Consider the following 72,089-nt stretch of genomic DNA (forward strand, 5'->3'; position numbering starts at 1 on the left):
TGTTAGATTAACAAATGTCATAAAGAACATAAGAGTATGTGATCAACATGACCTTTCTCTAAGACAAATTATTTTTCTGTGCCAGTGATTGGCAAGCACATTACAGCAACAAGGTGAACTAGGGAGCAGACATAAAACAAACTGGCTGATCCTACACTGGTGGGTCCACACCTCAGCTTTAGAAAACCCAGTTCTCTGTCACTGACTAGTGCTTTCCTAACATTCCTATGAACCCCATTTGTAAGCCTAGGAATAGGAAAGTGGAAACAGGATTATCTGAGGTGAATGTTTACCTGGACAGCCAGGTAGAAGACAACATGGAATATTTGAGACCCTTTTTCAGAAAACAACACTGAAACTCACCCTACATCCAAGGCCTTACCTACCAATTTTTGTCTATTATAAAGAACTTACCAGTCTCTCTCTACAAGTATTTCTTGCTGAGAAGACAGAGAAGTGCAAATGATCTTTCTGTTCTACAGACCTTGTTCTCTCTTTACCTGGGTTCATATTAAGAACAAATGAGGATGGGTATTGCCTTCTGAATAACTGAGTAATACCCTCTGCTGCTAGCATGATACTGTGCCAATGACAATCTCTAGTTTCACTGAGTGCTGTTGTCCCATCATGAAGTATCAAGTGCTGAGGCTACAGCCTAGTTAACCTTTCAAGGGTGTAGACAGAAGCCATCAGAGATACTACACTTCCTTGTCCCAAGATTAAATCCTCTGGAGAAGTACCCCTTTTCCCCAATACAACAATAACAACAACAACAACAACACACACACACATACACACACACACAAGTTGTTAGGTACTTTGAGATAGAGAGGGCAATGGTTTTCCGATCACTTTGGGAGGAACCCAGGACCCGGGTTAATTTGTCTCCTGACTGCAGACCCCTGTGTGATTCTGTTATCTCCAGAGTCTGTTCAGCCTTTGCAATCAGTCTCATGATATTCTAACCAATTTTAATGATCTAAATCTTGTAAAAGTTGATTTAAAACTTCATAGCAAAGAACAACTTTGCAGACGGTTAGGCTCTGCAACCAAACAGCCATTGATTCTTAGGGATATGTTCATGCCCACAAGCTGATAACAGTTATTCCTTACATTTGTTGATTTGAATATACACGGCTTAAATACCACCACATACATCTTGGAATTGGACATAAGACATGACACCCCTGACCACTAAATCCCTTGAATGAGTGCATTTTCTCCTCTGTGAGTGTCTCCATCTTAGCCATTGTCTGTCTTCTTGTCATGCCTGTCAGGCGGTGGCCCTGACTGTGCACTTAGAAAGGTCAGTGGCCCAGCAGAGAGGTCAGGCCCTGCAGTAGGCATGCTGATGAAGCACCACAATGCACACTGAATATGGTAACTCTCTACCTCACTCCCAGGGCAGGCTACAATTTTTTCCTGGCATGGCATTCCCCCAGATCTCTAAGGTATGGACCATTCCATCCAGGATTCTCCAGCCTACAGAATAAACACCTCCAACTCCCCATGCCATTGAAAATTTTCATTTAGCATTCCTTCCCTTGATGAGTTCAGTGCTCATCAAAATGAAAGCAATCCTGTTTGATCTCATTTCCATAAATGATATGGGAGGTTCTTAGGGATTATTTACCATGTAGATGGTTAACCACACCATCCTGACTTATTTAGTTGGTAAAGTGTTTGCTGGGCCAGCGTGAGAACTTGAGTTTGATTCCCAGAACCCATATAAAGAAGTGAGAGATGGTACCATGAGCCTGTAATCCCAGTGTTGGGAGGCAGAGTCAGGCACATCCCTGTGGTTTACCTGCCAGGCAGCCTAGCCCAATCAGCTAGCAAAGCACAGGAAAAGATGCCCTCTGAAGTCACAAAACAAACAAAGAAGCAAACAAAGAAACAAACAAAGAAACAAACAAACAATGTGTCTGGAACCCCAGGAACAACACTCGAGGCAGATCTCTAATTTTGATATACCCATGTACACATAGGCAAGTGCTTCTGAAAAACAAGTAAAATGTGTATGAGCCTTGGTTCCTACCTCCTGTGATATCAGCATACAAAGTCTAATTCTACAATCAGATGATTGTAGAATTCACTGTAGATTGTCCTTGAGACTCAGGACAGTCTGGTATGGAATCCACTTAGCAGAAGACACGTGCCATGTGAGATGTGGGCAGGCAAAGACCTCACTGTAGTGTGGGGAGTGACATCCTGCAGAAGGTGTGCTGAGAAAGCTTTCCAGTGCTCACTGAATCTGTCAGTGCCCAGGGAAGGCTACACTTGTTTCCTGTGTCACATGGAGGCCACCCAGAACTCTAAGTATGGACCATTCCAACCAGAAATCCCCAAGCTGCAGTCCACAGAGAAACACCTTGAACTTCCCAAGTCACTTAATTATTTTACCTGACATTTCTTCCTAGATTAGTGTAGTCATCAAAGTGGGATCGTGACTGTGTAGGCCTTGCCTGCTGGCCATGTGTCATGTGGCTTTCTGTTAACTGGATTCCATGCAAGGTGGTCCTGAGTTTCCAGTGGGACAGTTTAAATGGCTATCAGGGGAAAATGTTCAACCAATCGTATAGACCCTCCCCAAATATCTCTCGGGAATGTTTGCTTGCTTTTTACTTTTTGAGGCAGGATCTCTCTGTGTAGTCAAGGTTAGCCCCAAACTCTTGGCAATCCTGTTCCTAGGATTACAGACATGGGGGCATGTCTGTGTTCATGAAGTACAAAGAGCAGCTAGGTGAAAACACATTCAGTCCCTGGGATGCTGGTCTCACAGAGTGCAAAAGTTAAAACATTGCACTCCTTGCTTTAGTGTGAGAGACAGACTGCAGCGCAGAGCATGCAGAACTGCCCCAGGCATGTGCACACTACTCTCTTCTCTTTCCTTCTCTGCTCCTGTTCTTCCATTATCTCTGAGGATGCATGGGAATGCCCCAAGAGAGACACAGGAAACAACCATTTTGGTGCCCATGGTCACTGCCTAGCCAGAGGCAGCAGCAAGGTTTTAACTTTTTCATTTTGTTAGACCAGTATTGCTTGATTTTTTTTTCTCGAGGATGGAGTGGTTGTGATGTTTAAAAAAAAGATGGAAGGAAGCAGGAAAAAGGAAGGCGGGAAGGTCTCAGAATGTTGCTTAGGGATAGGGAGGAAGAGGAGATGGGGTGGGAGAAGAGAGAGAGGAGGGATGGGACAGCAGGAAAGGCCTGCACAATCACAGTCCTAATCTTGAAAGTGCACCATAGGCCTGGGTACAAGGAAGTGTCTGGTCCAGGCCTTGATTTCTGCATCCTGCCTCCCTTAATGTTTTTAGTATTTATTTAGAAAGACAGAGTAGTAGATTCCAGAACATCCGCTGTTAGCTCTTTTCAGTACCTTTATCTCTTTACCTTAAGGTTCTATCTTTGAACGTCAAGGTTTGATCTCTTTGTATGTATGTATGTTTGTATGTATGTATGTATGTATGTATGTTTGTATGTATGTATGTATGTATGTATGTATGTATGTATGTATGTATGTATGTAATATGGTTATGCACTCACACGAATGTGCACATGCTCACACCTCTGTGAATCAGGCTTTTATTTTAGAGCTTCTTTCTCTGACAGCACTGGAACTATTCTATTGGTTTACCTGAGAGGGCTTGCACCTCTCTGACTGGGAGCCTCAGATCCACAACCCAGGATGCCAGGGTGTTACAGTCCACATCTGCAGATTGCCTTAATCCTCCCTGGAAGCCTGTCCTAAAGGAGTGGGATTACACTTCACCAGGGGGATTTGGAACAGGAGCAACTTCCTGACTGATGGTTTCCTCCAACAGAATCTTTAAAAATAGAGTTGCTTCCTATTTGTCAGTTTTTGTGTCTGTTTTTTTTTTAATTGAATGAAAATACACAGGATAGATTTTTTCAAGACTCTTTTCATGAATTTATATGCTTGTGTTGTTAAACAGAGACAGTTTATTGCATATTTAGAGACAACTTAAAGTGCTTCAATTTTTTCCCTAACAATTTAGCATACAGCAAAGGTCTTGCTCTTATCTCTTAAACGATCTCAAAAGTACTTTAGAAAAATAATAAGCAGGAAATATTATGCTTATGGGACAATAAATGATTGAACATAAATAATATTACTTTCTCATTATTAGCTATTTGAGACAAACCCTGAAAAACCCAGAATTGAATTTCAAAAGCAAGCCTTTATTTTGCTTATGGATTGATGGATGCTCTAGGAAGCTGGCAAATGAAGATAAATATGAAGTGTCATTTCCATCTAGTGGCCACTTTGTGTCACTGCCACCATTTGAGTCAGAGCTGAACCTCAGCTCTGATCCCAGGCTCTGTAAACAGTTAAGCAGCCCTGGAAGGGGGAGAGTCCATTCTTCCTGCTTTAGGAGCCAATCAGATGTTACCAACGAGAGCCAATGAGAGACTCTCAGACAGATGCTAGTGCTTAGACAGTATCCTTTCACTTTTTGTTTACTAATTGAATTTCATCTTGGTGACAGAATGTGATCCCACTGATAAACCGCTTTGGAATTTATTAAAACTTCTTTTTGAAGTGAGTTTTTGTGACATTCTGTGGGCACTTGATGAACTTACTATTTTTCTTTTTATATTTGTGTGAGCGTGCAAATTTCCAGCTAACACAGCAAGTTTAAATATTGGGTTTCTCCACCTTCTCATAAGCTTCCTTTATTCCTGACATCATTTTGCTGACACAGGCAACAGAGACAGACTTGGCCTCTCTAACTTTGATTCATTGCTTCTTTGTGTGCTGACATTTTTGCCCCTGTATTTACAGTGACTCCCACTGCCCTCAAGTCTCATTTATCTACTACCAATTCCCTTTTATTGTTTCAGGAAAGAATTTGTTTGGTCTCTGTCTGTATCTGTCTCATATGCATGTGTGCACACACAGGTGAATGTAGAGTCCATGTTGGGTTCCCTCTATTACCCACACTTTCCCTTTTGATACAGGGTCTCCCTTTGGAGCTATAGCCTGCCGATTTGGCTATACTGTCTAGCCAGTGAGCGGTTGGTATCCACAGTGTCTATTCTTTGGAGATGTCATCATCATGGGTGCCATGTTAAATCCATGCCTGTTTTAAAAATTATTCTGCCTTCTCTTGTCAGAAACTACATCTCAATAGTTTTGCTGCTTCCTATTTGTTCTTTAGCAAACAGGATACTTAGTGTTGTTACTGTTGGGTTTGATAATCATGTTGCTTCATGCATCTCTGGTGGATCACTTTAGCTCGTGTGTGTGTGTGTGTGTGTGTGTGTGTGTGTGTGTTTGTGTTTCCCTATGTGCACTTGCCACACGTGTGCAGTTGTACATGGAGGAGGGTGTCAGACTCCTCAGAGCTGGATATCATTGTGAGCCAGCCATGTGAGTGCTGGGAACTGAACTCAGGTACTCTGGAAGAACAGCAAACATTCTCAACTGCTAAGCCATTACTTCAGACAGGCAAAAGCTTTATGATTTTTGAGTATGTGAACTCCACATAATCTCCTGTCAATAGATACTTAGTTCTTATTTCAAGTGAGGCTAGACTCCACTCTTTTACTTGTTTATTTACACACTGTCAGCTTGGATTGCACAGGTTTTTGAGCTATTCTGATTTACATTCCAGGCCTATGTCCCTTGTTACTTGATGTTTCTTCTGGCCAAGTGCTCATGGTGGCTCCCTCCTCCTTTGGTCTCTCCTCTCTTCTCTCTCTCCTGTTTACACTTGTAGCCCCAAGTCAGATAACTAAAAACACACCTACCTCTATCTATTGCCCAATGCCAGGCTTAGCCTTTTATTTGCCAATTAACTTGTGGAGCAAGGTAACACAGCATCCCTTGGTGTAAATGAGAATCTCCTCATGGGGCAACCAGATCTTGAGGTATAAACATTATCATTTGATAACAAGCAGCACCAGACCAACCTCCTACTGCTATGAAATTGATCAAAGCCATGTGATTATTTTCATGAACACTTCTTAGATATTAAAATTTTGGAAACACATCAGGATGAAGTATCTCTGAAGTGACATTTGGACATCCATGTGGTTAGTGCTACGAAGAAGGGAGCATAGACCCATTCCACTCCTGCTGCTGAATGCAGCTGAAGCTCCTAAGAACTCCTGTTGGCATGAGTGGGCATGGAATGCATATGTCTGCTATGTTTTGTCAGTGGTTTGAGCTCATGATAAATAATATTGTTAAGATGTAATGTGTCATGTGATTTGAAGTGCTGTGAAGAAAGCACCCATTGTCTCTGGGACCAATCATCGTGTGGTCGCTGCGGCTTGTGCTAGAAATTGGCCAAGGAAAATAGTTAGGCAAATTTTATGTTGTATATCTTCCATCATCAATTAATATAATTATGATTACTTTCTGTTTGCAAAATCTCTTCCTCATATGGACAGCACATTGATTTTCTGTCTTGGTTTCCAGGAATACCCAAGACACAATTCACATATCAAATGATACTCAAGAAGGAAGAACAAAGTATAAATACTCTAGTTCTTCTTAGAAGGGGGAACAAAATTCCCACTAAGTGTGGAGCAGAGACTGAAAGACCATCCAGAGACTACCCCACCTAGTGATCCATCCCATATACATTTACAAAACCCAGACACTATTATCGATGCCCACAAGTACTTGCTGCCTGGAGCCGGATATAGGATATAGATGTCACGTGGGAGGCTCTGCTAGTACATGCCAAATACAAAGGGGGACAGTTTCAGCAAGCCACTAAAGTGGATCACCAATAGCGGAGGAAGAGAAAGGATCCAAGTATCTGAAAGGGTTTGCAGCACCATAGGAGGAACAACAATATGAGCCACCCAGTACTCCCAGAGCTCACAGGGACAAACCCATCAACCAGAGAGTGCACTCACAAAAAAGGACCTAGCCTGGCAGGACTCTGAAAGACCCAACAAACATCTGAAACAGTGGATGCAGATATGTGCACCCAATCAATGACAGAAGCACCTGATCCCTGTTAATGAGCTAGGGAAGGCTGAAAGAAGCTGAGGGCAATCCAGGAGGAGGACCAGCAGTCTCAATTACTCTGGACCTCCAGAATCTCTCAAACACTGGCCCACCAAACAGGCAGCATACACCAGCTGATATGAGGCCCCCAGCACACATACACTAGAGATCTGCCAGGCCTGTGTTCATTTAGAGATGGTTTACCTAACCCTCAAGCGATAAGAGGTTCCAGGGAATTTAGAGGTCAGGTGGGGGTGGGGTGGGGACATCCACGTGGAGATGGGGGAGAGGAGGAGGTATGGGATATGGATCAGTTGGAGGGTGTACAGGAGGTGGTGGGGTGGGGTATAAAATATGGAGTGTATGAAAATAACTCATTAATTAACTAATGCACAAAGTGGCTTCGAAGAAAGGAGTCAAGATTTACAAATCAAATTTTCATTCATAAATAAATAAAAAAACAGGCTTTAAAATGACAGTTAATAAAAACAGTAAAAAGCATGAGCAAAAATGAAAAGTAATAATAAGAACATATAACATCCCAATAACATAACAAATAGCAAAACAATAAAAAACAGAACTTCAACCAAAAGTCTAACAGTAAATTATATGAAGCACAGTTCTCTCACTGCACTCTTAGGAACACAGATGTACAGCCTGTTTCTCCTCTTGGACACTTGGTGGCAGGGCAGTCCTCAGTTCTCTCTCAAGGGCTGTTGTCAGAGCAGGAAAGGGAATGACATCCTGAATCAGCTGGCTCATTGGCTGGGTAGTTAGGGCCTATTCGCCCTGAGGAATTGAATTATGTAGAGGAAGATTCATCCAGGAAATTATGTGGTTGTTGAGGATGGTGCTCTGCAGGGGGCTCCTGAGGGGGGAAATCATTCTGCATGAGGCCCTCATCCTGGTCTGTGGAAATTTCAGCTCTTGCTACAGTTTCTGGGACCTGGAAGAGGAAGGCAGATATTAAGATAGAGGCTTGGTGGGGACATAAATGTCAGCTGTCAGGCTGCTGACTCCCACTACCTCAGCAGGAAAGTTATCACTGATCTTTGAACTGACACCATTGCTGTTATAACTGCAGGCAGGGCAAAATATTCAGCAACACTCACAAATACATAGCCTGAAAAATGTCACTCAGACTTCTATCAGAGCAAACCAATAAATGGGCAATGGGAAGAGACTTCATTGGGTTCCCCCCAAAAAGCAGAAGGTCACATGCCACCTGATCAATTAAAATGAGAAGCACTCAATGATGTTTCCATTTGGTTGTTATTCCTGCAAGTTGTTTCCCACCTGGGAAGTCATCCATCCCTTGCATGACCTCTGTCACAGGACCTATATTTTTTTCCTTTTTTAAAATTATATATTTTTATTTTCTATATTCTTTGTTTACATTCCAAATGATTTCCCCTTCCCCCCTCCCCATATGTCCCATAAACCTTCTCTCCACTCATTCTCCAATCACCACTCTCCTTTTTCTCTGTCCTGATACTCCCCTCCAATGCTAGATCAAGCCTTTCCAGGATCAGGACCCTCTCCTTACTTCTTCATGGGAGTCATTTGTTATGCTAATTGTGCCTTGGGTATTCAGAGCTTCTGGGCTAATTAATATCCACTTATCAGAGATTGTATTCTATATGTATTCTTTTGTGGTTGGGTTTCCTCACTTAGGATGATATTTTCCAGATGCAACCATTTACCTAAAAATTTCATGAATTCATTGTTTTTAATTGCTGAGTAGTATTCCATGGTGTACATATACCACATTTTCTGTATCCATTCCTCCACTGAGGGACATCTGTGTTCTTTCCAGCTTCTGTCTATTATAAATAAGGCTGCTATGAACATAATGGAGCATTACACGACCTATAATTTGCTCAAAGCTCTGCATGGCATCTCACCTATAATGAGCACATGCAGGAATGTGACAGGTTATTCATCTGTCACCCTTATTGTACTGTAGTTTCAAGCAGAGCAGTAAAATACCCTTGACAATAATTCAGTATCTCACAAGAGCCTAATATCCCAGAATACTTGCACATAGACAGAGCAATGAACAACTACATTCCAGGAGGTCAGTGACTGCTTGAGCATGTGGATTAGAAAGGTGCTAGGTGAAAGCAAAGATGGATCCAATGGAAAAATGGTATAAAACAGTATCAGCCTGATGGAACTGGTTGTCCCTACCTGATGTTGGGTTTGGAGGTTGCTGGTCTTCTCCTGTTCGTCTTTACCATTCATGTTCAAGCCAACCAAGTATTTCTCTATGAGAGACCAGTCAAGAAGTACTTCCTTGCTCTCCTGCATCAGCATGAACCTTCTTTTCTTCACAAGCATGGTCTCCATGAGGAGCCGGCTATGCAGGTTGCTGGAAGCACACTCTGTATAGTAAGATCCTCCTCCATTCATACTTAGAGGTCCCATTAAGCCCACCAGGACCCAGGTTTCCCTGAAGACCTAATACAATACATCTTAATACATCCATCACAGCTGCACAAATAGCAAACAGCAACTTGAGGTAGTAAGGATTGCTGCAGCCCAAATACCAGTAAGTGTCCACGTCTCTCCAAAAGAAAGGGGGATCTCCAACTATCCATGACAGCCCAAAGCAACAGGGCAACATCTATTAGTAGGGAGCAAATCCCATCAAAGAAGGTCAGTAGAACCAAGAGGAAGGCATTCTATCCTTGTATTATATCACAGTCAGGTCTATAAACCCTGCCTGAGTACCAGAGACCTAGTACTGCATAATAACCCTCTCATGAACTAAATCACTTTTCTATCTAGAGACTTCTGAGTCAGCCTTCATAATACTGGGAGGGGTAACAGTCTCTTACAGACTTATAAAAGGTGAGTCCAAAATCCCAAGGCACACTGTCGGCTAAACATCAGAAGGGACAGAACCAGACCTGCAGACTCTCCAGTCCAGAAAGAAAGGAAGGCAGAAATGGCCTTTCTACAGCTGGTGGCCTCCCTCACTGGTACTTACCTATAGAAGTTAATCTCCTTCTTGAGCTCCTGGGTGTTCTCTCGGGCCTCAATCTTCTCCATCTCTAAGTTGTGAAGAAATGACTTGATCTCCTTCTCCTTTAACTTCATTTGTTCATACATTGGATTCAGCCTCTGGAAGGTCCTGTTCCCAGGAGCACAGAACTCCATGAATGTGGATGGTTAAGAATACATCATCTCAGGCTGGGTCCTGTCCTACCCCAGGCCCAGAAAACCACATTCTAGATTCTATATACTGGGATATTCTTCCGCTTTGGAAACTTGTTTTCCTGTCTCCGGGGTAGCAGAAGCTAGGCATCCAGGTGGAGGGTGCCAGGTCTCCCTGTGTTCGCTCAGTAGGGCTGGAGATGCAGTCTAAGCAGCTATAATCTCATGAGTCTAGGCCACAGATCTTTGCCCATCAGAAACCTGGGATATATTTCCTGTTTTCACAACAGGGATTCTAAATCCTGAGTAACTTATACCTTAGAGACAGACATTACACATAATTGTGGAGATGAGACTAGACATCATCACATCTTTATAATCTGCCCAGGAGATACAAATGTAAGAACAATTGTGACCCCAGAGCCAAAGAACAGTGTTGACGGGGGCTCCCAGAGTTCAGCACTAACATATACTTGAAACTGTCTTATAGGTAAATCATCAAGACAAAACACAGACCCCTAGTTTCCAAAGTGTGAAGGGAAATATAAACATACAAAGTGCATGCACAGGTAGGTGCATGAGCACACACACAGACACACAGAATTGGACACACATACAAGGAGAAATGGAAACAGAGTCAGAGAATGAGAGAGACAGAGATAGAAACGGAAAGAGCACAATGAGATGCAGAAGAAATGCATGCAACATTACTGTCTCAGAGTATAAGGTCCACAAAGAGGAACAGGCAGAGTATCAGGCATCTAGTCAAGCACTGAGATGAACAATATAGACCAGGCCTCTCCAGCTGCTTCCAGGAGCTTCCAGCACTCAGTCGTCTGCCAGGCAATTACAAACACTCAGCACAAACTCACAGCTCCTACAAACTCACAAATCCACCTCATACCAAGGGCTTTCCAAATGTACTCTGGGACTCATTTTCCACTATTTCTATCCCTGAATTCCTCATTCCCACAACAAGTCCCTCTTTTCCACTGGAGGGATCAGAAGAGGCCATTTACCACATTGCTCCTGAGCAAGCTTCAGGTTCTGCCTTTCCTCTAAGAAGTATTTTGGGACATGAGGTTGGGCACAGGGACATTCTGGTGGTACAGTTTCCTAGAAAACCCCTCCTTAAAAGGGTAAGATGAGGGTGACATTGCTGACCCCAGAATGACACCACTGTGTTTGGAGCAATGCATACCTCTTGTTCATGGCTCCCTCTGTGATGGAGATCAGGCGATCATTCACCTCGTTTCTCTCCTGGGTAATGAGCTGCAGCTCTGTGGTCAGCTTCTCCTCTTCCTTCTTGGCCTGCTTCTTGCTTAGGACAGTTTCAGGGGATGATGTCTGCCTGCCAGCCCCTGTAGGTAGAATAACACTGGTGAACTTTCATGGTGGGGACACAGAGTATAGACAGACGACCCTGAGACCCGTACAGAAGGACAACAGGCCTAGAACCCAGTGACACCACACAGGGTTTGGTTCAGGCTTGAGATGCCTCCTCAGTGCATCTCAGATCTCCCATCGCTGTATAGAGACCTGGAGATGGAAGCAGACAGGTGTGTCCTCTGTCTCCCTACACATGCTTAAGATGACCACAGAGATGGCTTTCATGGCTTATTAACATCTGCACAGGGTGCATCTTGGCTTCAGAGTCCTCAGTCCTGTGGTTATACAAGTCAGATGATAAATTCATGGTCCACAAGTATATGAGTACTTGGAGATGTTCACATCTCCTACCCTGTTACTTGATGCCCAGGACCTGGGATTATAACATAATGCAGAATGAGAACATGCTCAACACACTGATCAGATCCCCCTACTGAAACACCAAACACCCCAGAAGTATCAATTGAATCACATCTCTGTCTGGGTGTATCCCCTGTTACAGGTTTTTGTTTGTAGTACAGAAATGCTTCCTACCCACAGCTGGTCATATAGAAAGGTAGGGTGGGAACTGTCAGGGTGAGGAGAACATAAGGTCATGGCCTGGAGCACAATTCTCTCCCTGCTACTACTGTCAGATAGCCACTGAAGCTAAATGAAGCCATGAGAGTGAAGGGCAGTGATGCCCTGCCCTAAATTTGCATAGGTTAGACCCTCTGTGACTCCTGATGCTCTCATTCTGTCCCCTGTAACACCCACTATACCCATTGAAAGTAAAGACTTGGAGTTCACAGAATAACAGCTTTGACCTTGCCATCTCCTGCCTTAAGGACTAGAGAAAATAATGTTCTGAAATTCTTGATTTTCAAGAATAGTGATAATCATAAAAGTTCTTTTCCTACCCAGACGCTGCAGTTCCTGTGCCCCATTGTTAGAAAGGCCAGCTCAGGACACCCCTGCACATCCACTTCCCCGAACTTACTCCGCATTCCCCAAGACCAGCTCCTTCGTCCTTCATTACTCTCAGAAGAAAGGGCAGTTTCCTTCCTCCTCTCTCTAGTCTCTCTCCCATCTACCCTTGCTCTCCCAAAAAGTTTTCTCAGTCGGGCAAACATGTCTATAGAAGTATCCTCTATACACTGACTGAGAAACCTCAGTGTACGTGTTGTTGCTACAACACTGGTTACATCATAGAGGATGCCAAGAACTCTCTAGGAAACAATAGAATGTCTAAGAAGGGACTGCTGATGTCATGGGGTACAGCCATTGGCTCCCTGCTAATGTTCTCCCTATACTGATAGAAAGCTGAGCTGCCCTTTCCTGGAGTCTCCCCTGGGGCTTTGCCATCGAGCCCATCCTCCTTCCAAAGCCAGGGTTTGCTCTAGGCTTGATTGGCAACACCCAAGTCCTCCCTATGTATCTTTCTGAGTGTTTACTTTTCAAAACCTTCTCAGAAATGTCTCATCCTACCTCAGAATTTTTGCAATCAGCTATATGAACTATTAAAATCTGCTGAGAACTCACTCCAGTTTTAATATGCAGTCAAAAGTTCTTCTTTCTCATCATGTACAGGTTCATGAAATCACATCCAGGCAGTTCCTGCAGGGCAGGTTGCAATGTCGGTGTGTGTTAGGGGGGGACAGTCATGAAGCCCTGTGTTTAGCATTTCAAAATTGCCCCAAGATGTCTTAGGAGAGAGAGAGAGAGAGAGAGTAACAGTATCTTTGTGTTGGCAATAATTTGAGATCTGTTGTTAGGGGAAACTGGAATATTGGAGCCACCAATGGAAAGGCTCTCAGGCTGAGTTGAGGCTCTCATCTCTGCACCAGAGTCACCAAAAGAGGATTGCTTACAGCCCTCTGTAAGCTACAAAATGAGATTCTGTCAGAACAAAATAAAATAGTCAACAGCAATAAAGTGTGTAGGATAAAATAATAGATATAGGTTAGTGCACAGAGTATCCCTGTTTGGGTTCATGATTGACCCCATAAACCACACAAATACTTATCTAAGGAAGATAGGGCAGTTTTATTGAATTCAGACCTTAATACTGTTTGATCAGAATGATAGCTAATGTTTTGGTTGTTAAGCAATGACCCCAAACATTTGTCTTTGTCAACTTATAAATTCAAAACAAGACAAAAGAAAATTAAACAAAACAACCACAAGTAGCTCATATGAAGTGGTCAGTTCTGATCAGGCCATTTCAGATATAAGAGTGCATAGTGGATCTTAATTTGATGGGTCTCATGTAAATGTTTTAGAACCTTGTAAGTTTAACAAACATCATACTAAACACAACAGGATTTGATCACCATGACCTTGCTCTGAGACATGTTTGTTTTTCTGTGTCAATGATTGGCAGGCATATTACAACAACAATCTGAAATTGTTGGGGCAGACATAAAAAAATGGCTGTAGTTATGCGGGTGTGTACATGCCTCAGCATTAGAAATCCCAGTTCTCTTCTAGTGACTAGTACTGACCTAAGAGTCCTAGGAGCCCCAGTTGTAAGCCTAGCTACTAGAAAGTGGAAGCAGGAATGTTTGAGCTGAAGGTTAACCTGGAAAGCCAGGTAGAGAACAACATAGAATATTTGAGACACTGTTTCAGGAAACAACACTGAAAAATACTATACACCCACGGCCTCAGCTACAAATTCTTGTTTATTATAAAGAACTTACCATTCTCTCCTTACCAGTCTTTCATTCTGGGAAGATAGAGAAGTAGAGATGATTTTTCTTTTCTAAAGATTTTGTTCTATTGTTCCCTGGGTCCAGATTAATAACAAATGAAAGTGGTTATGACTTTTTGAACTACTGAGTATTATCCACTGCTGTTGGCATGATATTGTGCCAATGACAATCTCTAGCTTCCCTGAGTGCTGCTGCCCCATTATGAAATATCAAGTGCTGAGGCTAAAGCCCAGTGAACCTTTCAAGGGGATAGACAGAAGTCATCAGAGATACTCCACTTCCATGTCCTGAGATTAAATCAAGCACACACAATGGGGACCTAGTAGTCTAATTAGCCATACATCCTTCTCCCACGCCCATGTTTCTTAGTTCAGTACAGGACAGAGTTCATGCACTTTTATCTTGATTTATCTTGATTTATTTCCCTAGAGCCCAGACCTTTTAGAAAATTGGGTGTAGTCAAGCAATATCTGCCCTCAATAAGATTTGAAGATCATTGCCCTGCGGTCTGAGGTCACCACCATCTTGGCTCCTGTGACCAAGCAGCCAGCTCAGCCAGAAATGCAGGGAAGACGAAACTGAAAGATTGTTTGGGACACAGCCCTCCTGGGTTCCTTCTGCACGTAGGAACTGGGCAGCTCTACAGGTGTCTGGCCACGTATCCTGCAAGGGAGCATCTGACTTGCATGGAGTCCTGCACTTAGAGGGAGAGATCCCTGCTTTCAGAGACCTGTGCCACATCTCACAAGGGCAAGATCTCATGTCCTGACACTCTCTAGAGAACTGGCAGGAGCAGGTTAATCGCCACTGACCCGTTCCATTAGATGTGGTAGACGTGTTCCACATCTGACAAGGAGAAGATCTTACCTCCTGATACTCTCTCGAGAACTGGCAGGAGCAGGTCATTTGGTAAGAATCATCCAGCACCCATAGAGGCCCAGAGCCGCTCCCTCACTACCTGGGCACTGAGAAGGCTGAGCAGCACTGCTGAGGCCCCTCCTTTCAGGTAAAAAACACAGTCTCTGTTCTCCTTCTTAGGAGCTCCTGTTGAGGCCTCGAACTTGTCTAAACATGGTAAGGTCATGCTGTTATTTTCCCTAATGATACAATTCTTCTTGATAAGGCTTGCCCCCTTCCATATCTGTAGCAAACTTGTCATATCACAGCCATCTATATCATGTAATATGCCTCTCAGTCATGGATATAAAACAAAAGAAAAATCTTGATTCAGAGCAGAGTCATGCTGACCATGTACCATGGAATGTTCTGTACGTTGTGAGGTTTGTTAATCTTATTAATTTCTACATCTATTTACTTCCCATAGCCCCATGAAATTCAAGGTCGGTATTACTATTATGTCTAAAATAGCTTGAGTCAGGGTCCATATAGGGCAGCATTTCCAGCCCTTGTGCATGAGCTCTTGTGGTTTTTACACGGAGCTGGCCCTCAGAAATAGGTAGTGCATATTATTGATCTGTTGCCCTGATTGGTCAGTCTTGAGGTATGCATTCAATAAACCATCCCTGTTTAGCTGGATTCAGGGTTTTTTTATTTTTAGTTATTGGTTTTTTGAGTGAACCCTGGACAAGAACCCTTCCATTTCGCAGCACTTAGGAGTGTGAGCCAAGGTCAGGAATGGTGATATCTTGCAATACATTATGTGACAGTAGGATGGGTGATTTATCCCTTGTGATAAGGATCAGGGGTGTCCTTGGTGCTTTTTAGGTCCTTATCGGCCTTGTGCAACACCTTCAAGAGCCCGGTTCTGATTTTCCTTGGGACCATTTTGTTCCCATGATGATGCACTCAGACATGCCTGGGAACAACCAGAACAATTGACAGAAAGCTGGATTTCTATAATGAAGGTAACATTGCCAACGTATGTTGCAGGATATTTGTTGATTGCAAACTATAAGATTGTGTTATTTACTGAAAACAAACAAACAAAACATTTTAAAGTTTAGCCCAGCCCTAGCACAGACCTTTAACCCAAGAGCTTTCGGTTCATTTTACTTTCTTGTCCTGTGGCTCAACACTAGCACACACCTGTATTGTAAAGCAAAAGAAAGTCAACTCCAGGTCAAGAGGCAGAGCAAGTAACCCTTGAAAGGGAATGAATATAAGTAAACCAGAGGAAGGTCTTTAAGTTGAAAGATATTGAGGACAGAGTGGAGTAGGAGGGTCGGGTGAGGGCTTGACCTCTCTGACCTGGCAGGTTTTCACCCTAGCATCTGGCTCCTGAGTCTTCATTGTTAAAATTAAATGACTGGCATATGTGTATTTTTTAAATGTATTTATTAATTATTCCATTTGATTACATCTTAAATAATATACCACTTCCTGCTTACCCCTTCAACAACCCCTCAAACAACATCTGCCCTTTCCCACTGCCCTGTGCCTGTATGAGGGCGCTCCCCCACTCACCCACCCTCTCCTGACCTACTGCTTCCGCATCATACCCTAGGGCATCAAACTTCCACAGTACTAAGTGCCTCTCCTCCATTGCTGTCAGGCAAGGCCATCCTCTGCTACAATGTATCTAGAGGTAAAGATCCCTCCCTGAACACTTCTCAGTTTGTAGTCTAGTCATTGGGATCACGAGGTGGTCCTGGCTTCAGATGTTGTTCTTCCAACAGTGTTTCCATTCCCCTCTGCTGCTCCAGCTTTTCTCTCAGCTCCCCACCATATTCCCTGAGCTCAGTCTAATGGGTGGCTCCAGTGGTCAGCTGCTAGCCAACCTTCTGTAAGAACCTTCACAAGAGGATCCTGTCAGCAAGCACCTCTTTACCACAGCAACAGTGTCTGGTTTGGTGTCTGCAGACATGATGTATCCCCAGGTAGGGCAGTCCCTGGATGGCCCTTCCTTCTGTCTCTGGACTATTTAGCAGTCCCTGCTCTTTTGCTCAGGAACATTTCTGGGTTACAAATTTTGAAATGAGTTGGTGGGACCATCCCTTGAAGGAGGGTGGTCCCTGGGGATCGTGGGAGTGTGGGGAGGTGTTCCTATCCACTGTAGGTGGTCTCTACAGGTTCTATCTCTCCTTTCTCTGTGCATTTCAGCTAAAGCCATCCCCTTTGGGTCCTGGGAGCCTCGTGTTTACCTGTTGTCTGTGTCCCTCAGGTGGCTATCCCCAGTTCCTCACCCTCCCTGCTATATATTTTTGTTCTATTTCCAGACCCTCTGTACCTACCTCCTATCCTCACCAGTACCTGACACTGCCCCCTTATATCCTCCCCCTCCTCTCTCCCTCCCTCCCAGGTCTCCTCATCCTCCTCCTCCCACCATCATCCTGTTATGTCCACAATGCAGGACTGAAGCAGCCATGCCCTGGTCTCCCTTCCTTCTAAGCTCCATAGTGTCTGTGGGTTGTATCATGGGCATTGTGAAGCTTAGAGCAAATATCCACTTATCAGTAAACACATAACATGTGTGTTACTTTGTGTCTGGGATCCCTCACTCAGGATGATATTTTCTAGTTCTATTCATTTGCCTGTGTATTGTATAAAGGCATTGTTTTTTTTTTTTTATTGCTTAGTAGTACTCTATTCTGTAACCATATTTTCTGTATCCACTCTTCTGTAGAGGGACATCTGAGTTCTTTTTAGCTTCTGGCTATTATAAATAAGTCTGCCATGAACATAGTAGAAAATGTGTCCTTGTTATGTGTTGGAATATTTTTTGGGTATATGCCCAGTATTGGTATAGCTAGGTCTTCAGGTAAAACTATTTCAAATATTGTTAGGCACTGCCAGATTGATTTCTAAGTGAGGTAACCCAGACTCAAAAGGTGACTCATGGTATGCACTCACTAATAAGTGGATATTAACCTAGAAAACTGGAATACCCCAAACATAATCCATACATCAAATGAGGTACAAAAAGAAAGGAGGAGTGGCCCCTTGTTCTAGAAAGACTCAGTGAAGAAGTATAGGGCAAAACCAGAACGGGGAAGTGGGAAGGGGTGGGTGGGAGGACAGGGGGAGAGAAGGGGGCTTATGGGACTTTCGGGAGTGGGGGACTAGAAAAGGGGAAATCATTTGAAATGTAAATAAAAAATATATCGAATAAAAAAAAAGACAAAAAAATTACTCAATCTGTAGGTTGCTGTTTTGTCTTATTGACAGTGTCCTTTGCCTTACAGAAGTTTTGCAATTTTGAGAGGTGCCATTTGTCTGTATTTGATCTTAAAGCATAAGGCATTGTTTTTCTGTCCAGGATTGTTTTCCTTTTGCCTTTGTGTTCAAGGCTCTTCCCCACTTTCTCTTCTATTTGATTAGATTTGGAAAGGATCTTCACCTACCCTACATCTGACAGATGGTAGAATCTTGAATGCAACAGCATTCCAAATAGGCTAGAAGAAATTCAAAAGTGGGTGTGGTCAACCCCCAAAATGTCTGCCTGTGAACAGCTGTGGACTGGACGACCCTCTAAATATTAGTAGCTCCCAAGCTTCCAGATATACATACCTGTTTAATGCTTTGAAATACACATTAAACAAATATTATCAGGTTAGAACTAGTAAAGGGGTCTGTCTGTCCTGATTTCTCATGTTGGTAATTTTCTTCAAATCTGTGCCCCATGTCTTCCTCCTGTCTTCTCCCTCTGTGCATTGGCCTGAAAGATTTTACTAGCTCCCATAGCTTCAATCACCTAAACAGGCCAGGTTTTTCTCCTATGTTTGAGACATGGTATTGTCTATTAGATGAAGAATTACCTCAGACATCTCAGGTCCAGCACTTCACTCTATCATTATTCTTAGTTCCTGTTCAGGTGTTGATCATTTGCAGATTAAATTCAGATACACACAGAAATGAGAGGCCATTACAGGAAAGTCATCTTTGTTTAAGTAACACCTAAAGCATACTTGAAGGAAATGTGTAGACTTGCAGAAAGGCCTCAATGGGTTGAGTCCAAACAGCAGGACTTGGTGCAAATTCTTAAAGATGTGTGGGAAGAAGGAGAACTGCATACAAGCATGATGACTTGAACCTCAGATCCCAGAATCTACAAAGGCTTGAGTGTGCTTGTGGGTATCTGCAGCCCCAGCACTCCTAAAGAAAGGAAGCTGGAAGAGACAGGAGAGTCCCTGAAAACTTATGGATCAGCCAGCCTGGCACACAGAGCAGCAGGTGACAAGAGAGCCTGTCTCAAAGAAGGTAGAAGATGAGACAGAGGTTGTGTCCCATTGCTGAGTCTTCTTTCTACCACATATGTGTAATGGCACATGTGTGCCTACACTCACATTCACATATAAACAATAAAACAAGAAAACAAAAAACTAAGCTATAAGGAGATAATACCAGCTGGGGCCATATGACCATTTACAGAAATGAGGAGTATAAATGTCATGAGTGATTTTGTCCCATTTTGTTAAGGATACATTTGTACATGTATACATAGGATAGATGTCTATGTGTGCTTATGTGTGTCTTCTTGTATATAACATCCATGTTTTCCTTCCTTTCTTTTATCATATAACATAGCATTGAGTTGATATGAGTACTTAAGTTTTTAATCTATATTAGCATATTTAAACTGTAAACATTCCAAAAGGGACTTCACTATTTTTTCTTGGAGAATAATTAATGTGTTTAGGTTGTATGGGGATAGTTATATCATGTTAGGAAAAATTACAATACCATTGTCTTTTTGTTTGTTTTAGGACAGGTTCTCATAGATACCCAGTTTGTTTTATATAAGAAAGGATCAGTATCTATGTAGCTCAGGATAGCTTTGAACTTCTGAACTGCTTAGTGAACATCCCAACTTTAAGCACTACATCTGTATACCATCATGTCCAACTTATGTGGGGCTGGGACTCAAACCAGGGCTTTATACCTGCCAGGCAAGCACCTCCCAGTTATGCTACATTCCAAGCACTTTTATTGTTTTTATTTGGAAATTAAGTGTAACATAGGAAGTGGTTGGGTGTCAAAGGGGAAAGCATGTGATGGGTGGTCTCCATTACCCACTTAATGGGATCTAGAATGACCTGAAAAATATATTTCTGATTGTGTTTGTGAGAATGTTTCCAGAGATTAGCTGAACGCCCATCCTCAGATTGGGTGGCCTCATCTAATAGGCAGCCCATATGTAGAGAGGGTCAAGGAAAGCCCAATGTGTGCCTGCCAACCTTCAGTTCTTCCTGAGTGCATCTATCATTACTTTTGCCATGCTCCCCCAATATTATACTCAAGGCTCTTCAGCCTTCCAACATGATCTCAATATAAAGGATCAGAGACTCTTGTGGGGAGTGGGGTGAGAGAGGGAGGAGAGCCTTGTGTCCTGGTTCTTCAGTGCTGAGACATCTAACTCTGTGGACTGAGTAGCCACTGAGTTCTTGTCTCTAAAGTAGTGGTTCTCACAGGGTCCCCAATGGAAAGGACCCAAGGAGCTTAAGGGGTTTGCGGCTCCATAGGAGGAACATCAGTATGAATCAACCAGTGCCCCCAGAGTTCTCAGGGACTAAACCAACAACCCAAGAGTACACATGGCTCCAGCAGCATATGTAGCAGAGGATGGCCTTGTTGGACAGCAGTAGGAGAGAATCTCGGATTCCAATGAGTAAAGGTGCTACTCATTGGAATAGTAGTATTTCCATTTTTACTCATGGAAACCTATTTAAGGAAAGCCAGCTATGCTCCCATGCTAAGTAGCATGAATTCAACCAGGAAAAGTGGCAAGCAAACAGCCATCCAGGACATTCTGTGTGCAGAAGTGATTGGTTGGTTCCTGAGCTGTGGGTGGGTCCTGGAGCTCTATGGAAGCTGCCTGGGCATGACTTATGCCCAGCCTCCTGTGTCCCTGCCAAGATCACAGCTTCTGACAGGTATCCCGGGACTCCATAGCGTGGTAATCTCCATGGAGAAGGAGGCAGCAGCAGGACTCTTTGGAGGAAGACACAGGTCTGGTCCTCTTTACCCTCCCCTGTCCCCAGTCCCACTGCCCTAGGGACCTGCCTAGTGCCAGAAGGTCAGGAAGGCACCATCAGTCACTGCTCCCAAACCCTAGTGTAGCTCCCTGCTGCTTCCAGGCTCCTCTCTGTCCCTTTAAGGCTCTAGGCATAGAGGAGGCAGAGGATTCTTGGCGCAACCTTTTGATGTTGGTGACTGCTAATGTCACCCTGGAGAACAAAATCACATAAAGAAAGTTAAGATTTTACAGTTTTGTGTTTGCCCTGTATTCACTGCTGCTCTCAGCAGCAGGTTGGACTAGTCTGAACAGTTAATGATTCAAACTCTTGACCAAGTAATTTATGTCTAATAAAATATCTCCATGAGGGGGGTAGGACTCAGGGGAGGGGGTGAGGGGAAAAATGGAGGACTTGGCATTCTACTATATTCTTAACTCCACTTGAACCAGCACTATTTCATGGAAATGCTGTCTTTATTCCACTGGATGGTTTTAGCTTCTTTGTCAAAGATCAAGTGACCATCGGTGTGTGGGTTCAATTCTGGATCATCAATTCTATTCCATTGAACTACTTGCCTGTGCTTGTTCCAATGCCCTGCAGTTTTTGTCAATATTGCTCTATAGCCTAGTTTGAGGTCAGGGATAGTGATTCCACCAGAAGTTCTTTTATTGTTGAGAACAGTTTTCATTATCTTTTGTGTGTGTGTGTGTGTGTGTGTGTGTGTGTCTGTGTTTGTTATTCCAAACGAATCTGAGAAATTCTCTAACTCTGAAGAATTGACTTGGAATTTTGATGGGGCTTGCATTAAAGCTGTAGATTGCAAGATTGTGAGATGTCATTTTACTCTGTCAATCATGCTGATCTTCGGGCTTGGGACATTTTTCCATCTTTTAGTTCTTTGATTTCTTTCTTCAGGGATTTGATGTTCTTGCCAAACAGATTTTTTACTTGCTTCATTAGAGGTTTACAGTCATAACAAGATATTTTATATTATTTGTGACTATTGTGAAAGGTACAATTTCCCTAATATCTTACTCAGCCAATTTATACTTTGAGTAGAGGAATGGCTGATGATTTGGTAGAATTAATTTTACATCCAGCCACTTTGCTGAAGTTGCAGGATCTCTCTGGTAGAAATTTTGGGGTCCCTTTAGTATACTATCATATCAACTGCAAAGAGTGATATTTTGACTTCTTCCTTTCCAATTTGTATCCTTTTGTCCTCCTTCTGTTGTCTTATTGCTCTAGCTAGAACTTCAAGTACTATTTTGAATAGGTAGGGCCTTGCCTTGTCCCTGATTTTAATGGGATTGCTTTGAACTTTTCCCCATTTAGTTTGATGTTGGCTATTGGTTTGCTTTATATTGCTTTTCTTATATTTAGGTATGAAGCGTGAATTCCTGATCTCTCCAATACTTGTAACATGAATGGGTGTTGTCTTTTGTCCAGTGCTTTTTCAGTATTTAATGAGATAATCATGTGGTTATTATCTTTGAGTTTGTTTATAGAGTGGATTATATTGATGGATTCCCATACATTGAACCATCCCTGCATTCCTGGATGAAGCCTACTTAATCAAGGTGAGTGATTGTTTTGATGTGGTCCTGGATTCAGTTTGTGAGAATTCTATTGAGTATTTTTGCATTGATATTCATAACTGAAATTGGTCTGAAGTTTTCTTTCTTTTTTGGCTCTGTTTATGGTTTTGGAATCAGTATAAATGTGTCTTCATAGACTGAATTCGGTGATGTTCTTTTGTTTCCTTTTGTTTCTGTTTTTTGAAAGCATTTGATAAGTATTGGTAGTAGATCTTCTTTGAAGTTCTGATAGAATTCTGCACTAAAATCATCTGTCCCTGGCTATTTTTGCTTGCAGGACTTCTAATGACTGCTTCTATATCTTTGGTGGGGGGTATGATGCTATATAGATGGTTTATCCTGATTTAATTTTAGTAAGTGGTATCTGTCAAGACAAATTTTCTGTTTCATCCAGATTTTCCACTTTTGTTGAATGTATTCCTTTTTTAGTAGAATCTGAATCTGAGTAGAATTTTTTTATATTTCCTCAGTTTCTGTTGTTATTTCTTCCATTTCATTTCTTATTTTGTTAATTTGGATAGTGTTTCTATGCCCTCTAGTTAGTCTGGCTAAGGATTTATCTATCTTGTTGATTTTCTCAAAGAACCAGCTCCTGGTTTTGTTGATTCTTGGTATAATTCTGTTTCTTTCTTCTTGGTTGATTTACATCCTGAATTTCGTTATTTCCTGCCATCTACTCCTCTTGAGTGTGTTTGCTTCTTTTTGTTCTAGAGCTTTCAGATGATCAGTTTAGCTGCTAGAGTAAGATCTCTCCAATTTCTTTATGGAGGAACTCAGGGCTGTGAATTTTCCTCTTTGTATTTCTTAAAGTCCTTAAAGTTCGTATTCATCCTACTACTAAGTTATAAAAAATCATGTTGGAGTGAGCTTCAGGAACAGCTTAGCTGCTAAGACCACAGGTTGGTCTAGTAGAGGACATGAGTTTAGTTCCCAGAACCAGTTTCAGGGAATCTGGTGCCTCTTCTGCTCTTTGTGTGCACTAGGCCCCATATGCAGTGTACATACATATATATATACATGCATACATACATACAGGTAAACACTCATACACATAAAAAGTAAACATAGAAATACAAGTTGGTGCTGGCCATGGTGGCACATGCCTATGATTTCAGCATTTGTGAGGCAGAGGCAATGGATCTCGGTGTTTCAGGCCATCCAGGGCTACAGTGTATTGAGACCCTGCCTCCAAAACTAAACAAGTTGGGGATAAAAGGCAATGGGGTGGGGGACAAAAGATGTTCACTGATAATGAGTCTTTTGCTAATTCAAGTGTGATTTTGCCATTTACTCCTCTTGGATGTATTTGCTTCTTTTTGTTCTAGAGCTTTCAGGTGTACTGTCAAGCTTCTAGTGAATGCTCTCTTCAGTTTCTTTATGGATGCACTCAGAGCTTTGAGTGTTCATCTTAGCACTGCATTCACTGTGTCCCATAAGTCTGGGGATGTTGTGTCTTCATCTTCATTAAATTCTAAAATGTTTTCTTATTTCTTCCTTGACCAAGTTATCATTGAGTAGGGTATAGTTCAGCTTACACGTGTATGTGGGATTTCTGTTGTTTTTGTTGCCATTGAAGACCAGCCTTAGACTGTGGTGTTCCTATAGGATACATGGAATTATTTCAATTTTCTTGTATCGGGTGTAGCTTGTTTTGTGATGGAGAGGATGGTCAACTTTGGAGCAGGTACCATGAGGTGCTGAGAAGATATATTCTTCTGGTTTATGATAAAATATTCTTTTGGTATCTGTTATAACATGGTCAATAACTGCTGTTAGTTTCATTCTGTATCTGTTTAGTTTGGGTTTCCATGATCTGTCCAATGATGAGGATGTGGTGTTGAAGTCTCCCACTATTATTGTGTGAGATGCAATGCATGATTTGAGCTTTAGTAAAGTTTATTTTATGAATGTGGGTGCCTATTCATTTGTAACATATATGTTCACACAGGGAAACTTTGAGTTGCAGTTTGAGAAGCTTTGTTTTTGTCTTGCTTTAATCTGGTACTTTCTCAGTATGACATTTTTAAATGGTGGTATATATCTTGTGATATTAGATGCCTGTGATTTACATATTTTGATTTTATAGGGGATTACACTTTAGAAATGCAAATCAAAACAACTCTAAGATTTCACCTTACACCAGTCAGAATGGCTAAGATTAAAAATTCAGGAGACAGCAGGTCTTGGCGAGGATGTGGAGAAAGAGGAACACTCCTCCACTGCTGGTGGGGTTGCAAATTGGTACAACCACTCTGGAAATCAGTCTGGCGGTTCCTCCGAAAACTGGGCACTTCACTTCCAGAAGATCCTGCTATACCACTCCTGGGCATATACCCAGAGGATTCCCCACCATGTAATAAGGATACATGCTCTACTATGTTCATAGCAGCCCTATTTATAATTGCCAGGTGTTGGAAAGAACAAATAATTTTTTATTCATCAGAAATACATTTCAAAAACAGGCTTTTAAAGATAATTACTATAAACAGTGAAAAGCATAAGGAAAAAAGCAATAACAATAATATATAATATCCAATAACATAACAAGTAACAAAACAGGAAAAAAACAAACAAACAAACAAAAAAAACAAACAGCAATCAAAACTCTAACAGTAAATTATATGAACCAGAGTTCTCTCACTACACTTTCAGCAACAGGGACATACAGTCTGTTTCTTCTCTTGGACATGTGGTGGCAGGGCAGTCACCTCAGTTCTCCCCGAAGGGGTATTGTTTGTACAGGAAAGGGAATAAATTCCTGAATTGATTGGCTCACTGGCTAGGTAGTTAGTGCCTATTCAACCTGAGGAGTTCAATTATGTGGTAGAAGACTCATCCAAGGAATTTTGTGGCTGTTGAGGATGGAGATTAGCAGTGTCTTCCTGAAGTGGCAACTCATTCTGCAGGAGGCCCTCTTCCTGGGCTGTGGAAATTTCAGCTCTTGCTACACTCTCTGCATCCTAGAAGAGGAAGGCAGTTATTAAGACAGAGGCTTGTTGTGAACCTAAATGTCAGCTGTCAGGCTGCTGCCTCTCAACATCTCAACAGGAATGTTATCATTGATCTTTTAACTGACACCATTGCTGTTATAACTGCAGGCACAGCAAAATATCCAGCAACATTAACCTATTACATGGGCTGACAAGCTGCTACTCATTTTTATCAGAGCACACCAAGAAATGGGCAATTGGAAGAGACCTCACTGGGTTACAGGAGGAAAGGAAAATGCCACATGCCACACAGATCAAAGTCAAGGAGAATAACATATTTCTTATTAGTGTTTGAATTTTACCTCTGCAAGTTGCTTCCCACTTGGGAAGTCAAATGACCCTTGCATGACCTCTGTCACAGGACCCAGAACTTACCCAAAGGTCTGCAAAGCAACCCACGTATCATGAGCAGGTGTAGGAATGCTGCATGATATTGATCTATCACCCTTACTGGTCTTCAGAATAAAGAGGAGTAGAAAGGTATACTTGCCATATTTCAGCTTATCTCAAGATGTTCACAACCGAGAATGTGCATAGCCCTAGCAATGACCAACTACATTCCATGAGGTGGGTGGCTGCTTGGGACTGTGCATTAGAATGGTGCTGTGTGAAAGCAAAGATGGATGCAGTGGGAAAATGTTATCAGTCAGTATAAGCCAGGCTGAGCTGCTTGTACCTACCTGATGTTGTTGGCCCTGGAGGATGCTGGTCTTGTCCTGTTCATCTTTAACATTCAGGTTCAAGTCAATCAGGTATTGCTGAATGATGGTCCAATCAGCATGTACTTCCTTGTTCTCCTGCTTCAGTGTAACCAATCTCTTATTCATAATGTTCTTCTGCATCAGGAGCCGGCTGTGCAGGTTGCTAGAGACACAATCTTCATGGTAAGATCCTGCAGGCTCCTCCTCCCATTCCTACATCAAGGTCCCATTAACCCCTTCAGGACCTAGGTTCCCATGAATACCTAATGCAATACTTCTTAATACATTCTTGAGAGGTACACAAACAGCAAATAGCAACTTGAGGGAAATAAAAGTGATTGCTGCCGTCCAAACACCAATATGGTTGCATGTCTCTCCAAAGAACATGGTATCTGAAACTATCCATAACAGCCCAATGCATTTCAGCAACATCAAATAGTAGGTTGCAGATACCCTCAATGCAGTCAGTAGAATCAAGAGGAGGGCATTGTATCCTTTTGTTAGATCACATTTAGCTCTGTAAAACTATGCCTGAGTTCCACAGACCTAGTACTGTACCATAACCCTCTCATGATCTGAATCACTCTTCTAATGAGAGGCTGCTGCTGATGCCTGGACAATGTTAGGATGAGTAACAGTCTCACAGACTTTGAAACTGACACCAGAAGTCCCAAGGCACAGTGATGGCTAAAAGGCAGAAGGGATAGAATCAGACCTGCAGACTCTCCAGTCCAGGAACAAAGGAAGTCAGAAATGGCCATTGCACACCTGGTGACCTCCATGAATAGTACTTACCGATAGAAGTTAATCTCCTTCTTGAGATCCTGGAAGGTCTGTTTGGCCTCAATGTTCTCCTTCTCTAAGGTGTGTAGAAATGTCATAATCTCCTTCTCCTTTAACTTTAATTTTTCATATAATGGATTTGGTGTGTAGTACGGCCTGTCCCCAGGAAGATAGAACTCCATGAACATGTGCTTTTTTAAAAACACCTTTTCAGAAACCAAGACACATACACATCTAAGTATTTTATTATATTTATTTATTTATTTGTTTATTTATTTATATTTATATATTTTTTTGTATTTTTGAGACAAGGTTTCTCTGTGTAGCCCTGGCTGTCCTGCAACTCACTGTGTAGAGAAGGCTGGCCTCAAACTCAGAAATCCATCTGCCACTGCTTTCCAAATGCTGGAAATACAGGTGTGTGCTATCATGGCCTGGCTGAAAATGTGTTTCTTTTTTTTTATTCGATATATTTTTTTATTTACATTTCAAATGATTTCCCCTTTTCTGGCTTACCACTCCTCAAAACTCCCACAAGCCCTCTTCCCTCCCCCTACCCCCTCATCCACCCCTTCCCACTTCCCTGTTCTGGTATTGCCCCATACTGCTACTGTTTCCATAACCAGGGACCACCCCTCTGTTCTAAGAACACATGAACACAGACTGGGTCTTGTACTCCCAGCACAGGAAGGTCAATTCCTGGATTCTACATGCTGGGATCTTTTTCATCTTTGGAAACTTTTTATCCTTTCCCAAGGACAGCATAAGCTATGTATCCAGATGGAGGGTGCCCTGGCTCCCTGTGTTTACTCATTAGCTCTGGAGGGGCAGTCTAGCCCCTTGTTCCCTCAATAGCCTAGGGCACAGGTCGTTGCCAACTAGACACCTGTGATTATATTTTCCCTGTTTTGACAACAGGGACTATAATTCCACGATAACTAACACTTTAGAGGCAGACATTACACATAATTCTTGAGATGAGACCAGACATAACCAATGCTTTATAATCTGCCCAAGAGGTGCAACTGTTACATAAATGTCCTCATAAAGAGAAGGAACAGTGCTATTTAAAGTGGGGGCTCCCAGACATCAGGACTCACATCACCTTGAAACTGCATGTAAATCCTCAGTCCAATACACAGACCACAAGATTCCAAAGTGTGGAGGTAAATATAAACATATGAAACAGAAGCACATGTATGCACACGTGGAAGCAAACAGACTCATAGACTGGCACACACACATTAGGAGAAAAGGACACAGAGCCAGAGAATGAGAAATAAAGACAGAGACAGAACCAGAGAGAATAGGATGAGAATCAGCAGAAATGTATGCAACATTACTGTCTCAGAGTACCCTGGATGTCACAGATCCCTGAATTTAAAAGAGTAGAGAGAAATAAACATGCAAAAAATTATTCACAAGAGACACCACAATCATGTGCACATACACATTCATTCACACAGAAACAGATATACACTCATGTGTACACACATGTAAGGGAAAAAAGAGACAGAGTAACAGAAAGAGAGAGAGTGAATCAGAGACAGAAGCAGAGAGAACATGAGAATCAGAAGAAATGCATGCAACATTACAGTACCAGAGTATAAGTCTCTCAGAGAAAGAGGAACAGGCAGAGCCTCAGGCGTCTAGTCAAGCACTGAGATGAACAATGTGGGACCAGGCCCCTCCATCTGCATCTAGCAGTTTCCAGCACTCAGTCACCTGCCAGTCCAGTACAAACACTCACCACAAACTCTCAGCTCCTAGAACCTCACAAAAACATCTCCTTTCAAGGGCTTTCCAAAAGCACTCTGGGAACTCACTGACCATTGCCTCTATCCCTGAATTCTTCACTCAGACCACAAGTCCCACTTTTGACCTGGAGGAAGCAGAAGAGTCCATTTCCCATCTTACTCCTGACCAAGCTTCAGGTTCTGCCTCTCCTCTAAGAAGTATTTAGGGACATGAGGTTTGACCCAGGGATATCATGAAGATACACCTTCCTATGATCAACTGCCTTAAAAAGACAAGTGTGGCATTGACTCCAGATGAACACCACAGCATTTGGAGCAATGCATACCTCTTGTTCATGGCTCCCTCAGTGACATAGATCAAGCGATCTCTCAGCTCATTTCTCTCTTGGGTAACGAGCTGCAGCTCTCTGGTCAGCCTCTCCTCTTCCTCCTTGGCCTGATTCTTACTTAGGACAGTTACAGGGGATGATGTCTGCCTGCCAGACCCTGTAGGTAAAAGAACACAAGTGAACTTACATTTGTGGAATGCATAGAGTATAGACAGTCTACTCTGAGGCCTATAAAGTAGACCACAGGCCTAGAACCCAGTGACACCACACAGAGTTTTATCCAGGCTTTAGATGCATCCTCAGTGGATCTCAGTTCTACCATCACTCTATAGAGACTAGGAGATGTAAGCAGCCATGTGTGTCCTCTGTCTCCATATGTATTCTTATGATGACCACAGAGATGGCTTCTCCTGGCTTATTACCAAATGCAGAGAGTGCAACTTGGCTTCAGAGTCCTTAGTCCTCTGGTTTTACAAGTCACACTGTAAATTCACTATTCACAAGTACTTGAGTGCTGTATGATGTTCAGATCTCCTATCCTGTTACTCTAGGCCCAGGAAATGGCCTTAAAACATCCTGCAGGGGGAGAACACACTGATTTATTTCCTCTATTGAAACAACAAGCACTCCAGAACTGGCCACAGGATGGAATCTCTGCTGGGTTTATCAACTCTGATAGGTCTTTGGTTACAGTACAATTATTCCTGCCACCCACAACCAGTGGGAAAGCTAAGGTGGGAACTTTGAGGGAGAGGAAGTAAGAGTAGTTCTGAAAACAAGAGGTTATCAGCAGGGGCACAAATCTCTCCCTGGTACTATTGTCAGAGAAGCTGAAGCTAGAAGCATGGTAGTGAAGGCAGTGATGCCCTTCCCTAAATTGGTGTAGGTTAGATCCTCTGTGACTCCTGATGCTCTCATTCTGTCCCCAAGTAACAATCACAATACTCAGTGAAAGTGAAGAATTGGATTTGACAGCATAATAGCTTTGACCCTGCCATCTCATGCTTTAAGGAAATAGAGAAAATAGTGTTCTGGTATTCTTGATGTTCAAGAGTTGTGAATATCCTAGAATTGTTTTGCTTCCAAGAAGCTTCAATTCCTTTGTCCCTTTGCTAGAAAGGCCAGCTCGGGCCACCCTGACAGGAAGCTCAATATCCACTTCCCAGTACTTACTCCACATTCTCCATGACCACCTCCTTTGTCCTTCATTACTCTCAGATGAAAGGCCAGCTTCCTTCCTCCTCTCTCTAGTCTCTCTCCCATCCACATTGGTTCTCCGAAATAGTTTTCTGAGTCGGGCAAACATGTCTATCAGTGTATTCTCTAGACACTGACTGAGAAACCTCAATGCTCTGCTGTTGCTACAACACTGGTGACATCACAGCTCATGCTAAGAATTCTCTGGGAGAATATAGAATGTTCAAGAAGGGACTGCTGATGTCATGGGTTACATACAGCCTTTGGCTCCCTGCTAATGTTCTCCCTGCACTGAACATGAAGCTTAAGTGCTCTTTCCTGAAGACACTCTTGGGGCATAGCCACTGAGCCTATCTTCCTTCCAAGGCCATGGTTTACTCTGGGCTTAATTGCCATCACCTCAGTAATCCCTGTGTTTCTAACTGGGGGTTTCCTTTTCAAACCCTTCTCAGAAATGTCTCATCCTATCTCAAATTTTCCTCAATCAGCAATATGAACCTTTAAAATGTACTGAGAAACAACTCCAGTTCTAAAGTGCAGTCAAAAGTTCTCCTGTCTTTGGTACAGGTGCATGAAATTACATCCAGGCAGAGCCTGCAGGGCAGGTTAATATGTGGATGTGTGTTAGGGGTTACACTCATGATATCTTGTGCATAGCTTTTTCAAAGATGCCCCCAAAATGACTTGAGAGAGAGAGAGAGAGAGAGAGAGAGAGAGAGAGAGAGAGAGAGAGAGAGAGAGAGAGAGAGTTGCAGTCCTCATGGTTCTGGCAAGAGTCTGGAGATCAGTTGGCAGAGGAAAGTAAAATATTGGAGCCACCAATGGAAAGGCCCTCAGGCAGTGTCTCATTTCTGCACCAGTGTCACCAAAGGAGGATTGCTTATAGTCCTCTATAATCTATAAAATGAGATTATGTCAGAACAAAATAAAATAGTCAAAATTGGTAAGGGTATATGAAAATATAATAGATGTATGTTAGTGCACAGAGCAAGGGCCTAACATCTTGTGCTTGTGTTAATGATCGGCCTCACAAACCATAAAAATACCTAACTTTTTTTATTTTTTTATTTTTTATTTTTATTTTTTATTTTTTATTCTTTTATTTTAATTTATTGATATATTTATTTACATTTCAAATGATTTCCCCTTTTCCGGACTCCCACTCCCTGAAAGTCCCATCTGTCCCCTTCCCTTCCCCTGTTTTCCCACCTAACCCTTCCCACTTCCCTGTTCTGATTTTGCTCTATACTGCGTCACTGAGTCTTTTCAGAACAAGGGGCCACTCCTCCCTTCTTCTTGTACTTCATTTGATGTGTGGATTATGTTTTGGGTATTCCAGTTTTCCAGGTTAATATCCACTTATTAGTGAGTGCATACCATGAGTCACCTTTTGAGTCTGGGTTACCTCACTTAGTATGATGTTCTCTAGCTCCATCCATTTGCCTAAGAATTTCATGAATTCATTGTTTCTAATGGCTGAATAGTACTCCATTGTGTAGATATACCACATTTTTTTGCATCCACTCTTCTGTTGAGGGATACCTGGGTTCTTTCCAGCATCTGGCAATTATAAATAGGGCTGCTATGAACCTAGTAGAGGATGTATCCTTATTACATGGTGGGGAATCCTCTGGGTATATGCCCAGGAGTGGTATAGCAGGATCCTCTGGAAGTGAGATGCCCAGTTTTCGAAGGAACCGCCAGACTGCTTTCCCGAGTGGTTGTACCAATTTGCAACCCCACCAGCAGTGGAGGAGTGTTCCTCTTTCTCCACATCATTGCCAACACCTGCTGTCTCCTGAATTTTTTTTTTGTGGTTATTAGTGGTTACTCTTTTTTTAAATTTTTTTTATTCGATATAATTTATTTACATTTCAAATGATTTCCCCTTTTCTAGCCCCCCACTTCCCGAAAGTCCTGTAAGCCCCCTTCTCTTCCCCTGTCCTCCCACCCACCCCTTCCCACTTTCCCGTTCTGGTTTTGCCGAATACTGCTTCACTGAGTCTTTCCAGAACCAGGGGCCACTCCTCCTTTCTTCTTGTACCTCATTTGATGTGTGGATTATGTTTTGGGTATTCCAGTTTTCTAGGTTAATATCCACTTATTAGTGAGTGCATACCATGATTCACCTTTTGAGTCTGGGTTACCTCACTTAGTATCATGATCTCTAGCTCCATCCATTTGCCTAAGAATTTCATGAATTCATTGTTTCTAATGGCTGAATAGTACTCCATTGTATAGATATACCACATTTTTTGCATCCACTCTTCTGTTGAGGGATACCTGGGTTCTTTCCAGCATCTGGCAATTATAAATAGGGCTGCTATGAACATAGTAGAGCATGTATCTTTATTACATGGTGGGGAATCCTCTGGGTATATGCCCAGGAGTGGTATAGCAGGATCTTCTGGAAGTGAGGTGCCCAGTTTTCGGAGGAACCGCCAGACTGATTTCCAGAGTGGTTGTACCAATTTGCAACCCCACCAGCAGTGGAGGAGTGTTCCTCTTTCTCCACACCCTCCCCAACACCTGCTGTCTCCTGAATTTTTAATCTTAGCCATTCTGACTGGTTTAAGATGAAATCTCAGGGTTGTTTTGATTTGTATTTCCCTAATGACTAATGAAGTTGAGCATTTTTTAAGATGCTTCTCCACCATCCGAAGTTCTTCAGGTGAGAATTCTTTGTTTAACTCTGTACCCCATTTTTTAATAGGGTTGTTTGGTTTTCTGGAGTCTAACTTCTTGAGTTCTTTATATATATTGGATATTAGCCCTCTATCTGATGTAGGATTGGTGAAGATCTTTTCCCAATTTGTTGGTTGCTGATTTGTCCTCTTGATGGTGTCCTTTGCCTTACAGAAACTTTGTAATTTTATGAGGTCCCATTTGTCAATTCTTGCTCTTAGAGCATATGCTATTGGTGTTCTGTTCAGAAACTTTCTCCCTGTACCGATGTCCTCAAGGGTCTTCCCCAGTTTCTTTTCTATTAGCTTCAGAGTGTCTGGCTTTATGTGGAGGTCCTTGATCCATTTGGATTTGAGCTTAGTACAAGGAGACAAGGATGGATCAATTCGCATTCTTCTGCATGCTGACCTCCAGTTGAACCAGCACCATTTGTTGAAAAGGCTATCTTTTTTTCCATTTGATGTTTTCAGCCTCTTTGTCGAGGATCAAGTGGCCATAGGTGTGTGGCTTCTTTTCTGGATCTTCAATCCTGTTCCATTGATCTGCCTGCCGGTCACTGTACCAATACCATGCAGTTTTTAACACTATTGCTCTGTAGTATTGCTTGAGGTCAGGGATATTGATTCCCCCAGAATTTCTTTTGTTGCTGAGAATAGTTTTAGCTATCCTGGGTTTTTTGTTATTCCAGATGAATTTGAGAATTGCTCTTTCTAACTCTGTGAAGAATTGAGTTGGGATTTTGGTGGGTATTGCATTGAATCTGTATATTGCTTTTGGCAAAATGGCCATTTTAACTATATTGATCCTGCCGATCCATGAGCATGGGAGGTTTTCCCATTTTTTGAGGTCTTCTTCCATTTCCTTCTTCAGAGTCTTGAAGTTCTTGTCATACAGATCTTTCACATGTTTGGTAAGAGTCACCCCAAGGTACTTTATACTGTTTGTGGCTATTGTGAAGGGGGTCATTTCCCTAATTTCTTTCTCAGCCTGCTTATCCTTTGAGTATAGGAAGGCCACTGATTTGCTTGAGTTGATTTTATAACCTGCTACTTTGCTGAAGTTGTTTATCAACTGTAGGAGTTCTCTAGTGGAGTTTTTTGGGTCACTTAGGTAGACTATCATGTCATCTGCAAATAATGATAGTTTGACTTCTTCCTTTCCAATTTGTATCCCTTTGACCTCCTTATGTTGTCTAATTGCCCGAGCTAGTACCTCAAGTACAATATTGAAAAGATAAGGAGAAAGTGGGCAGCCCTGTCTAGTCCCTGATTTTAGTGGTATTGCTTCAAGTTTCTCTCCATTTAGTTTGATGCTGGCTACCGGTTTGCTGTATATTGCTTTTACTATGTTTAGGTATGGGCCTTGAATTCCTGTTCTTTCCAAGACTTTAAGCATGAAAGGATGCTGAATTTTGTCAAATGCTATTTCAGCATCCAATGAAATGACCATGTGTTTTTTTTCTTTGAGTTTATGTAGTGGATTGTATTGATGGATTTCAGTATATTGAACCAACCCTGCATCTTGGGATAAAAATAAATAAATAAATAAGGATGCTATATACATAGTGGAGCATGTGTCCTTATTGCATGCCAGGGAGGGAATACTCTGGGTATATACTCAGGAGTGGTATAACAGTGTCCTCTGGAAGTATCATGCCCAGTTTTCCGAGGAACAGCCAGACTGATTTCCAGAGTGGTTGTATCAGCTTGCAATCCCACCAGCAGTGGAGGAGTGTTCTGCTTTCTCCACATCCTGCCAACACCTCCTAACTCCTGAGTTTTTAACCTTAGCCATTCTGAGTGGTATGAGGTGAAAACTCAGGGACATTTTGATTTGCATTTCCCTAATGACTAATTATGTTGAACATTTCTTAAAGTGCTTCTCAGCCATTCAAAATTCTTCAGGTGAAAATTCTTTGTTTAGCTCTGTACCCCATTTTTAATAGGATTATTTGGCTCTCTGGAGTCTAACTTATTGAGTTCTTTGTATATATAGAATATTAGGGTTGTCAGATATAAGATTGGTGAAGATCTTTTCCCAATTTGTTGGTTGTCATTTTGTCTGATTGATAGTGTCATTTGCCCTACAGAAACTTTGTAATATTATGATGTCCCATTTGTCAATTTTTCATCTTAGAGCATAAGCTATTGGTGTTCTGTTTAGGAAAATTTCCCCTGCACCCATGTGCTCATTGCTCTTCCCCAGTTTCTTTTCTATTAATTTTAGTGTGTCTGGTTTTATTGGAGGTCCTTGATCCATGATCCACGTGGAGTTGAGCTTAATACAAAGAGATAATAATGGATCATTTTGCATTCTCCTGCATGCTGACCTCCAGTTGAACCAGTACCATTTGTTGAAAAGGCTACCCTTTTTCCACTTGATGGTTTTAGCATTTTTGTGGAATATCAAGTGAACGTAGGTGTGTGGGTTCATTTCTGGGACTTCAGTCCTATTCCATTGATCTACCTGCCTGTCACTGTACCAATGCCATGCAGCTTTTAACACTATTTCTCTGTAGTACTGCTTGAGGTCTGGGATACTGTTTACTACAGAAGGTCTTTAACTGTGGAGAATAGTTACATTCTCTCTCTACAAGTGTTTATTGCTGGAAAGTAGGAGAAGTGGAAATGATCTTCCACATTCGTGAAAAATGGAGCATAAATGAGGACTGGGACACCAGCAGTGTCTCCTGGCCTTTGTATGCTTAGACCGGGTTCACAGGGAAGGTGGAGTGACAATTTTGCATCACCTGCAGGGACAGAGTGAGGTGGAATGGGCACTGAGAAGGCTGTGCAACACAGCTCTAGTACCTCCATTCAGGTAGAAAACAAAATTTCTTTTCTGCGTCCAGGAGCCATTGTTGAGGCCACAGAACTTGTGTAAACATGGTAAGGTAACACAAATGCATTTTTCTAATGATAAAATTTTTCTTGATGAGGTTTTCCCCCATAACATAACTGTAGCATACTTATCACTCAGCAGACATCTATTTCATACTGTTACTGTAATATACCTCCTAGTCATGGATATAAATCAAAAGAAAAATATCTTAATTTGAACAGGGTCATCATGACCATTTTATGTTCTCTATGTTGTGAGGTTTGTTAATCTTATGAAATTCTACATCTATATGCTTTCCATAGAGCCCATCAAATTCAAGGCCAATATATAATATTATGTCTAAAATAACTTGAGTCAGGGTTCTCATAGGGCAGCATTTCCAGCACTTTTGCATGAGCTCTTTGGGGTTTATACACAAAGCTGTAGCTGAGAAATATCTAGTGCAGTTTTGATTTGTTGCCCTGATTGATCAAACTTGTGATGTGCCTTCAATAAATCATCCATGTATAACTGAAATGGGGAAATCATTTGAAATGTAAATAAAAAATATATCGAATAAAAAAAAAAACCAAAAAAAAAAAATGCAGGAGACAGCAGGTGTTGGCGAGGATGTGGAGAAAGAGGAACACTTCTTCACTGGTGGTGGGGTTGCAAATTGCTACAATGACTCTGGAAATCAATCTGGCTGTTCCTCTGAAAACTGGGCACCTCACTTCCAGAAGATCCAGCTATGCCACTCCTTGGCATATACCCAAAAGATTCCCCAGTATGTAATAAGGATACATGCTCCACTATGTTCATAGCAGCCCTATTTATAATTGTACTCCAGTTTTTAATAGGGTTTTTTGTTTTTTTGGAGTCTAACTTCTTGATAGTATATTTTAGCTATGAGCCCTCTAACAGATGTGTGGTTAGTAAAGATCTTTTTCAATCGTTAGTTTATCATATTGTCCTGTTGAAAATGTCCTCTGCTTACAGAAGCCTTGCAGCTTTATGAGCTTCCATTTGTTGATAGTTGATCTTAAAACATAAGGTGTGGATATTCTGTTCTAGAATTTTGCCCTGTGTTCAGGTTTGCGAAGCTCTTCCCAACTTTCTCCCCTATAAGATTCAACATATCTGATTTTATATGGATGTACTTGATCCTCTTGGACTTGAGTTTTGTATAAGGAGAAAGGAATGGATCAATTAGCATTCTTCTACATGCTGACTGCCAGTTGAACCAGCACCATATGTTGAAAATGCTGCCTTTTTCCACTGGATGGGCTTAACTTCTTTGTCAAAGATCAAGTGACCACAGATGTATGGATTCATTCCTGGGTCTTCAATTCTATTCCACTGATCTACCTGAGTGTCCCCATACCAATACCATTTAGATTTTTATGTTGATTCAGCCAGAATTTCTTTTATTGTTGAGAGAATTTGTTGCTATATTGGATGTTTTTGTTATTCTAAATGAATTTTACAATTGCTCTTTCTAATTCCATTGTGTTGCAATTTTGATGGTAATTGCATTCAATCTTTAGACTGCAAGATTTTTAGATGGCCATTTTTACTCTGTTAATCATGCTGATCCATGAGCTTTGGAGATTTTTTCCATCTTCTGTGTTCTATTTCTTACTTTAGGGATTTGAAGTTCTAGTCATATAGAAGATTTTTTCACTTGCTTGGTTGAACTCACAGCAAGATATTTTATAGAATTTGTGACTATTGTGAAGGGTGTTGTTTCCCTTACATCATTCCCAGCCTATTTGTACTTTGAGTAGAGTATAAATAGGATACTGATTTATTCTGTTAATTTTATATCTAGCTACTTTGCTGATCATGCTTTTCAGTGGTAGGACCTTCGTGGTTGAAGTTTTGGGGTCAATTATGTATACTATCATATCATCTGAAAATAATGTTATTTTGACTTCTTCCTTTCCAATAGGTATCATTTTGACTTCCTTTTGTTTTCTTATTTTTCTAAGTAGAACTTCGAGTACTATTTTTCATAGGTAGGTCCTTGTCTTTTAACAGGATTGCTTTGAGTTTCTCTGCATTTAGTTTGATATTAACTATTGTTTTGCTATATGGTGCTTTTCTTATATTTAGGTATAAAGCTTGAATTCCTGATCTCTCCAATAATTTTAACATCAATGGGTTTTGTCTTTTGTCCAGTACTTTTTCAGGATGTAATGGGATGTTCATGTAGTTATCATCTTTGAGTTTGTTTATAGAGTGGACGACAGTGATCGAATTCCATACTTTGAAAAATCTCTGTATTCCTGGATAAAACCTACTTGATCATGGTGATTTAACATATTTTGGGGTTCAGTTTGCAAGTATTTAATTGAATATATTTGAGGTGATATTTGTAAGGTAATTTGGTCTGAAGTTCTCTTTCGTTGTTGTTTTTATGATTTAGCTATCAATATACTTGTGAGTGCATAGATAGATCTGAGTAGTCTTTCTGTTTCTATTTTATGAAAGACTTTGCGATATATTGTTATTAGATCTTCTTTGAGGCCTGATAGAATCCTGCCCTAAATGTATCTGGCCCTTGGCTTTTCTTGCTTTGGAGAGTTGTAATGACTGCTTTTATTTCCCTAGAAGTTATGGGGTTATTAAGTTGGTCTATCTGATTCTGATTTTGCTTTAGTCCCTGATATGTCTAGAAAAATCATCTATTTTTATCTATATTTTCCAATTTTGTTAAATATATTATTTTGTAGTAGCATCTGATTTTTTTCAATGTCTTCACTTTCTGTTGTTTCTGTTTCTGTTGTTATGTACTGTTGTTTCTTCTGTTTCTGTTTCTGTTGTTATGTTATGTCATGATTTTTTCAATTTGGATACAGTCTCTGTGCCTTCTTGTTAGACTTGGTAAGTGATTATCTATCTTGTCAATTTTCTCAAAGAACCAACTCCTAGTTTTGATGATTTTTTTTTGTCTAGTTCTCTTTGCTTCTACTTGATTGATTTCAGCCCTGAGTGTGATGATTTCCTACCGTCTACTATTAATCAATGAATATTCTTCTTTTTCTTCAAGAGCTTTCAGAAGAGCAGTTGAGCTCCTAGTGTTAGATTTCTCCAATTTCTTTATGAATGCACTCAGGACTATGAGATTTCCTCTTAGCAAGCACTGCTTTCATTGTGTCCTGTAAGTTTGGATATGTTGTATCTTCATTTTTATTAAACTTTAAAAAATCTTTAATTTATTTCTTTATTTCTTCCCTGATCAAGTTCTCATTGAGTAGGAAGTTGTTCAGCTTCACTGTGCATGTTGTTCTTGTTGTTCCTTTTGTTTTTGAAGACTTGTCTGAATCTCTGGTGGTTCAATAGAATGCATGGAATCAATTCAATGTTCTTGTATCTGTTGAGGTTTGTTTTGTGTCCGTCTACATTTTCAGGCGAAGTGTTCTTTAGATATCTGTTAAATCCATTGGCTTTATAACTTCTTTTAATTTCATTGTGTCTCTTGTTTCTGTTTCCATGATCTGTCCATTAGTGAGAGAGGGGTGTTGAGCTCTCCTCTTCTTATTGTTATAAGAAGTCTTATTCTTATCTTGTGAGGGTTGTGCATTTAATTACAGTATTGTTTTCTTTGCAAATATGGGTGCCCTACTGTTTGCTGCATAGATGTTTAAAAATGAGTTAATCTTGGTGTATTTTTCCTTTGATGAATACATAGTATCCTTCCTGATTATTTTTTGATAACTTCTGGTTAAAAGTTGATTTTATTTAATATTAATTGTTTTCCAACCTTTTACTCTGAGGTAGTATCTGTCTTTGTCATTGAGTTGTATTTCCTGTATGCATCAAAATGCTGAGACCTATTTATGTATCCAGTCTGTTGGTCTATGTCTTTTTATTGGGGAAATTTTTTTAATTGGTGTTAAGACGTATTAAGGAAAAGTGATTGTTACTTCCTGTTATTTTTGTTGTTAGAATTGGGATAATATTTGTTTGGCTATTTGGGTTTGTTTAAAGATTACCTTCTTCCTTTTTCTAGGTTGTAGTTCCCTCCAAGTGTTGCTGTATTTCTAATAATATCCTTTGTAGAGCTGGGTTTGTGGAAAGTTATTGTGTAAATTTGGTTTTGTCATGGACTATCTTGTTTTCCCCATCTATGGTAATTGAGAATTTTTCTGGGTATTTTAGCCTGGGCTCCCATTTCTTTTCTCTAATGGTCTTTATGAAATCTTCCCAGGATCTTCCAGCTTTCCTAGTTTCTGGTGAGAAGTCTGGTATAATTTAGATATGTCTGCCTTTATATGTTACATGATATTTTCCCCTTACTGCTTTAATGTTTTATTTTGTTAAGTGAATTTGGTGTTTTGATTATTATTCGACAGGAGAAATTTCTGTTCTAGTCCAGTCTATTTGGAGTACTGTTGGCTTCTTATGGTTTATGGGTATCTCTTTCTTTAGTTTAGGGATGTTTCATTGATAACTTTGTTTTAGATAGTTATTGGTCCATTAAGGTGGGCATCTTCATTCTTTTCTATAACTATTATCCTTAGGTTTGCTCTACTCATTATATCCTAAATTTTCTTCATATTTTGGGTTAGGGCCTTTTTTCTTTTGCATTTCTTTGACTGTTGTGTCAATGTTTTGTATGGTAACTTCTGCTCCTGAAAGTCTCTCTTCTATCTCTTGTATTCTGTTGACAACTCCTGATCTCTTTCCTAGGTTTTCTAACTCCAGGTTTGTCTCCCTTTTTGATTTCTTTATTGTTTCTATTTCCATTTTTAGATCTTGGATTGTTTTGTTCATTTTGTTTGCCTGTTTGATTGTGTTTTCCTATAATTCTTTAATGGAATTTTATGTTTCCTCTTAAATGGCTTCTGCCTGTTTACCTGTGTTCTCCTGTACTTTTTATGGAAGTCGTTCTTGTCCTTCTTAGGTCCTCCATTGTCATCATGAAAAGTGATTTTATATCTGAATCTTGCTTTTCCAGTGTAATGCTTTATGCACAACTTAATATGGTAGGAGAATTAGGTTCTGATGATGCCAAGTTACCATGGTTTCTGTTACTTATGGTCTTTTGATTGCTTCCTGCCATCTGATTATCTCTAGTGCTACCTGCCCTGACTAAATGTGACTGGAGCCTGTTATCCTGGTTGTGTCAGAATTCATGAGAGTCTAGCTGCCTCTGTGGTTCTGTGATTCTGAGATTTTGTGATCCTGAAATCCTGGATGTGTCAGAGCTCCTGGGAGTCAAGTTGCCTCTGGGATCTTGTAATCTTTGTGTGACCAAGCTCCTGGGATCTTGGGACCCAGGAATACTGTGATTCTGATCATGTTAGAGCACCTAGGATTATAGTTTCCTCTTGGTGTTGCTGGACTGCCTTCAGAGTTAGCAACCAAGGTAAACCAGCCAAGACTGAAATGTACCCATGCCACTGATCGGGCATGTATCCTGTATTTCTGGATCCCACTAGTCCCAGTGATGTCCAGTGGTGTTAGGACAGATGTTTTGTCCTCCTTATGTCTCATCCTATGATCCTGGGTGTCTTAGAGCTCCTAGAAGTGGAACTTCTGGGTGTGACAAGTCTGTCAACAGAGTTCATGACCAAGGTAAACGAGCCAGTCTAGTGCCCTAATCATTTAAAAGAGAGATATTAATAAGTTAAAACTTGATAAATGGGAAATCACCCCCTCTAATAAATCTCTCAATGGAAAAGTTATCAAACAAAATTCTTTACAAAAAAACTTGAAACTTGGTTTTTTTGGAATCTGTTTTGGACAACAATTACATTCTAGAAAACAGGGTATTACTTCTGACAGTGTGTTACTTCATATATTCCTGGGCAAAACTGACACAGTTATATAATGACCTCAAATATGAATGAGTGTCTTAAATTAAGCAAAGTTTTCTTTGTTTTTTTTTTTTTAGTATTTTTATTTTCTATATTCTTTGTTTACATTCCAAATGATTTCCCCTTTCCCGGATCCCCCCTCCCCATATGTCCCATAAACCTTCTTCTCTCCATTCATTCTCCAATGACTTCCCTCCTTTTTTTCTCTGTCTTTATATTCCCCTCCAATGCTAGGTCAGTCCTTTACAGGATCAGGACCTTCCCAATAATTCTTCATGGGAGTCATTTGTTATGCGATTTGTGCCTTGGGTATTCAGGGCTAAGAATCGATCCATTCTTATCTCCTTGTACTAAGCTCAACTCCAAATGGATCAAGGACCGCCACATAAAACCTGACACACTGAAACTAATAGAAAAGAAACTGGGGAAGACCCTTGAGGACATGGGCCCAGGGGAAAAGTTCCTCAATAGAACACCAATAGCTTATGCTCTAAGATCAAGAATTCACAAATGGGACCTCATAAAAGTACAAAGTTTCTGTAAGGCAAAGAACACTGTCAAAAGGACAAAACATCAACCAACAGATTGGGAAAGGATCTTCACCAACCCTAAATCTAACAGAGGGCTAATATCTAATATATACAGAGAACTCAAGAAGGTAGAACCTAGAGAACCAAATAAACCCATTAGTGGGGTACTGAACTAAACAAAGATTTTTCACATGAAGAACTTCAGAGGGCTGAGAAACACCTTAAGAAATGTTCAAAATCATTAATCATTAGGGAAATGCAAATCAAAACAACCCTGAAATTTCACCTCACACCAGTCAGAATGGCTAAGGTCAAAAACTCAGGAGACAGCAGGTGCTGGCGAGGATGTGGAGAAAGAGGAACACTCCTCCACTGCTGGTGGGATTGTAAGATGGTGCAACCACTTTGGAAATCAGTCTGGTGGTTCCTCAGAAAACTGGGCATGGCACTTCTGGAGGACCCTGCTATACCACTCCTGGGCATATACCCAGAGGATTCCCCAGCATGTAATAAGGACACATGCTCCACTATGTTCATAGCAGCCCTATTTGTAGTAGCCAGAAGCTGGAAACAACCCAGGTGTCCCTCAACAGAGGAATGGATACAAAAAATGTGGTATATTTACACAATGGAGTACTATTTAGCCATTGGAAACAATGAATTCATGAAATTCGTATACAAATGGATGGAGCTGGAGAACATCATACTAAGTGAGATAACCCAGTCTCAAAAGATTAATCATGGTATGCACTCACTGATAAGTGGATAATAACCTAGAAACTTGGAATACCCAAGAAATAATCCACATATTAAATGATGTCCAAAAAGAACAGAGGAGTGGCCCCTGGTTCTGGAAGGACTCAATGCAACAGTAAATGGGAATACCAGAACAGGGAAGTGGGAAGGAGTTGATGGAGGAACAGGGAAGAGGGCTTATGGGACTTGTGGGAGTGGGGACCCAGAAAATGGGAAATCATTTGGAATGTAAATAAAGAATACATCGAATAAAAAAAATAAAATAAAATAAAAAGAAAAATGCTTTTCAATGTACACAGTTGGTTGTTTTTCAGTTTATTCCAGGTGTATTCAAGTTGACACTAAAAGTAGAGATCACACTAATTAGAAACAAAATAAACTAAGCAATAATGTGTGCATGTATATATTTAAAAATGTGTCTGTGTTTGTGTGTGTGTGTGTGTGTCTGTGTTTGTGTAAGTGCTTCATTGAGATGTATTGGATTTCACAAAATGCTTGCTCAAGTATATAAAGTAATCCAGTTGTGTGATTTCTTTTTATTTTCAAGTTCATCCTTCAAAAAATATACATTTTTTTCAAAAGTGAAAGCAAGAAATTAATCTCCTCTCAACAAACCCAATAGAAGATAGCAACACAAACCTCATTTTTCCTTAATACCTCTTAATATTAATCAATTCAATTTCCCCATAAAAGACATAGACTAGCAGACTGGATACATAACCAGAACCCAGTATTTTGCTGTATACAGGAAACACACATCAGTGACAAAAAGAGACACTACCTCAAAATAAAAGGCAGGGAAACAATTTTCCAAGAAAATGGTCCCCCAAACAAGCTGCAGTAGCCATTCTACTATTGATTAAAATCAACATTCAACCAAAAATTTTAAAAACGGAAAAGGAAAGAAACTTCGTACTAGTCTAAGGAAACATTTACCATTATGAACTCTCAATTCTGAACATCTATGCTCCAAATGCAAAAAAACCAACATTCATAAAAGAAACTTTATTAGAGCTCAAAGAATACACTGCACCTCATACAATAATAGTGAGAGATTTCAACACCCCACTCTCATTAGTGGGCAGACCATGGAAACAGAAACTAAACAGAGACACATTGAAACTTATAGAAGTTAATTGGGGATGTCTTACAAGTTCAGAGGTTCAGTCCATTATAGTCATGGCAGGGAGCATGACAGCATCCAGGCAGGCATGGTGCTGGAAGATCCAAGAGTTCTACATCTTGTTCTGAAGGCAAACAGGAGAGGTCTGATGTCTTCAGAAGCTAGAAAGATGCTCTCAAAGGCCACCCCCATAATGACTTACTTTTTCAACAAGGCCATACCTACTCCAACAAGACCAAACCTCCAATTGTGTCAATCCCTGGGCCAAACATATACAAAAAAAAACCCCACACAAGTATAAAAGTTAGCCACCACTAATAAAACTTCCAGGTTTATATCATCTTGGTTTCTAAATTTCTCATGACTCAATTTTATAATATCTTCAACAATAGGGTTGACTATCAAACTCTGGATGTTGACCAAGAGCAATAGCAAGTCTGTAATGTGTATGGATGGGAAGGTATCTATGGAAAACCACTGAACAACAATTTCAAAAGAAGTAACATCAATCTGGTGATAGAATTTGTATTTCCTAGACCGGGTGTCTTTAAATTTGTTGTTCTCCTGCTGCAGGTTAACTCCATTTAAAATGCAAGGGTTCTCAGCCTTCATAATGATTCAACCCTTTAATACACTTGTTTGCCTTGTGGTGACCAATCTCCAACTACAAAATTATTTTGTTTCTTTTATTTATAGTTATGACATAAAGTCATAACTGTAATTTTGCTACAGTTATGAATTGTAATGTTAATATCTGATATATAATATATCTGATATATGAGCCCCCCCCCAAAGAAGTTGCAACACACAGGTTGAAAACAGCTACTCGTGTGTGTGTGTGTGTGTGTGTGTGTGTGTGAGATTTGTTTGTTTGTTTTGCCTCTTTGTCAAAACCCAGATGGATGTAAGAGCATAGCCTAATATCAGGGTTCTCACTATTACTCCATTAGTCAATGTGTCTGTTCTTATGATATTAACATGTCGTTTTTAATACTATGACTTGTAATCAACTAGAAATTATGAATGGTAATGGGTCCACCTCTGTTTTACTGTTTTATTATTTAAGATTATCTGGACTACCCTGCTTATTTGTGATTCTGTATTGGTTTTTAGATTCTTTTTCCCTTATACTATGAAGCTTTTTATTGGAATTATGATGGGATGCATTTAAACCTTTATATTGATTATAGTAGGATTCCATATAGCAATATTAATCCTATTATATTTGAACATGGAAAGGCATTCCATTTTCTGGTTTCTTATTCAATTTTTTCTGTGTCTTAAAGTTTTCATTGTATCAGATTCAATGCATTCCCATCAAAAGTTTAAAACAATTAATTACAGTTTTTGATAGAACCCTTCTTACATTCATATGGAAAAGCAAAACAGTGTGTTATTTACATTTTCCATTACTGTGAAAAGACACAATGACCAAAGCAAACTTGTTATAAGGGACAACATTTAATTGGGACTGACCGACATGTTCTGAAGTTCAGTCCATTATCATCATTGAAAGTAGAGCAGAGTACAAGAGGGAGGCACTGGAGGAACTGTGAGAAGGAGGGGTGTCTTCTGCATGCAAACAGGTGAAGGCTATCTAGCATATAGCCACAAGGAGGTCCTCAAAGCCCAACCCCACTGTCACACATCTACTCCAAGGAGGTCACACCTTTTAACAGTGCTATTGCTTTAGTCAAGCATATTGAAACCACACATTCCACTCCCTGGCTAATATAAGTTTGTTCAAATGGATGAGTCTATTGTGGCCATACCTATCGATACCATAACAGAAAATATACTTAATCAAACTCAGATGTCCCATAGACCCTAGGAGGTTCAAGAATATTAAAAGTCCAAATTCATTGTCTCTTCTTGCATACACACATTCTCTAAAGTATAATCCCCTATAAAATCAAAAGAAGATGTAGATCACATATGTCTAAAAATCACAGGATATCTACTGTCATTTAAAAATGTCATGCTGAGAAAGTACCAGACTAAAGCAAGACAAAAACACAGCTTCTCAAACTGCAACTCTAAGTTTCCATTTCTGAACATCTATGTTCCAAATGCCAGGGCACCCACATTCATAAAATAAATTTTACTAAAGGTAAAAGCATGCATTGCATCTCACACAATAATGGTGTGGAGACTTCAAGACCACATTCTAATCATTGGACAGTCCATGGAAACCCAAAGTTAACAGAGACAGAATGAAACTAACAGCTGTTACTGACAATGGAATAATAGATATTGAAAGAATATTTAATCCTAACATAGAAGAATATACCTTCTTCTCAGCACCTCATGGTACATGCTACAAAGTTCACCATCCTCTTGATCACAAAAAAAGCTTGAACTGACACAAGAAAATTGAAATAATCTGATGCATCCTATTAGATCTCCATGGACTAAGGCTGGTCTTCAATAGCAACAAAAACAACAGAAAGCCCACATACACATGGAAGCAGAACAATATCCTACTCAATGTAAGTTGGTCAAGGAAGAAATAAGACATTTTAGGATTTAATGAAGATGAAGGCACAACATATTCAAATTTATGGTACACAATGAAAGCAGTGCTAAGTGTAAAATTCATAGTTCTGAGAGCTTCCAAAAAGAAACTGGAGACAGCATACACTTGCAGCTTAATAGCACACCTGAGAGCTTTAGAACAGAAAGAAGCTAATACACCCTGTGTATTGCATGAGGAGTAGAATGCAGGAAATCATCAAAATCAGGGCTGAAATCAACCATGTTGAAGCAGAAAGAGCTATACTAATAATCAAGAAAACCAGGAGCTGTTTCTTTGAGAAAATCAACAAGATAGATAAACTTTAGCCAGACTAACCAGAAATGAAAGGGGAAAAATAAGAACAGAAGCTGAGGAAATTAAAAAAAATTATATTTCTGTGTATCTTAAGATGTTGCAATCCCAATTTATTTTTCAGCCTATACCATTTCAATAAAGATGTCTACTGACTTTTATAATTCATTTTGTATCTAGATACTTTGCTGTAGTTGCTTATCAGCTGTACTTCTCTGGTACATCTTTGGAATCACATCATTTGCAAATTCAGTACTTTAACGTTTTCCTTTACCTGTTCTATCCTCTTGATGTCGTTTTGGTTTATGATTGCTCTCACTAGAAATTAAAGGACTCTAATGAATATATTGTGAGAGAGTGAGTAGCCATTCCTTGGCCTTGATTTTAATTAAAGAGCTTTAAGTTTTTCTCCATTGAATTTGATGATTTCTATAGACTTGGTATTTATTAATTTTATTATATTTAGTTATTTGCCTTTTATCCCTGTACTACAGGACTTTTAACATGAAGGTGAGTTTGATCTTGCCAGTGATATTTTATCCATCTAATGATCATATGGTTATATTTCTTTCATTGTGGTTAATTGGTAGATTGCATTGCAGTGTTTTCCTATATTGTACCATGCTTGCATTCTTGAAAAGAAGCCTACTTGATCAAGGTAGAGAATGTCTTTTGTATGTCCTTGGATTCTGTTTGCAAATATTTTATGGAATAGTTTTACCTCAATGTTCATCATGGAAATTGTTCTGAATACCTTTCTCATGATGAATATTTGTGTGCTTTATCAGTTTGATTGTGGCCTCAGAGATTGAGTTTGGCAATATTTCATCTATTTTTATTCACTGGAATTCTTTGAAGATTGTTGGTATTAGCACTTTTTTAAAATTCTGGAAGAGTTCTACATTAAAATCATTTGGACTTTTGCTATTTATTTTGGGAGTTTTTTGATGACTATTTCTATTTCCTTAGGGGTTATAAGATTACTTTATCACTTTTCAGTTCTGGATTGAGGTTGGATAATTGATGTCTGTCTAGCAAGTCATTTAGATTATCCTTTTTTTTTTTTTTTTTGGAGTTTAGGCTTCTGAAATTAGAACTACTGATTTTTTTCATGCCTCCAGTGTCTATCGTTATATCCCCCTTTTCATTACTGATTTTGATAATTTGGGCGTTTTTGTTGTGCCTTTTGATTAGTTTAGAGGTGTTTTCTGCTTTGCTGATTTTATCAAAGTACCAGCTCTTCATTTCCTTGACTATTTATATGATTCTCTTTTTTCAGCCCAGATTTTGTTTCCTGCCATCAAATCCTATCTCTCAGTGGTTTCAGGTTTTGCCTGACATTGGGAACTGGATCATGCAATAAATGAAGCTCTTGCTGTTTTGTGTGTGGATGATGTATACCACACCTTTACTGGACACATTATACAGCCAGCATTTAGAATGTATTTAGCTATTCCATCATGTCAGTGTTATCTGCAAGTTGCCATGAGACATTAACAGAACCCTGTATAAACCTCTGTTTGTCAGAGGTCAGTCAGAATGAATGACAGAATGCTTTTAAGCCTGGGAACAGTTCAGTTAGCGGGGAGAGAAAATACAGCAGGGTATTTCACATTGTACATTGAGGAAAATTTAGTCTTGTTAGAACTGACATGAAATATCATCTCATAATGTATGCATCTGCTAGTGTCTATCAACCAAACCAAAAACAATGATAACCCATATGTGAGTAGGCTTACCAAGACCCAGACCACTTATGTGTTCTACGATGTTCAAGGAAACCCCACAAATACAATAGTAACCTGGTAGTTTGTTCTAAATCATGTCTTACCTTGTTCCCATTGTGCTACTGATGACTCTTTCTCCATAAGAATCAGCTCGTAAAAGCCAGAGGACCTAAGGTAGAGAGTAACCAAAGCCTCTCTACCCTGATGCTCTGGAGGCTGAGCTAAATTCTCTGGTTTTCCAGTAGCTGTTTGTGGACCCACTGGCTTACTTCCTTGACATTTTTAACACTCTGACTATCCTAAGGTGTCAGTTAGTCAGTTCCATTCAAAAAGTAAGAGTCACTAGGAAGGAACTATCCATAGCCTCTCAGAACTTCTTTGGCAAAAGAGCAGCTCTACCTGTCCCTCCTAGGTTCCACACTTGCACAGTCATGCTTTCCAGTGGACACATGTGCTCACAGCTGCAGGCTCCCTTCTCTGTGGCTGCTCTTGAGCTTCCTATCAAAGCTCCTTAGATCAACAGTCATTTTTTTTTTGTTAGCAAGAGTGATTCATTATCCCAGCACAGCCTATAGGAGGCTAGGCTCCATTCTGGATTTTACATATATGCCTAGTTTACAGTGTCATCCCAGATCAGAGGGGAAAAATCTGCACTAAAATTGAAAATAAGATTACTGGGGCAAAACCTAAATGCCCACAGAGCAGTGGTAATATCAGAGACCTGTACTGATGCCTGGCAGCATAAAACCGTGAGCATGTGCAGCTCAAGTAGTGGTACCTAAAAGTCTCCTGAGATGTCTGCACTCAATTTTATGTGATACAGTCCGCATAACATATCACATGATCTGGAAGGACAAGAGCCAAGTGTAGGAGATGTGATTAAGACTAACAGGTTAGAAAATCTAATGCTGACAGAAGACCAACATGGTACCTAACAATCATCTACTGCAACTGCCTGCAGTTATATCGAATGCATTACCTGGAAGGGAAGCTGGGGATGAATGGGAAGGCAGTGAGAAAGGAAGGAGACCATGACCACAGATTGCTGATCAAGGTCCAAGTTTTAATCGGTGACTAAGAATTTAAGGTTGGGGGCAAGATTCTTTCCCCCAAGGTTTGAGAGTCTGCTCATCCTGTGTTGGCTCCAACTCTCCACTGCTAGGTGGGTAGCCTGCTTAAATCAGGGAATTGTAGATCTGGAAGAACACTGGACTTCACCTTGGTCTGAGCACTCCACTCTATGTGTAGTAGATTGTGGCAAGCACTGAGGTCTGGAATTCCTGCTAAAATGGCCACTGGGGGTAGGGGTAGGGCAAAATCTTCAACAGAAGAAATTATTCCTTCTTCCTGCTTCTGAGGCAACTGCACACAGGCAGGTCACATACATACAGTAGGAAAACACACAATTGTCATTAATAATAAATATGAATCTAAACAGCCACCAAACCAAACCAAACCAAACAAAAAACAGAAAATGCATGATCAATGACAATAACACCTGTACATGAGAATACACGACAGCATGGATCTATTATGGCAGTAATTAAATCATAAACTGTGTATCATTGGGGGAAACCACAATATTCATACAGAAAGACATTGCCTTATATAACCTAGTTGACTCTGAATTCACTCTGCATCCCAGGCTGCCTAGAGCTTACAGAGATCCATCTCTGACTGTGAGATCTAGGTCTACAGAAGAAGACAGAACACATGAATAAGAAACATTGTCTTAAGAGTCCCGAGTCACAAATAAATTTTTATTCCTCAGAAATACAATTTAAAGAAAATAGGCTTCAAATGACAATTACTATATGAAACAAAGATCTCTCACTGTGCTTTTAGCAACACAGATGTACAGCCTGTTTCTCCTCTTGTACATATTGTGGCAGGGCAGTCACCTCAGTTATCTCTCAAGGGGTGTTTTCAGAACAGCAAAGGGAATAACTTATGAATTGGGTGGCTCACTGGCTAGGTATTTAGGGCCTATTCACCATGAGGAATTGAATTATGTAGAAGAAGATTCCTCCAAGGAGTTTTTTGGCTGTTGAGAATGGAGCTCAGCAGGGGGCTCCTGAGGTGGCAACTCATTCTGCAGTAGGCCCTCTTCCTGGGCTGTGGAAATTTCAGCTTTTGCTACAGTTTTGGAGACCTAGAAGAGGAAGGGTCTTATTAAGACAGAAGCTTGGTCAGGAACTAAATGTCAGCTGTCAGGCTGCTACTTCCCACCAACTCAACAGGAATGTTATCATTGACCATTTAACTGACACCATTGGGGTTATAAGTTGAGGCAGGGCAAAATATCCATAACATTTACTAAATACATGGGCTGACAAGCTGCTACTCAGACTTCCATCAGTGCATAACATGAAATGGGCAATTGGAAGAGACCTCTGTGTTGCAGGAAGTAAGGAAAATGCCACAGGGCACCCAGATCAATGACAATGAGCAGCAAATATTTTGTATTTTCATTTGCATTTTAACCCTGTAAGATGTTTCCATTTTGGAAGTCACATGATCCTTTCCTGACCTCTGTTGTAGGACCTAGAACTAACTTGTTCTAAGCTCTGCAAAGCATCCCACCTATCATTACCACATGGAGGAAACTGGCATGTTATTGATCTTTCATCCTTACTAGTCTTCACATTAAAGAGGAGTAGCAAGGTATACTTGCCAATACTTCAGTTTCTCACAAGGGACTAACATCTCAGAATACTTGTGCATAGACTGAGCAATGAACAACTACATTCCATGAGGTAGGTGGCTACTTGGGGGTGTGGATTAGAAAATGCTGGGTGAAAGCAAAAATGGATGCAGTGGGCAAATGTTCTCAGTCAGTAATAGCCAAGCTGAGCTGCTTAAACTTACCTGATGTTGTTGGTCCTGGAGAATTCTGGCCTTCTCCTTTTCGAATTTATCATTCAGATTCAAGTCAATCAGGTATTGCTGAATGATGGTCCAATCAGCATGTACTTCCTTGTTCTCCTGCTTCAGTTCAGCCAACCTCTTATTCATAATGTCTTTCTGTATCAGGAGGCAGCTCTCCAGGTTCCTGGAAACACAATCTGCATGGTAAGATCCTGCAGGCTCTTTCTCCCATTCCTACATCAAGGTCCCATTAACCCCACTAGGATACAGGTTCCCATGGAGAACTAATATTTCCATGAGAGCTGCACAAAGTGAAAATAGCAAATTGAGGAAAGAAAAAAATTATTGCTGCAGACCCAACACCAAAGGGTTGCATATCTCAGCAAAAGAAAGAGGGATCTCCGACTATTCATGACACTGCAATGCATTTCAGCAATATCACTTTGTAGTTTGCAAATCCCCTCAACATAGGTCAGTAGAATCAAGGAGGACATTCTATTCTTGGGAGGCATCACATTCAGCTCTGTAAAACTGTACCTGAGCCCCACAAACATAGTAATGTATAATAAATTTCTCATCATATATATCACTCTTCTATTGAGAGGCTCCTGTGGATGCCTGGACAATGCCTGTAGGAGTAATGGAGTAAGGAGTCTCTTAGAGATTTTGAAAACTGATTCCAAAAGTCCCAATGCACACTGATTACTAAAAAGCAGAACAGATAGTACCAGTCCTGCAGACTCTCCAGTCCAGAATCAAGGAAGGCAGAAACATACATTCCATACCCTGTGGAATCCCAAAACAATACTTACCGATAGAAGTTGATCTCCTTCTTGTATTCCTCGAATTTCTGCCGGGCCTCAATGTTCTCCATCTCTAAGTTTTGTAGAAATGCCATGATCTCCTTCTCTTTTAACTTCAATTTTTCATAAAATGGATTTGGTTTATAGTAGGGCCTGTCCCCAGGAAGACAGAGCTCCATGAACTTTTGCTTTTTTGAACACATGAACTCAGACTGGGTCTTGTATTACCCCAGCCCAGGAAGGTCAATTCCTCGGTTCTACATGCTGGGATCTTCTTCACCTTTGGAAACTTTTATTCTGTCCTAAGGACAGCAGAGATTAGGCATCCAGATGGATGTTGCCTGGGCTCCATGTGTTCACTCAGTAGTGCTGGAAGGGCAGTCTAGTGCCTTGTGCTCTCAGTAGCCTTGGCCACAGGTCTTTTCCTACTATATACCTGTGATTATATTTTCCCTGTTTTGACAAAAGGATTCTAAATACTAGATAATTACTTCTTCAGAGGCAGACATTATACATAATTCTAGAGATTAGACCATACATCTCAAATGTTTTATAATGGACCAGCATAAGCACATATATGTATAGGTCCACACACACACAGAATGCCACACAGAAAGAAGAAGGGTAAAGGAACACACAGCCAGAGAATGAGAAACAGAGACAGAGACAGAAACAGAGATATCAAATTAAGAACCAGTAGAACCAGTACTGTCTCAGAATATACTGTATTTCACAGATCCCTGAATTTCAGAGTGGAGAGAAATATAAACAAGAAAAATTCATGCACAGGAGAAAACACAATCATATACACACACACAAGTGTACACACACATGGACACAGAAACACACACACACAATCTTAGGTATACACTTGAGAATTAGAAAAGGATACAGAGTCAAAGAATGAGAGAGAACATGATTCAGAGACAGAAGCATCAAGAACAATAGCATCTTGAACTCTCAGAGTATAAGGCATACAGAAAAATAGGAACAGGCATGAACCTCAGGTGTCTAATCAAGCACTGAGATGAACAATGTGGGACAAGGGCCCTCCAGGTGCATCCAGGAGCTTCCTTCACTCACTTAACTGCCAGGCATGTAGAAAAACTCACCACAAACTCTCAAGTCCTAGTGCCTCACAAAGCCACCTCCTCTCAAGGTCTTTCCATGCACACTCTGGAAACTCACTTTCTATAGCCTCTATCCCTGAATTCTCTTTTCAATTGGAGGGATCAGAAGGGACTATTTCCCATCTCAGTCCTGACCCAGTTTCTGGTTCTCTCTCTCTCTTCTAAGATGTATTTAGGCACATGAGATTGGGTACAGGGACATCATGAAGATATATCTTTCTAGGATGAATCACCTTAAAAAGATTATCATCACACTGGTGATCCCAGACAAATAACAGTGAATTTGGAGGAATGCATACCTCTTATTCATGGCTCCCTCTGTGACATACATCAGGCGATCTCTCAGCTCATTTCTCTCTTGGGTAACGAGCTGCAGCTCTCTGGTCAGCATCTTCTCTTCCTTCTTGGCCTGCTTCTTGCTTAGGATTGTTGCATGGCATGATGTGTTCATGCCAGCCTCTGTAGAGAGAATAACACAAGTGAACTTACATCGTGGGAATGCACAAGGTGTATACAGATGACCCTGAGGCCCATAAGAAGGACAACATGCCTAGAACCCAGTGACAACACAGAGTATGGTCCAGGCTTGAGATGCCTCCTCAGTTGATCTCAGCTCTCCCATCACTGTACAGAGACCAGGAGATGTAAGCATACAGGTGTGTACTCTTTCTCCATACACATGCTTATGGTGACCAGAGAGATGACTTCTCTTGGCTTATTGACAACTGCTAGGGGTATATATTGGTTTCAGAGCCCTCAATCCTGTGGTTTCACATGTCAGATGATAAATTCACTATCCCCATTTACTTCAGTGCTTGGAGATGCTCAGATCTCCTGCCCTGTTACTTTAGTCCCAGGACATGGCCTTCAAATATCATGCAGGGGGAGAACATGGCCAACACACTGATTAATTTCCTCTACTGAAACAACAAACACCCCAGAGATGGCCAGAGGATCTAGTCTCTGACTGAGTGTATCAACACTTACAGGTCTTTGGTCACAGTACAGAAATGCCTGCCACACACAACTAGTGATAAAAATAGCTATGGTGGAAACTCTGTTAGGGAGTGGAGGTCAGAGGAGTTCTGAGATCAAAACGTTATTCCCAGGAGCACAACTCTTTCCTGGTACTACTGTCAGAGAAAAGCTGAAGCTAAAAGAACCCATGGGAGGGGAAGCAGTAATGCCCTGCCCTAAATTGGCATAGGTAAGTCCCTCTGTGACTCCTGGTGGTCTCATTCTGTCCCCATGTAATAACCAGAATACCCAGAGAAAGTAAAGACTTGGAGTTCTCATCATTAAAGCTTTGACCTGGCCTCTCCTGCTTTAAGGTATGTAGAAAATAATGTTCTCACATCCTTGATGTTCAAGAGTTGTGACAATCATGGAAATTCTTTTGTTTCCAAGAAGCTCCGATTCCTTTGCCCCTTTGCTAGAAAGGCCAGGTCAGCCACTCTGCCAGGAAGCTCAATTTCCTTTCCCAGTACTTAATCCACATTCCACCCAAACACATTCTTAGTTCTTCATTACTCTCAGATGAAAGGCCAACTTCCTTCCTCCTCTCTCTAGTCTCTCTTCCATCCACATTGGCTCTCCCAAAATGTTTGCAGAGTTTGGCAAACATGTTCACCGAAGTATCCTCTACAAACTGAGTAACTCCAGTGCTTCTCCTGTTGCTACAACACTGGTGAGATCACAGCTAATGCCAAGAACTCTCCAGGAGACAATAGAATGTTCAAAAATGGAATGCTGATGTCATGGGTTATGGCATTGGCTTCTTGCTAATTTTTTCCCTATACTGACAGGAAACTAAGGTGTGCTTTCTTGGAGACTCTCCTAGGTCATAGCCATTGAGCACATCCACTTTCTAAGGACAGGGTTTGCTCTAGGCCTGATTGGCAACACATAAATCATCCCTGTGTATCTGAGTGTTTCTTCTTCAAACACTTCAGAGGAATGTCTCATACTACCTCAGATTTCCCTCAGTAAGCAATATGAGACATTAAAACCTACTAAGATTTCATACAAGTTTGACTATGAAGCCACAAATTTCTCCTGTCTTATTAGGTACAGTAGCATGAAATCACATTCAGGCAGAGGGTGCAGAACAGGTTGCTATGTGAGTGTGCTTTAGAGGTTATATTCATGAAGTATTGTGCTTAACATTTGAAACTTGTCCCAAGATGCCTTAGGAGTGATAGAGTTGTAATCTTTGTTGTGGGGGGAAAAGTCTTGAGATTGGTTGGCAGAGGATAGTAAAATATTGGAGCTGCCAATGAAAAGACCCTCAGACTGAGTATGAGGCTCTCATCTGTGGACCAGAGTCACCAAAGGATGATTGCTTACAGACCTCTGTAAGCTATAAAATGAGATTTTTGTCAGAAAAAAATAATATAGTCAACAGAGTTAAGTGTGTATGGAGATGCAATAGATATAGGTAAGTGAACAGAGCAAGGGCCTAACGTCTTGTTTTTGGTTTCATTATTGGGCCCCCAAACCATATATATATATAAATATATATATGTGTGTGTGTGTGTGTGTGTGTGTGTGTGTGTGTGTGTGCAAAATGGATGATTTAATGAATGCAGATCCTTATACTGAGTGAATAGAACCATAGCTAAGATTTAGGGAGGTGAGCCATGGCCCCAGAAATCTTTCTCAATTTATAAAGCAAAAAATAAAAACATTACAAACAAACAAAGATAAAGTACAAGTAGCTCATGTGAATTTACAGAAAGTGTCCAATACTGAGTTCTGAACAGGCCATTTAAATATAACAGTGTACATTTGCCATTAATTTGATGGGTCCTATGTAAAGCTTTGTGGAACATTGTTAGATTAACAAATGTCAAAAAGAACATAAGAATATGTGACCAACATGACCTTGCTCTGAAACAAGTTATTTTTCTGTGCCAGTGATTGGTAAGCACATTACAGCAACAAGGTGAACTAGGGAGCAGACATAGAACAAATTAGCTGTAACTACACTGGTGGGTACACACCTCAGCTTTAGAAAATCCAGGTCTCTATCACTGACTAGTGCTTTCCTAACATTCCTATGAACCCCATTTGTAAGACTAGGAATAGGAAAGTGGAAACAGGATTATCTGAGGTGAATGTTTACCTGGGCAGCCAGGTAGAAGGCAACATAGAATATTTGAGACCCTGTTTCAGAAAACAACACTGAAACTCACCCTATATCCAAGGCCTTACTTACCAATTTTTGTCTATAATAAAGAACTTACCAGTCTCTCTCTACAATTATTTCTTGCTGGGAAGACAGAGAAGTGCAAATGATCTTTCTGTTCTACAGACCTTGTTCTCTCTTTACCTGGGTTCATATTAAGAACAAATGAGAATATGTATCACCTTCTGAATAACTGAGTAATACCCTCTGCTGGTAGCATGATACTGTGCCAAAGACAATCTCTAGCTTCCCCGAGTGCTGTTGTCCCATCATGAAGTATCCAGTGCTGAGGCTACAGCATAGTGAACCTTTCAAGGGGCTAGACAGAAGCCATCAGAGATACTACACTTCCTTATCCCGAGATTAAATCAAGCAGACACAATGTGAACTGAGTGTGCTATTTAACAATACATCATTCTCCCACCTCACATTTGTGAGTTTTATCCAGGGTAGAGTTCATATACCACTATCCCAGATTTGTCTTGATATACTTCCTCAGGGCCCAGATCTTGCTAGCCTTAATCTTGATTCAAATCACGGTTATGCTGACCATTGTCCCATGTTATGTTCTTTATGTTGTCAGGATTTTAAACTTATGAAATTCCACATCTATAAGCTTCATCAAGGATCCATCTAATCCAAGGTCAATATGCACTATTATGTCTAAGATGGGTTGAGTCAAGGCGCTCTTAGGGATAAAAGTATGGAGAGGGATAAAGAATGCTTTCCTTCTGGGAAATCAGAGGAATAGGAAGGTCAGCTGAGGGCTTTCCCTGCCTCTATGACCTTCCAGGTTGTCACACCAGCATCTGGCTCCTGAGTCTTCATTGTTAAAATTAAATGCCTGGCACATGTGCATTGTTTTAAATTTATTCTTTAATCATTCCATCAATTACATCTCAAATGATATTCTGCTTCCTGGATATCATTTCAACCTCCCCTCAACTCACATCTGCCTTTTCCTTTCCCCTTTGCCTGTATGAGGCCACTTCGCCACCCACCCACCTTCTCCTGCCGTACTGCTTCTGCATCCCACTACACTGGGGCATCAAACCTCCACAGGATGAATGGCCTTCCTACCCTTGCTGTCAGGCAAGGCTATCCTCTGCTACAATGTATCTGGAGCTATAGATCTCTCCCTTAACACTTCTGGGCTTGTGGTCTAGTAACTGGGAGCACTAGGTGATCCTGGCAACATATGTTGTTCTTCCAATGGAGTGGAATCCCCATCTGCTCCTCTAGGTTTTCCCCAAGCTCCCCCACCAGGTTCCCTGATCTCAGTCTAATGTTTGGCTCCAATTTCAGTTTTTGGAAGGATTTCCCTAAGAACCTTCTCAAGTGGTTCCTAGGCAGAAGCACCTCTTGACTACACCAACAGTGTCTGGTTTGGTGTCTGCAGACTTGATGGATTCCAACATAGGGCAGTCCATGGATGGCCCTTTTTTCAGTCTCTGCTCCATTTGCTTTCTCTGCTCTTATTTTGCTTAGGAAAATTTCTGTTTACAAACTTTATGAAAGATGGATGGAGTGTTATGTTGGTGTTGGGTGGAAATGCACCTATTCACTGAAGGTGGTCTCTACAGTTTCTTTTTCCACTTATTCTGCACAATTCGGCTAAAGTTACAACGCTTTGTGTCCTTACATTTCCCTGGTGCAGTGTTCCCTCACATGGTTATTCCCAGTTCCTCTTTTCCATGCTACATATTTTTGTTCATTTTCCAGACCCTCTGTACCTCTCTTCCATCCTCTCCAGTACCTGATACTGCCGCTTATATCCTTCTTCTCCTCTCTCCCTCCCAGATCCCCTCTACCTCCACATCCCAAGATCATTCTGTCTTCCCCTCAATGCAGGACTGAAGCATTGACCATAACCAGGTCTCCCTTCCTTAGGAGCTCCATAACGTCGGCAGGTTGTATCATATGCATTGTGAAATTTAGGGCAAATATCCCCTTCTTAGTAAACACAGACCCTGTATGTTCCTTCCGTCTGTGTTACCTCACTCAGGATGATATTTTCTGGTTCCATCCATTTGCCTACAAATTTTAAGAAGTTATTGTTTTTAATTGCTTAGTAGTATTCCATTCTGTAACCATATTTTCTGTATGCATTCTTTTGTAGAAGGACATCTGGGTTCTTCCCAGCTTCTGACTATTATCAATAAGGGTGCTATAAACTTAGTGGAATATATGTACTTTTAATATGTAGGAACATTTTTTGGATATTTGCCCAGTAGTGATGTATTTGTGTCTTCATGTAAAATCATTTCCAATTTTCTTACAATCCACCAGACTGATTTATTTTTTAAAAAAATTTTTTATTAGATATATTCTTTATTTACATTTCAAATGTTTCACCCTTTCCTGATTTCCCCCTGAAAATCCCCTAACCCATCTCCCTTCCCCTGCTCACCAATCCACCCACTCTAGTTTCCCTGTCTAGGAATTCCCGTATACTGGGGCATGGAATATTCTCAGGACCAAGGGCCTCTCCTCCCTTTCATGTCCAACAAGGCAGTCCTCTGTATTTGTCATGCAGTAGCAGAGTCTCCCATGTGAAATGTATATCAGGCTCCTGTCGGCAAGCACTTTTTGGAATCCACAATAGTGTCTGGGTTTATAACTGTATATGGAATGGATGCCTAGGTGAGCCAGTCTCTGGATTGTCTTTCCCGCGGTCTCTGTTCCATACTTTGTCTCTGTATCTCTCCCTCTGGGTATTTTGTTCCCCTTTCTAAGAAGGAGAAGAAGAAGGATCCATACATGAATGCAAGAACGAATGGTAGGTTGTTTTTTTTTTTAATGTGACAATGAAAAATATCCTAGGATAATCACCCAGACCCCCCTTTTATTTGAGGCTGACTATGTTAACATGTTCAGTGTTCTCCAGTGCTTCTTATGAAGTCCCAGCAACTGTTATTTCAATCATACAGGCTTAAGCACTCACAAGAAAGTATTTGTCTGATGTACCAGATGATCGCCTACCTTGTTATTTTAATCTACAAACATGCCAGGCTATAGCCCAGTGGAGGTGCTTAGTCTGAACCAGAGAAGTTCAATAACATACTCATTAACTTGAACATTGATGGCAACCTGTCTAGGATTAAAGTTCTTGACTTTTATGAAATTGCCTAATTAGTACTACCATATTCACAAGCATAAACTATTGTAGACTTTGTAAGGATCCTTGTGATTTAGAGAAGCATACATATGCTAATCAGAAGAAACCAGTGGAAAAGATTACTAGGATGACCAATACTAGAAACATGCTTTAGTTGGACTTATAACACACCCTATTATTATTCCTTCTCCTTACCTAGGTTCATAATCATAGTGGATCTGGTTATAGTTAAAATGGCATTACCTTCCTTTAACCACTGTTCCTCTGGAGAAGGTACCCTCTTTCCCCGATACAACAACAACAGCAACAACAACAATACCCACAAGTTGTTAGGTAATTTGAGGTTGGCACCACTTTTGAGAGGCCAATTGTTTTTAAACCACTTTGGGAGGAACCCAGGACTCAGGTTACTTTGTCTCCTGAGTGCAGACCCCTGTGTGATTCTATTATCTCAAGAGTCTCTTCAATCTTTGCATTCAGTCTCATGACATTCTAACCAACTTTAATGATCTAAAGCTTGTAAAAGTTGATTTAAAACTCTGTAGCAGAAAAAGCTTTGTATATGTTAGGCTCTGCAACCAGCCATTGATTCTTAGGAATATGTTTATACCCCAAGTTGATAATAGCTATTCCTTACATTTGTTGTTAAATATGCATGACTTAAAAACTACCCCATGCATCCTGGAATTGGACATAAGACGTGACATCCCTGACCACTAAATGCCTTGAATGAGTGCATTTTCTCCTCTGTGAGTGTTTCCTTCTTGGCCATTGTCTGTCTTCTTGTCATGCCTGTCAGGTGGTGGCCATGACTGTGCACTTAGAAAGGACAGTGGCCCAGCAGACAGGTCAGGCCCTGCAGTAGGCATGCTGATAAAGCACCACAATGAACACTGAATATGGTAACTCTCTACCTCACTCCCAGGGCAGACTACAAATTTTTCCTGGCATGGCATTCCCCCAGATCTCTAAGGTATGGACCATTCCATCCAGGATTCTCCAGCCTACAGAATAAACACCTCCAACTCTCCATGCCACTGAAATTGTCGTTTGGCATTGCTTCCCTTCATTACTTCAGTGCTCACCAAAGTGAAAGCAAAACTGATTTCTCTCATTTCCATAAATGATATGGGAGGTTCTTAGGGATTATTTATCATGCAGACGGTAAACCACCCCATCCTGGCTTGTTCAGGTGGTAAAGTGTTTGCCTGGCCAACAGGAGAACTTTAGTTCTCAGAACCCATATAAAGAAGTGAGGAATGGTACCATGAGCCAGTAAGCCCTGAGTAGGGAGGCAGAGACAGGCACATCCCTGTGGTTTACTTGCCAGGCAGCCTAGCCTAATCAGCTAGCAACGGACAGGAAAAGATGCCTTCTGAAGTAACAAAACAAACAAAGTAATGTGTCTGGTACCTGAGGAACAACACTTGAGGCAGACCTCTTACTTTGATATACCCGTGTACACATAGGCAAGTGCTGCAGAAAAAAGAAGTAAAATGTGTATGAGCCTTTGTTTCTACCTCATGTGATATCACCATACAAAGGCTAATCAGATGACTGTAGAATTGACTGTAGATTGTCCATGAGGCTCAGGACAAGCTGGTATGGAATCCACTTAGCAGAAAACATATGTCATGTGAGGCTGGGGCAGGCAAAGTCCTCACTGTAGTGTGGGGAGTGACATCCTGCAGAAGGTGTGCTGAGAAAGCTTTCCAGAACCCACTGAATATGTCAGTGCCCAGGGAAGGCTACATTGTTTCCTGTGTGGCATGGAGCCCACCCAGTACTCTAAGGTGTGGACCAATCCAACCAGAAATCTCTAAGCCTCAGTCCACAGAGAAACACCTTGAACTTCCCAAGTCACTGAATTCTTTTACCTGACATTCTTCCCTTGATTAGTGTAGTCATCAAAATGAGATTGTGATTGTGCTGGCCTTGCATGCTGGCCATGTGTCACATGGCTTTCTGTTAACTGGATTCTATGCAAGGTTGTCCTGAGTTCCCGGTGGGACAGTTTAAACAGCCCTGAGGGGAAAATATTCAACCAATCATATTGACCCTCCCCAAATATCTCTCGGGAATGTTTGCTTGCTTTATGATTTTGAGGTAGGATCTCTCTGTGTAGTCAAGGCTAGCCCCAAACTCTTGGCAATCCTGTTGCTGGGATTACAGACATGGGGGCATGTCTGTGTTCATGAAGTACAAAGAGCAGCTAAGTGAAAACACATTCAGTCCCTGGGATGCTGGTTTCACAGAGTGCAAAGGTTAAAACATTGCACTCCATGCTTTAGTGTGAGAGACAGACTGCAGGGCAGAGCATGTAGAACTGCCCCAGGCATGTGCACACTACTCTCTTCTCTTTCCTTCTCTGCTCCTGTCCTTCCATTATCTCTGAGGATGCATGGCAATGCCCCAAGAGAGACACAGGAAACAACCATTTTGGTGCCCATGGTCACTGCCTAGCCAGAGGCAGCAGCAAGGTTTTAACTTTTTCATTTTGTTAGACCAGTATTGCTTGATTTTTTTTTCTCGAGGATGGAGTGGTTGTGATGTTTAAAAAAAAGATGGAAGGAAGCAGGAAAAAGGAAGGCGGGAAGGTCTGGGAATGTAGCTTAGGGATAGGGAGGAAGAGTAGATGTGGTGGGGAGAAGAGAGAGAGGAGGGAGGGCACAGCAGGAAAGGCCTACACAATCACAGTCCTAATCTTGAAAGTGCACCATAGGCCTGGGTGCAAGGAACTGTCTGGTCCAGGCCTTGACTTCTGCATCCTGCCTCCCTTAATGTTTGTTAGTATTTATTTAGAAAGACAGAGTAGTAGATTCCAGAACATCCACTGTTAGCTCTTTTGAATAACTTTATCGCATTACTTTAAGGTTCTATCTTTGAACGTCAAGGTTTGATCTCTTTGTATGTATGTATGTACGTATGTATGTTTGTGTGTAAGCATGTATGTATGCCTGCATGTATGTACATATGTATGTATGTACATATGTATGCATATATGTATGTATGTATGTATGTACATATGTATGTATGCATGTATATATGTATGAAGGTGTGAATATCTGTGTACTTGCATGTACACACCAGCATGTACAGGCATGAGCGCTTACCTCTGTGAATCAGGCTTTTATCTGAGAGCTTCTTTCTCTGTCAGCACTGGAGCTATTCTATTGGTTTACCTGAGAGGGCTTGCACCTCTCTGACTGGGAGCGTCTGTTGCACACCCCCAGGATGCCAGGGTGTTACAGTCCACATCTGCAGATGGCCTTCATCCTCCCTGGAAGCCTGTCCTAAAGGAGTAGGATTACACTTCACCAGGGGGATTTGGAACAGGAGCAACTTCCTGACTGATGGTTTCCTCCCATAGAATCTTTTAAAATAGAGTTTCTTCCTATTTGTCAGTTTTGGTTTCTGTTTTTTTTTAATTGAATGAAAATACAAAAGGTAGATTTTTTAAGACTCATTTTATGAATTTATATGCTTGTGTTGTTAAGCAGAGACAGTTTATTGCTTATTCAAGAAACAACTTAGAATGATTCAATTTTTTCCCTAACAATTTAGCATACAGCAAAGGTATCCAAAAGTGCTTTAGCAAGATAAGAAATAAACACGAAATATTATGTTTATGGGACAATAACTGACTGAACATAAGTAATATTATTTTCTCATTATTAGCTATTTGAGACAAACCTTGAATGGCCGAGAATTGAATTAAAAAAGCCAGTGTTTTGTTGCTTATGGATTGATGGATGCTATGTTGGTGGCATATTAAGATAAATATGAAGTGTCATTGTCATCTAGTGGCCACTTTGAGTCACTGTCACCATTTAAGTCAGAGCTGAGCCTCAACTCTGATCCTAGGCTCAGAGCAGATAAGCAGCTGGAATGGGCAGAGTCCATTTTTCCTGCTTTAGGAGCGAATCAGAGGTTACCAACGAGAGCCAATGAGAGACTGTCAGACAGATGCTAGTGCTTAGACAGTATCCTTTCACTTTTTGTTTACTAATTGAATTTCAATTTGGTGACAGAATGGAATCCCAGTGATAAATAACTTTGGAATTTATTAAAACTTCTTTTTGAAGTGTGGTTTTGTCACAGTTCCGTGGGCACTTGATGAACTTACTATTTATCTTTTTATATTTGTGTGAGCATGTAAATTTTCGTCTAAAAAAAGCAAGTTTAAATATTGGGTTGCTCTACCTTCTCATAAGCTTCCTTTATTTCTGACATATTTCTGACACAGGCAACATAGACTTGTCCTCTATAACTTTGATTCATTGCTTCTTTCTGTGCTGACATTTTTGCCCTGTTGTTTACAGTGACTGCCCCTGCATTGAGGTCTAATTTATCCACTACAAATTCCCTTTTATGAATTGTTTCAGGAAAGAATTTGTTTGGTCTCTGTCTGTTTCTGTCTCATATTCATGTGTGCACACACAGGTGAATGGAGAGTCCATGTTGGGTTCCCTCTATTACCTGCACTTTCCCTTTTGATACAGGGTCTCTCTTTAAAACTGTAGCCTGCCAATATGGCTAGACTGGCTAGCCAGCAAGCCCTTGGCATCCACAGTGTCTCTTCTTCCGTGGAGCTGTCATCATCATGCATGCCATCTTAAATCCATGCCTGTTCTAAAAAATTATTCTGCCTTCTCTTGTCAGAATCTATATCTCAATAGTTTTGCTGCTTCCTATTTGTTCTTTAGCAAACAGGATACGTAGTATTGTGTTACTGTTGGGTTTGATAATCATGTTCCTTCATGCATCTCTGGGGGATCAATTTTAGCTCAGTGTGTGTGTGTGTGTGTGTGTGTGTGTGTGTGTGTGTGTGTATGTGTTTCCCTGTGTGCATTTGCCACATGTGTGCAGATTGTACATGGAGTTCAGAGGAGGGTGTCAGGCTCCTCAGAGCTGGATTTCGTTGTGCGCCAGCCATGTGGGTGTTGGAAACTGAACTCAGATCTTCTGGAAGAGCAGCAAACATTCTTTTTTGCTAAGCTATTATTTCAGGCAGGCATATGCTTTATGATTTTTGAGTATGTGAACTCTACTCACTCTCTTGTCAATAGATACTTAGTTCTTATTTCAAGTGAGGCTAGACTCCACTCTTTTATACACTGTCAGCCTAGATTGCACAGGTTTTGGAGCTATTCTGACTTACATCCCAGTCCTATGTCCCTTGTTACTTGCTGTTTCTCCTGGCCAAGTGCTCATGGTCCATCTCTCATGGCGGCTCCCTCCTCCTCTGGTCTCCTCTCTTCTCTCTCTCCTGTTTATACTTGTAGCCCCAAGTCAGATAACTAAAATCCCAGCTACCTCTATCTATTGCCCAATGCCAGGCTTTAGCCTTTTATTGACAAATTAACTTGTGGAGCAAGGTAGCACAGCATCCCTTGGTGTAAATGAGAATCTCCTCATGGGGCAACCAGATCTTGAGGTATAAACTTTAGCATTTGGGAACAAGCAGCACCACACCAACCCCCAACTGCTATGAAATTGATCACACTCATGTGATTATTTTCATGAACACTTCTTAGATTTTAAAAATTTGGAAACATGTCAGGATGAAGTATTTCTGAGCTGACATTTGGGCATCCATGTGGCTATGAAGAAAGGACCATGGGCCCATTCCACTCCTGCTGCTGAATGCAGCTGAAGCTCCTAAGAACTCCTGTTGGCGTGACTGGGGATGGAATGCACATGTCTGCTATGTTTTGTCAGTGATTTGAGCTCATGATAAGTAATACTGTTCAGATGTAATGTGTCATGTGACTTGAAATGCTGTGAAGAAAGCACCCATTGTCTCTGGGACCAATCATCGTGTGGTTGCTGCAGCTTGCACTAGAGATTGACCGAGGAAAATAGCTGGACAAGGAAAATTTTATGTCATAAAATTTCTATCATCAATAAATATAATTAAGATTACTTTTGTTTTACTATCAGTAAATATTTAGAAACAATATTACCTGCAAAAGCATTTCATGGTATGGACAGCACAGTGATTTTCTGTCTTGGTTTCCAGGAATACTCAAGACATAATTCATATATCAAATAATGCTCAAGAAGAAGGAAGAACAAAGTATGGATACTCTGTTCCTTCTTAGAAGGGGGAACAAAATATCCACAGTAGGAGACAAAGTGTGGAGCAGAGACTGAGGGAAAGACCATACAGAGACTACCCAAACTAGTGATCCATGCCATCTATAGTTACAAAACCAAGACACTATTATTGGTACCCACGAGTACTTGATGACTGGAGCCGGATATAGGATATAACTGTCACCTGGGAGGCTCTGCTAATACATGACAAATACAAAGGGGGACACTCTAAGCAAGCCACTGAACTGAGAACAGGATCTCCAATGGGGGAGCTAGAGAAAGGATCCAAGGATCTGAAGGGTTTTACAGCACCATAGGAGGAACAACAATATGAGACACCCAGTACTTCTAGAGCTCACAGGGAGAAACCCATCAACAAGCCAGTGCACTTGGAGTTTCCTATGGCTCCAGACACATAGGCAGCAGATGATGGCCATTTTGGACATCAAAGAGAGGAGAGTCCCTTGGTCCTCGATGCTGCAATGTGGGTGAATACTGGGACAGGGAAGCAGGAGAGGGTTGATTGGGGAACAGGGGAAGTGGAGATGGAGTATGAGAGTTTGGGGGACCAGGAAAGGGGACAACAATTGAAATGTAAATGAAGAATATATCTAATAAAGAAAAGAAAAAAATAGAATTGAAGGCATGAAAGTGGAGAGGAGGCCAAGGAAAAGAAGGCCCAATGTGAGATCCAGCTCAAGTGGAGGCCCCAAAGCCTGACAATATTACTGAGGCTATGGAGCACTCACAAAAAAGGACCTAGCATGGCAGCACTCTGAAAGACACAACAAACAGCTGAAACAGTAGATGCAGGGCAACCCAGGAGGATGATCAGCAGTCTCAATCAATCTGGACCTCCAGGATCTCTCAAACACTGGCTCACCAAACAGGCAGCATACACCAGGTGATATGATGCCCCTAGCAGTACAGTGTACAGTGGAGGTCTGCCAGGTCTGTGTTCATTTAGAGATGATTTACCTAACCCTCAAGAGATAAGAGGTTCCAGGGAATTTAGAGGTCAGGTGGCATGTTTGGTGGAGACATCCAACTGGAGATGGGGGAGAGGAGGAGGTATGGGTTATGGATCAGTTGGAGGGTGTACAGGGGGTGGTGGGGTGGGGAATAAAATATGGAGTGTATAAAAATAACTCATTAATTAAAAATGCACAAAGTGGCTTCAAAGAAAAGGAGTCAAGAGTTACAAATCAATCTTTCATTCATAAATAAATAAAAATGAAGATTTAAAATGACATTTAAAAAAACAGTAAAAAGCATTAGCAAAAATGAAAATGTAATAACAACATATAACATCCCAATAACCTAACAAATAGCAAAACAATAAAAAACAGAACTTCAACCAAAAGTCTAACAGTAAATTATATGAAGCACAGTTCTCTCACTGCACTCTTAGGAACACAGAGGTACAGCCTGTTTCTCCTCTTGGACACTTGGTGGCAGGGCAGTCCTCAGTTTTCTCTCAAGGGCTGTTGTCAGAGCAGGAAAGGGAATGACATCCTGAATCAGCTGGCTCATTGGCTGGGTAGTTAGGGCCTATTCGCCCTGAGGAATTGAATTATGTAGAGGAAGATTCATCCAAGAAATTATGTGGTTGTTGAGGATGGTGCTCTGCAGGGGACTCCTGAGGTGGAAAATCATTCTGCATGAGGCGCTCATCCTGGTCTGTGGAAATTTCAGTTCTTGCTACCATTTCTGGGACCTGGAAGAGGAAGGCATCTATTAAGATAGAGGCTTGGTGGGGACATAAATGTCAGCTGTCAGGCTTCTGCCTCCCACTACCTCAGCAGGAAAGTTATCATTGATCTTTGAACTGACACCATTGTTGTTATAACTGCAGGCAGGGCAAAATATTCAGAAATACTCACAAATACATAGGCTGACAAGATGTCACTCAGACTTCTATCAGAGCAAACCAATAAATGGGCAATGGGAAGAGACTTCATTTTGTTCCCCCAAAAAAGCAGAAGGTCACATGCCACCCTGATCAATTAAAATGAGGAGCACTCAATGATATTTCCATTTGGTTGTTAATCCTTCAAGTTGTTTCCCACCTGGGAAGTCACATGACCATTTCATGACCTTGTCACAGGACCTAGAAGTTGCTAAAAGCTCTGCATCGTATCTCCCCTATAATGAGCACATGTAGGAATGTGTCTGGTTATTCATCTGTCACCCTTATTGTACTGTAGTTTCAAGCAGAGCACCAAAGTACACTCAACAATAATTCAGTATATCACAAGAGCCTAATATCCCAGAATACTAGCACATAGACAGAACAATGAACAACTACATTCCATGAGGTCAGTGACTGCTTGAGCATGTGGATTAGAAAGGTGCTAGGTGAAAGCAAAGATGGATCCAATGGAAAAATGGTATCAAACAGTATTAGCCTGATTGAGTTGCTTGTCTCTACCTGATGTTGGGTTTGGAGGTTGCTGGTCTTCTCCTGTTTGTCTTTACCATTCATGTTCAAGCCAACCAAGTATTTCTCTATGAGAGACCAGTGAAGAAGTACTTCCTTGCTCTCCCGCATCAGCATGACCCTTCTCTTCTTCACAAGCATCTTCTCTATGAGGAGCCGGCTATGCAGGTTGCTGGAAGCACACTCTGTATAGTAAGATCCTCCTCCCCTTCATACTTACAGGTCCCATTAAGCCCACCAGGACCCAGGTTGCCATGAAGACCTAATACAATATATCTTAATACATCCATTGCTGCAGCCCAAATATCAGTAAGTATCCACATCTCTCCAAAAGAAAGTGGGATCTCCAACTATCCATGACAGCCCAAAGCAATGGGGCAACATCTATTAATAGGGGGCAAATACCATCAAAGAAGGTCAGTAGAACCAAGAGGAAGGCATTCTGTCATTGCATTATATCACAGTTAGGTCTATAAAACCCTGCCTGAGTACCAGAGACCTAGTACTGCATAATAACCCTCTCATGAACTAAATCACTTTTCTATCTAGAGACTCCTGAGTCTGCCTTCATAATATTGGGAGGGGTAACAGTCTCTTACAGACTTATAAAAGGTGAGTCCAAAATCCCAAGGCACACTGTCGGCTAAACATCAGAAGGGAGAGAACCAGACCTGCAGACTCTCAGTCCAGAAAGAAAGGAAGGCAGAAATGGCCTTTCCACAACTGGTGGCCTCCCTCACTGGTACTTACCTATAGAAGTTAATCTCCTTCTTGAGCTCCTGGATGTTCTCTCCAGCCTCAATCTTCTCCATCTCTAAGTTGTGAAGAAATGACTTGATCTCCTTCTCCTTTAACTTCAGTTGTTCATACATTGGATTCAGCCTCTGGAATGTCCTGTTCCCAGGAACACAGAACTCCATGAATGTGGATGGTTAAGAATACATCATCTCACGATGGGTCCTGTACTACCCCAGGCCCAGAAAACCACATTCTAGGTTCTATATACTGGGATATTCTTCAGCTTTGGAAACTTGTTTTCCTGTCTCCGGGGTAGCAGAATCTAGGCATCCAGATGGACAGTGCCATGGCTCCCTGTGTTCGCTCAGTAGGGCTGGAGATGCAGTCTAAGCAGCTATAATCTCAAGAGCTTAGGCCACAGATCTTCGCCCACCAGAAACCTGTGGTTATATATTTCCTATTTTCACAACAGGAATTCTAAATCCTGAATAACTTATACCTTAGAGACAGACATTGCACATAATTGTGGAGATAAGACCAGACATCACCACATCTTTATAATCTGCTCAGGAGATACAAATGTATGAACAATTGTGACCCCAGAGCCAAAGAACAGTGTTGATGGGGGCTCCCAGAGTTCATCACTAACATATACCTGAAACTGTCTTACAGGTAAATCATCAAGACAAAACACAGACCCCTAGATTCCAAAGTGTGAAGGGAGATATAACCATACAATGTGCATGCACAGGTAGGTGCATGTGAACACACAGAGACACACAGATTTGGACACACACATACAAGGAGAAATGGAAACAGTTAGAGAATGAGATATAGATAGAAACTGAAAGAGCACAATGAGATGCAGAAGAATTGCATGCGACATTACTGTCTCAAAGTATAAGGCTCATAAAGAGGTACAGGCAGAGCATCAGGCGTCTAGGCAAACACTGAGTTGAACTATGTAGACCAGGCCTCTCCAGCTGCTTCCAGGTGTTCCAGCACTCAGTCCTCTGCCAGGCAATTACAAACACTCAGCACAAACTCACAGCTCCTACAAACTCACAAATCCTCATGTCAAGGGCTTTCCAAATGCACTATGGGAACTCATTTTCCACTAATTCTATCCCTGAATTCTTCATTCCCACAAGTCTTCTTTTCCACTGGAGGGATCAGAAGAGTCCATTTCCCACATCACTCCTGAGCACGCTTTAGGTTCTGCCTATCCTCTAAGAAGTATTTCCGGATCTGACGTTGAGCACAGGGACATTCTGGTGGTACAGCTTCCTAGAAAACCCCTCTTTAAAAGGGTAAGATGAGGGTGACATTGCTGACCCCAGAATGACACCACTGTGTTTGGAGCAATGCATACCTCTTGTTCATGGCTCCCTCTGTGATGGAGATCAGGCGATCATTCACCTCGTTTCTCTCCTTGGTAATGAGCTGCAGCTCTGTGGTCAGCTTCTCCTCTTCCTTCTTGGCCTGCTTCTTGCTTAGGACAGTTTCAGGGGATGATGTCTGCCTGCCAGCCCCTGTAGGTAGAATAACACAGGTGAACTGCATGGTGGGGACACAGAGTATAGACAGACGACCCTGAGACCCGTACAGAAGGACAACAGGCATAGAACCCAGTGACACCACACAGGGTTTGGTTCAGGCTTGAGATGCCTCCTCAGTGGATCTCTGCTCTACCATCCCCGTATAGAGACCAGGAAATATGAACAGACAGGTGTGTCCTCTGCCTCTCCACACATGCTTATGATGAGCAGAGAGATGGTTTCTCTTGGCTTATTGGCAACTGCTCATGGTGCATCTTGGCTTCAGAGCCCTCAGTCCTGTAGTTTCACAAATCAGATGATAAATTCACAGTCCAAAATTATATAAGTATGTGGAGATGTTCAAATATCCTACCCTGTTACTTGATGCCCAGGACCTGGGATTATAACATAATGCAGAATGAGAACATGGTCAACACACTGATCAGATCCCCTTACTGAAACACCAAACACCCCAGAAGTATCAATTGAATCACATCTCTGTCTGGGTGTATCCCCTGTATGAAGTACAGAAATGCTTCCTACCCACAGCTGGTGATAAAGAAAGGTAGGGTGGGAACTGTCAGGGAGAGGAGAACATAAGGTCATGGCCTGGAGCACAATTCTCTCCCTGCTACTACTGTCAGATAGCCACTGGTGCTAAATGAAGCCAAGAGAGTGAAGGGCAGTGATGCCCTGCCCTAAATTTGCATAGGTTAGACCCTCTGTGACTCCTGATGCTCTCATTCTGTCCCCTGTAACACCCACTATACCCACTGAAAGTAAAGACTTGGAGTTCACAGAATAACAGCTTTGACCTTGCCATCTCCTGCCTTAAGGACTAGAGAAAATAATGTTCTGAAATCCTTGATTTTCAAGAATTGTGATAATCATGAAAGTTCTTTTCCTACCCAGACACTGCAGGTCCTGTGCCCCATTGTTAGAAAGGCGAGCTCAGGCCACCCCTGCACATCCACTTCCCCGAACTTACTCCGCATTCCCCAAGACTATCTCCTTCGTCCTTCATTACTCTCAGAAGAAAGGGCAGTTTCCTTCCTCCTCTCTCTAGTCTCTCTCCCATCTTCCCTCGCTCTTCCAAAAAGGTTTCTCAGTCGGGCAAACATGTCTATAGAAGTATCCTCTAGACACTGACTGAGAAACCTTAGTGTACGTGTTGTTGCTACAACACTGGTGACATCACAGAGGATGCCAAGAACTCTCCAGGAGATAATAGAATGTTCAAGAAGGGACTGCTGATGTCATGGGGTACAGCCATTGGCTCCCTGCTAATGTTCTTCCTGTACCAACAGGAAGCTGAGGTGTCCTTTCCTGGAGACTCTCCTGGGGCATAGCCATTGAGCCCATCCTCCTTCCAAAGGCG

The 72,089-nt window shown here is 41.2% G+C and overlaps 2 protein-coding genes and 1 pseudogene across 2 annotated transcripts; all 3 read right to left on the reverse strand.

Annotated features, from left to right (window-relative positions):
* Positions 1 to 7,789: 7,789 nt before the first annotated feature.
* On the reverse strand, positions 7,790 to 12,647 carry LOC127677273 (disks large homolog 5-like). Its single transcript, XM_052172380.1, has 5 exons — positions 12,515 to 12,647; positions 11,348 to 11,507; positions 9,980 to 10,123; positions 9,178 to 9,358; positions 7,790 to 7,933 (listed from the first exon to the last, which is right to left on the reverse strand). Exons 1-5 carry the CDS (start codon positions 12,645 to 12,647, stop codon positions 7,790 to 7,792), a joined length of 762 nt encoding a protein of 253 aa, XP_052028340.1.
* Positions 12,648 to 25,556: 12,909 nt separating this feature from the next.
* Positions 25,557 to 52,640, reverse strand: LOC127677274 (disks large homolog 5-like). The gene is made up of 7 exons (XM_052172381.1): positions 52,471 to 52,640; positions 51,659 to 51,842; positions 30,474 to 30,669; positions 29,298 to 29,457; positions 27,227 to 27,370; positions 26,411 to 26,594; positions 25,557 to 25,700 (listed from the first exon to the last, which is right to left on the reverse strand). Exons 1-7 carry the CDS (start codon positions 52,638 to 52,640, stop codon positions 25,557 to 25,559), a joined length of 1,182 nt encoding a protein of 393 aa, XP_052028341.1.
* Positions 52,641 to 67,568: 14,928 nt separating this feature from the next.
* On the reverse strand, positions 67,569 to 72,064 carry LOC127677275 (disks large homolog 5-like; annotated as a pseudogene).
* Between the last annotated feature and the right edge of the window lie 25 nt (positions 72,065 to 72,089).

This window comes from Apodemus sylvaticus, chromosome 2, assembly GCF_947179515.1.
Source record: "Apodemus sylvaticus chromosome 2, mApoSyl1.1, whole genome shotgun sequence".
Taxonomy (NCBI): Eukaryota; Metazoa; Chordata; class Mammalia; order Rodentia; family Muridae; genus Apodemus; species Apodemus sylvaticus.

Excerpts from the sequence above, each read along its gene's own strand:
- LOC127677273 (XM_052172380.1), bottom strand. The coding sequence starts at position 12,647 with ATGTTTGCCCGACTGAGAAAACTTTTTGGGAGAGCAAGGGTAGATGGG. Across the intron at positions 10,124-11,347 it reads GAGGGAGCCATGAACAAGAG|GACCTTCCAGAGGCTGAATC; the intron begins GTATGCATTGCT and ends TCCTGGGAACAG. Across the intron at positions 9,359-9,979 it reads AAGGAGATTAACTTCTATAG|CAACCTGCATAGCCGGCTCC; the intron begins GTAAGTACCAGT and ends GTGTGCTTCCAG.
- LOC127677274 (XM_052172381.1), bottom strand. The coding sequence starts at position 52,640 with ATGGAGCTCTGTCTTCCTGGGGACAGGCCCTACTATAAACCAAATCCA. Across the intron at positions 30,670-51,658 it reads TCCAGGACCAACAACATCAG|TGTTGTAGCAACAGCAGAGC; the intron begins GTAAGTTTAAGC and ends TGATGTCACCAG. Across the intron at positions 26,595-27,226 it reads AAGGAGATTAACTTCTATCG|CAACCTGCACAGCCGGCTCC; the intron begins GTAAGTACTATT and ends TTGTGTCTCTAG.